General features: G+C 38.0%; 1 protein-coding gene across 5 annotated transcripts; it reads right to left on the bottom strand.

Annotated features, from left to right (window-relative positions):
• Positions 1–9,825: 9,825 nt before the first annotated feature.
• LOC131900986 (vomeronasal type-2 receptor 116-like) lies at positions 9,826–34,846 on the bottom strand. Of its 5 annotated transcripts, XM_059252294.1 has the most exons (7): positions 34,641–34,846; positions 20,079–20,358; positions 18,896–19,702; positions 17,821–18,045; positions 16,544–16,660; positions 13,018–13,027; positions 9,826–10,730 (listed from the first exon to the last, which is right to left on the bottom strand). In XM_059252294.1, exons 1-7 carry the CDS (start codon positions 34,844–34,846, stop codon positions 9,826–9,828), a joined length of 2,550 nt encoding a protein of 849 aa, XP_059108277.1. The 5 variants fall into 5 exon arrangements, with proteins under 5 accessions (XP_059108277.1, XP_059108275.1, XP_059108278.1 ...); XM_059252292.1 differs by lacking the exon at positions 13,018–13,027 and having other exon boundaries at positions 16,537–16,670; positions 17,825–18,045; XM_059252295.1 differs by lacking the exon at positions 13,018–13,027 and having other exon boundaries at positions 16,537–16,660.
• Positions 34,847–72,089: the final 37,243 nt, after the last annotated feature.

A 72,089-nucleotide genomic window follows, 5' to 3' on the forward strand; every position in this document is an offset into this window, starting at 1 on the left:
GATCCAAGTTACACACATACATATGTACAGTTAAAGCTTGCTTACATTTTCAAGTCACACACATAAGCAGTTTGCAGAATCAGCCATTCTTTAGATGAAACCAACAAGAATTAACTTTTAAAATCAGTATTTCCAGGTATAAGAAACCATAACAGTTTATATCACATCCCCTCTGACTTTCTACAACCTTCCATGTACCCTCAGTCTTTTTCTTTGATTCCTCAGACATTTACTCTAGACAAATTCTGCTTTTTCTTTTCTTTTAAAACGAAACCCTTATCAAAGTGTTTCTTGTGATTTTCCTCAGTAATCTAGAATATATTGTAAAGTTACACTATTTTAAACATGAACAGAAATACATGCATGTACCATAACAAGAATAACTCTCAATTTGCATCAGCACTGTACCACAGACAAGAAACTGTTGGTGACATTCCATTCTTGGAGCCAGAACTTGATCAGGTTTTAGCTCCAGGGCAGGTCTTGGGGGCCCCACCCAACAGCATGAAAGAGGAAGAGAACAGGTAAAGCAAGCACCATGGGGACAAAAAGATTGCTGTTAACCTCAGATTTTCAAGAACATGAGAATGGCAGACTGGAAGTGACTCCATGCCCTGGCTGGGCCCACAGACTTGTAGGCCAATCCACAGCTGTGATCCTGGAGGGGCAGTTAGTTCTCCACCAGCCCCCACACTGAGCTCCTTGAGGCTCCTGCTGGCTCCTGCCAGCTCTGCCCCATGTCCACATAGGAGCCCAGCCAGAACCTGCCGGCCATATCTGGGCCCCACAGTGCTCATAGCCTGCCCTAGCACACAGCCATGCCTAGTTCCCATGTGGCCTCTGGTCCAATCTGGCCAACACCTCATCGTGCTGTAAAGTCTCTACTCCAAAACTCTCTGAAGGAGCTGGAGCCCTGAACCCACTGCGTCTAGGTCCCCCCTGATGCTCACAGGCCGCCTAGCTCTCTCAGTGACACCCTGGGTCCCCAAAGTTCTGCTGTCTGCTCTCTGGTCAGAGAGAGCAAGAAAGCAATGTTAGGTTACTCTATGCCAGTTCAACCACCAAAGGGATCTCCATCCCTTCAGCTAGCAATCCGGCCCACAAATCCCAATGCATACACAAGCTCAGGCATAAAACACTCACACATGTGGCCACAGTTCTCACACATTTATACATTTATGTAGGTATAACAAATCACACTGATGGACAAGATAGGCAGACAAAAAGGAAGAACAAGGGCCCTACAGATGGTCCAGGCAGATGAGAGTCCAGAGAGGGAGCCTCAATTATGCCAAAGACCGTACGGATGGGACAGGGACAACTCAACAGAGTCTCCCGATCCCCACAAAAGACAGACCCCTCTTGCGTGTCTTAACAGGCGGACCCCTCACTGGCGTCCTATGACGGGGAGACCTGTGGGGACCCCCGCGTCCTGATGAGGGGTTGGAACGTCTCCCAACTCCTTCAGGGTCACCTTACAGGCGCGTCCACCAAGGTGAGAGCCTGTCAGATTCAACTGCCTGCTTCGGATAAGAAAATGAAAGTAAAAGGAAAGCAAAGACAAGAAGATGGAGCACTCTTACCAATTGGTGCAGATGGACCTCCGGAGCTCTTAGGGGTCCTGGCGGGGGGTCACTGGGGATCCTGGAGAGCCCCCAAATGTTGTACCCATATCGCGACCCCCAGAGAGACCACCAAGGATGAGCAAGCCAGGATGCAAAAGCAAGGTATAATTCTGCATATCCAAAAGCAATACAAGCCTAGGCAGGGACTTTGTCCAATACATCCAATGCAGTGGAGGCTGGAGGAAGTGCCCACCTATCTGCAAGCTCAGTTTTTAAAGGGAAAAATCACAAAGTTACATCATTTAGGGGTGCTAGTATGGGTACAATTCTGATTGGCTCGCTTCTAGGGGCTTTCTAGAAATCATGGCTTAATCTTACTTCTAAGGGAGTGGTTACCCACCACCATTTCTCATTGGCTGCCCTCAGGTGGGAGCATTTTATGGTCAGTTACCTTGGAAACCAGGGAGAGGACATTCCATAGTCAGGCAGGCATTACCTCGTGACTGCCTGGTGACTCTGTACTTTTACACTTCCTGGTTTCTGGAATCTGAACTGACTTGTTTCAGTAACTAATGGCCTATTCCCAAAAGGAGAAATCTTAGGCCTTAATTTTAGGGTGAAAGCATTTTGGTCTTATTTCTAAGATGGCTCATTTGGTCTCACAGTTATACCAGTTGAAAGTAAATAGAAGAAATGGGATAAAATGGTATGACTTTGTCTAATATGTATGTGTTTTACACTTTTAAGATGTATACTCCAAGAGAAATGATGTGACTAGAACTTGGTGTGCTCTCAAACAAATCACTAGGCTCTGAAGCAAATGGCCATAAAGTCTGTGTCAACTTTTCCTTTTTCTTTTTCCATCTATCTATCTTTCTTTCTTTCTTTCTTTCTTTCTTTCTTTCTTTCTTTCTTTCTTTCTTTCTTTCTTTTTTTGTTTTTTCGAGACAGGATTTCTCTGTGTAGCTTAGTGCCTTTCCTGGAACTCACTTGGTAGCCCAGGCTGGCCTTGAACTCACAGAGTCTGCCTGGCTCTACTTCCCAAGTGCTGGGGCATGTGCCACCAGCGCTCGGCCTGTTTCAACTTTTTAACAATATGTTTGGGGATTACCATTACATTATTTCCACTGTCTCTCTCCTGCTCCCAAGCTCTCCTACAGACCCTTCATTTTGTTCTAGTCCATGGCCTATTTTTGCTTAACAACAGTTAACATTTGAGTGTGACTTGCCTTTGGTTTCAGGACTTCCCAGCTATGAAGTAAAGTATGGGCTGTACTGGACTTTGGATATCTTATTTTCAAAATGGAGGAAATTTAATTTAGGTGTATGAGTTTTGCCTGTGTGTATATCAAGTGCATGCCAGGTACCAGTGGATATCACTGATCCTCAGTGCATGTAGTTAGAGATTGTTGTGAGCTGAATTTTGGGTGCTGACAATGAAATCCAGGCCCTGTGAATGAGTAGCTCATGCTCTCAGGTGTTGAACAATTTATTCAGCCCCATGAACATGTCATGATAGCAGTAAGGTGTGAATGTATGATCCTGATTTACTCTTTACCTCAGCTTTGAGCTCTCAAAAGAAATACAAGGTTGACATCATCCAAACCTAATATAGACATTGTTCTTAAAAAAGTTCCCAAGCCCAAAAGTGAGGGAAGAGTAAAAAAAAAAGATCATGAGAGAAACTGACAAGTCTTTAAAGTGTCTGATGGCTTGATCAAAGCCAGAAGACTGTTTAACTTCAATGACAAAAAAGGAGCAGCAATGTGAGCCCACAAGGACAGTTGTTAGGTGGACCTATGCTGGAGTTTATATCTCCTGTTAGGAGAGACGAGGAACATGCAGGCATGAAGACTGACTTGTCGGAATGGGATGATATTCTGCTTTTGTGATGCTTTTAAAACTTTCAGTTAGGAGCCCTGAATGGTGGTGACTCCAGATGACATTGTCAGGGGATCCAGAGACTCAAACAGAAGTGGCTCTAAGTCTGGGGAAATCAGGCATTTGCAAAGAGCTATAGAGTCTGAAAAAATCATTACGGAGGGAGTTTTAGGTGTGACAGCCCAGGGTCAAATGACTACACAGGAATGTTTGGGGTGTACCTGAGGAGAAGCTCACTTCTATTGTGCTTTCTGTATCTACTAAGCTGTGGTAAATTGGTGTACTCCAGGCCTTCCACTCTTTTTTTTATGATATCTTCATGTAGCTGTCAGTGACAAGTTCCTGCAGCCCCAACTGTGTGATCCTCACTTGGGCCTTAAAGCTCTTCTGTCCCCACCCTGTAAATCACTGTAACCTACATTCCTGGTAGGAATAAGAATATTCTAAAGAGACATTTATATCTCTCCCTTTGGCTAACAACTAGGAAATAGTGGACCACATAAAATTCTAATTTCACTGGGCATCTGATTGTGGGAAAAGACTTGAATCCAACAGATGAGAATGTGGGAGGGTTTTTTGTTTGTTTGTTTGTTTTGGTTTGTTTTGTTTTTTCGAGACAAGGTTTCTCTGTGTAGCTTTGTGCCTTTCCTGGAACTCGCTTTGAAGACCAGGCTGGCCTCTAACTCACAGAGATCCACCTGGCTCTGCCTCCCGAGTGCTGGGATTAAAGGCTCGTGTCACCACCGCCCAGCTAGGGAGGGTTTTAAAGATTGGAAAAATTAATTATGTGGCTTCATTAGATGACTTAGTTTTGCATATCTTTTGCCTTCTATCTAAACCTCTTAGGACCTCAAGGATGGATTAGTTATCTTATACTTTCTTTATTGTTCCAAATTAATGAATTTGAATAAACATTATGTTTTAAATTTCTGTTAATAATTTTCTTTATTCCCTTTTCCCTTTTCTTTCTTTTTTTTTTTTTTTGTAAAGAATAGTATTACTATGATTCCCTGGCTGTCATGGCACTTGAAGTGTACTCTAGGCCATCCTATGACATCAGAGAAATAGGCCCAACTTACCTCCAGAGGGCCTGCAATATAAATGGTCATGTCACTCCCTGGATAACTTGGTTCATTTAATTGACTTACTGAGGATGAATGGTGAACCCTGACTAGTTAGAGTAACCAAAGCACAGGTTCTGGTCATATCTCCAGTAACAGAAGAAGGTTCCCATCAGATGTAGCCTTTCTGCCTTAATGGCCACTATCTTCCAACTACAAGAAATTTTATTTTTCTTTGTTATTGACTCTGCTATAACTCATTACTGACCTAGGAAGAGTTCTTTCCCTATATTGCACATGGTGAAACTGAGGCTCATAGAGATAAATAGTTTTTTTAATATAGTTAAGTGTAACTGCTCCTGTTACTCAATGTCATTCTAATTCCTTACTAAATACAGTTAAAGCCAACTTACCCAGGTATGATGGCACAGGCCTGTAATCATGGTACTTAGAATTTAGAGGTAGGAATTTCTGGATTTCAAAGTCATGCAAAAAGAATGGTTATTGGAGTATGAGGAGAGGACCACAGAGACAAGGGAGACTGTGATTGGATCAGGACAATGTCCATAGTCTTTCCCGCAGCTCCTGAAATTCAGGGCCATGACACCAGTAATTGTTAGCTGAGGTATTTACCACCTCAAGTTTACTATTCTTGATAATATTTTCTATTCTTGATAAAGTTTCCAGTCCAAGACACCTAGATCATTTGGCAATAAGACTCTTATTGCATATTAAATAGTAGAATTCTCCTGCAGGTGGAAAAATTAGCCTCAGGCGAGGATGAGCTCCATGTTTGCATCTCCAGTACAATGTGTTTATCCTTGAATCCCTATAAACACAACCAACAGAAAGGGACTCAGCAGGTTATATTCATATGTTTGTGCATACATATTCTCATATGATTAACAAAGAAGAAATTGGAAGGAAAGAATTTGAAAGGGAGAGAGAGAGAGGGCAAGAAGGGGGGAAATTTTTAATATATATTAATTAAAGTGATTAGAAATAAATTTTAAGTAAAGAAGTGTCCTAGGGATATAGCTTAACAGTTAAAAGCAGCACCATGTATTGTTACATTGGACTCAGGTTCCATTATACCTAACCATCTCTTGTAACTTTCTTCTGGCCTCTGCAAGTACACTGCACAGACTCCTGGAGGCAAACACCTGTGCCCAAAACAATAAAATAAAGCTTAAAAATGGAATTCTCTGCAATGATGTCACAGCCCTGAGACAGACAGCAAGCAGGGCTAGTTAAAATTATCTCTTTCCCAACCTGAATGCTTGTAAGACATTGTATGAAATAACTTTCTACATACATAGAGAGATTCATTCTAACAGTCCTGATCATGTAGAGAAGCTTGAATAATACAATTGTGTTTTATTTTTCACCTGCCTATGAAGGAAGATGTGCTGGCTAACAATGGTGCTCATGAATGTATTCTTCCTAGCTCCATTATTCTCTAAGAATTCAACTTTCCATGAAGTCTACTCTTTATAACACTACTCTGTATTATTTAATTTGCCCACAGTTTGCTCTGAATTTCAGAAATAAAATTGCTAAAGTAATGGAGTGATCATCCAGCTTTCTAATAGGAGAAAGGCCTGTTATCTTGTTTGTGATCTAGTTCCTGCTTTTCTTTGCTGGTGACTGAAGTCACTGTAACAACTAGGTAAAAAAAAATACCTTCAGTTCACTTGATGTCAGTGTTAAGTCACACAACTAACACTCTCCTTGTATGTCTTTAAATGTCTCTTTAGTTGTTCATATTCCGGGCACCCTTCTATCTATGTGGCAGGGAACCACTCCACCCCACATAGTTTAGTGGTCTGTACAAGCTAGCTAGCCACATTGTGTCCAGGAGGAAGAAGAGGAAGTGCCTATGGAGAGCAGCAAGAGAACAGAGTCTGTTTTTGAACATGGTGCTGTTGATATACATATTTTTGTTGATCTAGGAAAAGTATTTGTCTGGGGTGGAAGAGAGGGACAGGAACTGTTCTGCTGTGTTTTTATGCACATTAAAACCCTATGGAAGATGCTCTTGTCACTCAGGCCTCACTAGTCAATCAGGTCCTCCAGTTGACCTGCCCAGCAAAAGTGATGCAGGGTCCTTCCTGCTTTCACAGGCTGCATACTTGTCTTTCAACAGGAGCTGGTACTATTGGTTTTATGTGGTGTGCTCTGAGGGCTGCTACAGGGAGCTGAGCAGAGAGCACGGCTAAGCTGGGAAACCATGACATGGTGAGTGAAGGGCTGCTGTTTACCAAAGGATGGAGCAGAGGGTGAGGTCTAGGATCTAGTGTGTTGGGTCCTCCCTGGATCAAGGTGGCAACCTGCCTTCAGAATCTCTGTCCTATTAGATCTCTTGTGGTACTTGAAACTCCCGGGACCCGGGGCAGGCCTCTGAATAACTTTGCTCTCTTGGGTGAATCTGCTCACAGAAATGGAAGTTGGAAGCTGTACTTGAAACTATCTTTGAAGTTGGGCAGTGGTGCTACATGACTTTAATCCCAACATTCAGGAGGCAGAGCCATGTGGATCTCTGTGAGTTCAAGGCCAGCCTGGTCTACAAAGCACGATCCAGGACAGGCACCAAAACTGCACAGAGAAACCCTGTCTCCAAAACAACAACAACAACTACAAAAGCAAAAAATCTTTGAACTACAAAATTCTTTTGTTGAACCCATGGAAAGCACGTTGCCAAGCTTGGAGAGTACCTTCTAGTATCATATAAAGTTTCAGTACTTTGCATTTAATTTTTATGTATATGATTCATTTATACTTAATTTTGTTGAGGGTTTGTAAAAATCATCTCATGCATTGGGTAGCACTCAACTACTAAGGTGTCATGTACATGAGTAGAATTTGTCATATAAAGCATTTACTAATGCTCAGGGCATAGTAAGTCTCACAAAATCGAATTTAGCAGGGGAAGGACTACCTCTAACACACCACAGCAATAAGTACATGCTACCAAGGCATGTTAGAGATTTGAAGGGTAGGATATACATTTGTTCATCAGGATAGTCCAGACATTTGACTGCAAAACATCACAAAGGAGCCACTGCTGATATATAACCAGCCACTAGGCCCAAACCTTTATCAAAGAATGACATTGTAACAAGCTGCTTATTGAGGCATTACAGGGTCACAGACAACCTTATGTCCTGGTGTGCTACAACATTTTTATTTTCTTCTTGAGAAAAGCATAGTTCTGCCAGATGGGCATTATAAAACCAGGCGACAATTATTTGAAGAGAAAAACACCATTGTGTTAAGGACTGGCCTGATCAAGCAAGACTTTCATCATTTTTACCCTCAGTCAAGGAGGAGAAACATTCTTGGGAGACCTAGTAACAGCCTGGGGAGTAGGCCTTGGGAGCTTTCCCTATGTGCCTGATGTATTGACAATAAAATGGAGCTCCTTCCATAGAATCAGGAATATGTTTGAATGAGTTAGTAATGGTGTGGAAGAAGGGCTTTTTTGGTGGGGTTGCTTCAGATCCCACATGGAGCTGTGTTTATCAGTCCAAACACCACTGGTGGGCTTATTCAGTAATGTTCTTGAGATGTCCTATGTTCTCTTTTATGACATTCTTGGATTAGCCTCTTCCTGAGTCTGTCCCATTGTATTGTAGTGTCTGCTGACTTCCTAGAAGTTCCCAATTTCTTTCCACTTCCCCCCTGGAAATAGTATAAAAGGTGTTATTCTTTTTTATGAAGCTTACAGGGCATGCAATATTGCTTGTGCAAGACCTCCCCACCCCAGCTTTTAAGTTTTATTTTTATTTTTTATTTATTTTTTATTTTTTCTACATTTCACTCTTCCCATCATTCTCATCCCTTGTCAGCTTCAACTCAGCACAATGTCACTAAAGAATGACCTGCTGTCTCAGGTGTTTAGTATGTTTAAGAAATAACTCTGGTAACATATTTGCTGTCTAACTCACCCATCTGCCCAAATGGCTAGACCTACAAGTTTCCTGTCTCTATTTAAATTGTTGAAAGTAATACCTGGTGGAGCATGCATCTAAAGACACATGGATGACAGCATATGTTGAATGTAAAATGTGTGTAGGCTGTCTCCTCTTTGAGCATTTGCCAGAGATGGATGCATACTATTATTAAGGGTATTTTTAAATTAATATTCTAAATGTGGAAATGATAGAAAGATGGTGATGTGGATTGTCTTTCAGCAATAAGTGATTAGAATGCTTCGAACTTTCTGCTACCACCAGCTAAAATAGTGTGATTTAGCAAAGTTGAGTTCTAAGGAATAAAAGGAGTTTCTGAGCTGCAGAGGTTACTCCATTGTGCATGGTGTTGGGCAAATAAGCAAAACAAATGAATAAAACAATGTCCGAAGAAAGAAAATAAAAAGAAGTGCCCTGCCCAAAACACACAAAATAAAAACCCCATTAAGTATATCTTGTGTGGCCAACTACAACAAAATGCATGACAATTCCCGGGAGTGTGGTTGAAATAACCATTGAAACACCATTCTAGGAAATGTCTCTTTTGCAAAAGGCAAGAACTGCAAACTATTTCTTGTTTAGGGATGGTATTTGAGTCCCTGTCTACTTGTTAGTACTGTGATATTTTTTGGTTGGCGCCACTGCAGATTTTGTATGTTTCCAACTCTGTTGTGATTTCATGTGATTGTCTATTCCGGTTGATTTCTAGGTTATAATGCTTCCATGAAGACGTCCACTACCTCTGCCTCTTTAAATATTTCCACATCTTTCTCTGTATAGATCCTTGAGGCTTATGGGTTAGGATTTCTGTATAGTACCAGCTGCTGAGGTGATATTCCAGGGGACAACACTTACTTCTGTCATCAAATAAGGAAAAGTCTACCTGGTGCCCAAGTAGAAGCCCTTCCCCTACTGACTAGCATGCAAGTTGCTAGAAAGTACTCTTCAGGATACCACATAGAAAAATAGCTGGGAATAAAGACTAACAGGGTTTATTTATGAATGATTCCTCCCATTCAACATATACATTTAGAATAAAGCAATCAATCCTTCTACAAAACCCTCCCAACCTAAGGCCCAGGGAACATTGAAGAAGGAAGGAAAGATCTTGAGAGCCTTAAGATGAGGGAGATTACTGTGAGAATATGTGTACTATAAAGAGTAGAATGTATATAGTAAAGTCTCACCCACATTACCAACAAATGTGTTCAATAAGGATGACAGTATGAAACTTGATAACCTGGATGGGAAAATGATGAAAGCTGAAAATTCAAGAGGGAGTCACTCCAAGGAAATGGAACAGAGATATTTTAAGTGTCATCTAAAAATCTTAAAACTAGGAATATGTCAGTAAAGTGATTTATCCCTGAACTTTTGAAGAGAATTTAAATCTGGTCTCATGAAAATAACGTAACATATTGGGAAAAAGATGCACCCTAACAACCCTGCACTGGAGGCCAAGATGGAGAGGACCTCCACAGCCACCATGACCTTCCCCTTGGTGCTGTGGTAGACAGGGAGGAAGGTGACCCACACACTGCAGAACACCAGCATGCTGAAGGTCAGGAATTTAGCTTCATTGAATCTGTCAGGAAGATTTCGGGCCATGAAAGCCACAGTGAAGCTCCCCAGAGCCAAGGAGCCCAAGTATCCCAAGACAAAATGGAATGCAATAGCTGAGCCTTTGCTGCACACAATGATAATCTGTCCATGCTCAGAGTGCGTATCTGTATCAATAAAGGGAGGGGCTGTGACCAGCCAGATTCCACAGAGAATGAGTTGGATCAAGGTACAGATGGGAATGACAAATTTAGGTGCCCCTGATGCTAGTATCCTTCTCATTCTTTTTCCTGGAGTCGTGAGCTTGAAGGCCAAGACAACCGTCATAGTCTTGGCCAAGACCGTAGACACAGCCACTGTGAAAAAGACTCCAAATGTGGTCTGCTGAAGGATGCAGGTGACTATGTGGGGATGCCCAATGAAGAGCAATGAACAGAGGAAACAGATTGTGATGGAGATCAGTAGGATGTAGCTGAGAATGCAGTTATTGGCCTTCACTATGGGAGTGTTATTATACTTCACAAAAGCAGCAAGAACAAGAGCCGTGAGGGCAGAGAAGCACAGGGACATGCAGGCCAGAGTCATCCCCAATGGGTCTTCATAATCTAGAAAGGAGACATGTCTTTGCAGGCAGCGTGTGTGCTCTGGGTTGGAATACTGATCCTCTGGACAGTGAACACACTGTTCCATATCTGCAGAAGGAAATTAAAAATTCTATCATTATAGTCTTAATCTTTTAGTGTCTGTATTAATCAGAGGATAACTCAATAACTGTTTTTGTCTTCATTGATAATTTTTTCCTTGTTGCTATAGGGAGCAGCGAGGTCAGGCTGCTCTGTAGCAATCCATCCTTGGTGATGGAAATCACCACCTTTACCATAAAGGGAACAGAGTAGCTTCTTATTCCCATTTATCAACTTCCATATTTATGCAAGTTTTTAAAATAAGAAAAATACTTATTTTCTTAGGGCTTATAAGTGGTAATAAAAACAGCTCAGATTGGTTAAATTCTTAAACATTATACTTATTATCTACAGATCTTTGTACTGTGAATGTGTGGTGGATAAAGTGAGAGAGGCTTCTATATGCTCAGAGATGTGATTGCTCAGTCACTAGGAAATGGACCTATTTGAAAAGATTAAAATATGTGTTCTTATTGTAGTAGGTTTGACCTTGTTTGGAGAAGTGTGTCACTGAAGATGGGCTTTCATTTTTTCAAAAGCTCAAGCATACCTCAGTGCCTCTCTCTTCATGTTCCTGAGGATCTGTATGTAGAACACTCATCTTCTCCAGAACTGTGTCTCTCTCTCTTCTGACATATTCCCTGTCATTATGACAATGGATTAAAACTGTAAGCAAGCCCCAATTAAATGCTTTTTTTGTAAGTCTTGTCATGGTTATGGTGTTTCTTCACTGTAATATAACACACACGAAGACAAAAATAATAGGGAGGAGTGAAATATTACTGTGACAGGCCCAGACATGTTTCTAGTTGCCAAAATGTGGTCTTTGGAACTAGGTATTAGGAAAGTAGTTGAATATTTTAATTAAGGCTTCATGGGCCATGCTATTGGGATCATGGAAAGCAGTCCTGAGGGATATTTGAACAGTAAGAACCTCTGAAACTCAAGTAGCTTCATAGGCATAAAAATTAGTAAAATGGCTCAGAGACTGTTCCTTTAATATTTTGACTAAGAGTGTGGTTCCTATTTGTTCTGGTCCAAAAATATATCTGAGACCAAACTGAAGAGTTTTGAATTAGGAAAATTGAGGAAATTTTAAGACAGTCTAGTGTTGTCTTGCTGGGGATGCTGTGAATGTGTTGCTCTGATTGATTGATAAATAAAACACTGATTGGCCAGTAGCAAGGCAGAAAGTATAGGATAGGTGGGCCAAGCAGAGAAGAGAATTGTGGGAAGTGGAAGGCTGAGTCAGGAGATGCCATCCTGCCATCCAGGAAGCAACATGTAAAGGCAACAGGTAAAGCCATAGAACATCTGGCAACAAATAGACTAAAAGAAATGGGTTAATTGAAGTTATAAGAACTGGATAACAAGGAGCTTGCCACAGCCAAACAGTTTATAAGTTATATAAGTCTCTATGTGTTTACTTGGCTGTGGGACTGGCAAGTGATAGACATTTGTCCTGACCATGGGCCAGGCAAGACCAGGAAAACTTGAGGAACATTCACTTTCTTATGTGGTTATTAAATGTCACTGTTAATCAAATCCATAGTGAAAAGGAGCAAGGTGAGCATGGAAAAATACTAAAGAAATGGTTTGAGAAGAAAAGGAGCCCCAGGAAGTGTAATGCAGGTAATTCCAGAGCTTAAAGAGATAAAATATTTCAAGGAAAGCCTGTTGCAAAATGGAATAAAGGAAATGACAACATCAAGGTAAGAAGGCACTGAGCTAAGCTTCCAACTTGTGAAATGAAATACATTAGGTTTTGGTGAAAGAAATCATTGAAAATAAAGATCAGGTAAAACTGTATTTGAACATCCTAATAAGCAGAAAACATTGCAAGATTTGGTCACATGGTTCTGGCTTTGAGCAAAGGATAGAAGAAGGCAGGTGTGGAACCTCCATCCATAGCTAAGTAAGGTCACTAGGACAGGTATTTGTCCAAGGTGCCCCTACATGGAGGCCAAAAGGTACCTTTGAGAGAAGCAGGGAAGGTGAAGCACAGATTTCATTGGAGATCCCAAGATGTTGGACATGGCAGAGTCATGAGGCACCTGCCAAGATACTTGCAGACAGGGTGATGAACCAGCCCAAGAGAGAGTAGTTTGGTACAATCAACAAAACAGAAAGGTATTGGAGATCTGAAGAGTGCTGTAAAATAGACACGGAGCTGCAGAATTTGGAGTTTGTCCTGCTGGACTTTTGACTTTGGACAAAATGCATTTTAAATTATGATGTGCCTATGAGCCTAGGGGGACTAGAGACCATTATATAGGATTTTGAGTGAGAATGACACCCACAGGCTCCTAGATTATTATGCTTGTTCTCCAGGGAGAGGCATGATTGAAAAGGATTAAGTGATTTATTCTTGTGGGAGTACCTGTGATATTTTTGGAGGAAGTGTGTCATTGACGATGGGCTTTGGTTTCTGAGTAAACACAAGTAGCCCCAGTGTCTCTCTCTTCCTTCTGCCTGAGAATCTGGAAAGAGAACACTCAGCCACTTCTCCAGAACCATATCTACCTGTGTGCGGCCGGGGTCCTTGTAATTACAACAATAGACTGAACCTCTGATAGTGTCAGTGAGCCACAATTAAATGCTTTCCTCAAAAAATAATGTTCATGCTCATGGTGCCTCTTCATAGTAATAGAACACTGACTAAGACAGTATGCCCAGATTACAAAGGCAGGGGATACAATGCTTTGTATGTGCATTTTGCTTGTGCCGTTGGTCTGTATCTTCATACAGAGTCAATGATTGACAATTCTCTCAGGTACACACTGTTTGCATAAATAAATATTTCCATTAAAGAAAGCTGTACTCTCATGCACCAAAATGCCCGTAGTTTTAAGTTCATACATCAACGTTTAATATAAATATTTGGACAAAAGGACATGTACTTTTTCTACTGTGTTTTATTCCAATGATGTCTGTTATGTGGATATCTACAATTTCACATTTACTTTGATTCTTGCCACTATTCATCTATGTATTAGAAAAAAATCCAAACAACTCATGAATTTTGAATATGTTACAACATAAAAATTTAGATATTTTTAACATTGTATTTAAAATTCATCCATACATATAGTATATTTGGATTTAATCTACCTTCCTTGTCTTTTTGCTATTGACTTGAGAATTGAGTAGACATGTCACTGTGTTTCAAGTGAGGCTAATGCTGGTAATAAAAAGAGAAATGAAAGGGACATAATTAATTTTAAACTAAAAAAGATTTAAATTAAATATATGCTTATGTTTACATGGTATGCATAAATGTGCACATGTGATTTTTTGAGTGATTTTTTGCATGTTAGTGTAAGCACACATGCATCTGTGCATGTATTTGCAGTTCAGAAGACAGTCATCAGGTGTTTTTCTTCAGTTTCCTCTCTTTTAGCAAGTCTCTTTTTGTTCCCAACTGCACTTTCCAACCTGGATGAGATGCAAGATTATGGCTATTCTGAAAACTTTTCTTATCTCTTGGTAGGATGTGATTGCTGAAGAATACTATCACATCTTGGGATGTATTCTTGGGAACTGAATACTTATCCCAATCATTCCACAGTAATTGCTTTGCTCTGTAAGCTATTTCTCAAGGTCTTAAATATATTTCATTAAATACAAGAGTCTGAAACTCTCTCTGGTCCTCATCAGTAATAAGCTGTGTGCCAGGTGGACAATAATGTGGACTGGCTGATTCTGTTTTAAATTCAATTCATACAAATGGTGAAGGAAGATTAGACATATGGGTAGCAATACTGTGTTCAAAGAATTCTTGTAGAATAAATTACAAAATATTTCTGGTTTTCATTAAACATTTTTTGGAGTGAGGGACTCTTCTCCCAACCAGTGAGTCCCGCCTCTAGGATCTAGGCCCTTGGACACAGCCAGTCCTGGGAACCCTTACCCACCTCTGCCTCAGTTGCAGTCCAGCAGAGAAAGCTCCTCCATGCCCAGCCCAAAACCGCCCATTAGACCCTGCAATTTACAAGACCCCCACCCTACCCCAATACCCATCTGCCTGTGACCCAAGTAACTTCCTGAGACACAGAAACCAAAGTGCCATCTCTCATTGGACCAAGAGTGGCCTCCTGAGACACAGAATCTGTCAGCTCTGACTGGACAAAGAGCACTGATAAAACCAGGAGTGGCTCTCCGATTCACAGAATCATCTAGCTTGGATTGGACCAAGAGCAGCTCCCTGAGATACATAATCTGTCAGCTCCAATTAGACCAAGAGCTAAGTTTAAGACAGACACAGAGTGGACCATAGCAGCTCACTTAGACACAGGCACCACTTACACCTGTTGGAGGAAGAGAAGGGCAGACATGAGTGCAAAAATACATATAACAACATAAAGAGCAATATGGCATCACCAGAACATAGCTGTTCTACAACAGCAAGACCTGAACATCACAATGTAGCAGAAGCAGAAGAAAGTAACCTTAAAGATAATTCATGAAGATACTAGAGGCCTTTAAAGAGCAAATAAAAAATTCCCTTAAAATTTGAGGAAAACACAAACAAAAAATGTGAAAAAATCAATAATTCCCTTAAAGAAACCTAAGAAAACCATGAAAAATATTAATCATGTGAAGGAAACTGTTGAAGACTCATCCTGAGTGAGGTCACCCAGACTCAGGACAAACATGGTATGTTCTCACTCATAAGTGGATACTAGATGTAAAGGAAATGATAACCAGACTGTATACCACAGCTCCAGAGAAGCTAACTAACAAGGAAGACCCAAAGAGGGATGCATGGATCACCCTAGGAAAGGGGAATAGTTGAGATTTCCATGAGTGAACTGGGGGTGAGGTGTGGCAATAAAGGATAGGGTATGGGGGATGAGAAATAAGAGAATGGGATAGTCAAGCTGGAAAAGTGATGGAGAGAGAATTCAATGAAAGAGATACCATGATAGAGGGAAATGTCATGGGGATAGAGAGAAAGTGGGTACAAGGGAAGTTGCCAGGAATCCACAAAGATGACCCCATCTTAGACAACTAGAAATAGTGGTGAGGGTGCTTGAACTGGTCTGCTCTAGTAATCTGTTATCATAGAGTCTTCATCCAGTAACTGATGGAAGCCTATACAGAGATCCACAGCCAAACACCAGGCAGTACTCCAGGAATCCAGTCAAAGAGAGATAATAGGGATTCTATGAGCAGTGACATCAAGACCATGATGGGAAAACATGCAGGGATGTCCAAACCAAACTTCTGGAAACTCATGAAAGTGAGATCAATGGCTGTGGAGCCTGCATGGGATTGGACTATGCTCTCTGCATCATGACACAGTTGTGTAGCTTGATCTGCTTTGAGGCCCCCTGGAGGAAGGACAGAATCCATCTGATACATGAGAGGCCATTTTGGAGCTCACTAACTATAATAGGACACCTCGTGAAGCCTTGAGCCAGGGGAAGGGCTTGGACTTGCCTCTACTGGATGTGCTTACCCGTGGGAGGCCTTCCCTTCTTGTTGTGTGGAATGAAGTTAAGTTGGGGGGGGGAGGCTGAAGGAGGGAAGAGAGGGATCTCTGATTGGTGTGTAAAATGACTGCAAAATTTTTATTGAAAAAAAGATTTTATTTTGAAAATATAGATTGTGTAACCTTCATTGTGTGAGCAAGATGTGTTATTTAAGGAAGACAGTTCAATTTCTTCCCAGAGTACTTATTATGGTTAATATCAGAGAAATAATTCTATTAAAATCACATATTTCATGTCTTCAGTTTCCTTCAAGGACTTTTCTATTTTTGAAAGGAGAAGATATTCCATTTCAGCAATGTCTTCTGCAAACAAACACATACCAGTCACATTGGAAACCTCATGCTCTGGGCACCAGGCACAGTCAAAGCAGCAGTCTGCTGCGTGTTCTTGATAAAATTTCCTGAATCCAGGAGTGCATGTCACACTGCATGTAGAAGTCGGAAGCTGAAACGAACAAAGTAACAGACACAGGTTTCAAATATTCTTCTATTATCACACATTAAATATCATATTCAGGTATCTGAGCATTTTCTATATACCTGCAATGAAGTTGAAGGACCTACAATATTTATTACATTGAGTCACATTGTTTGTATCAAGTTTGATTGTAGAGATTAGAAATTGTGTCTTCCCTGATCAAAATGATCCAAAAGGCATGCTTAGGAGGCATGCATTGCTCCCGAAGGGTTTAAAATCAAAATCAAGGATGATGAATTGGGTGGGGGAGAAGACAGAGTGGGATTATATAGAGTCACAGAATGAAAAAAAACTGGGTGCTTTGGGATGTATGGCAAATGTGTTGCTGATTAATCAATAAAACACTGATTGGCCATTGGCTAGGCAGGAAGTATAGGCGGGGCAAGGAGGAGAATAAAGCTGGGAAGTGGAAGGCTGAGTCAGAGAGACACTGGCAGCCACCACGATGAGAAACAGCATGTGAAGATGCCTGTAAGCCACAAGCCATGTGGCAAGGTATAAATTTATAGAAATGGATTAATCTAAGCTGTAAGAACAGTTAGCAAGAAGCCTGCCACTGCCATACAGTTTGCAACCAATATAAGTCTCTGTGTTTACTTGGTCGGGTTTGAGCGGCTGTGGGACTGGCAGGTGAGAGAGATTTGTCCTGACTGTGGGCCAGGCAGGAAAACTCTAGCTACAACTGGGCATGTGGTAGGAGTCTCTCACCGGCTTAAAATTTTATGTTAAATGAAATTTTGGGATTTAGAAATATGTTTCTGGAAACAATTGCATGCTATCCTTGATTAAGCTATAAAGATGTTGACACAGAATCACAAAATTTAATGGTTTCTATCTAGTTATAAAATTTTAATGATCTACATATTGTGTTTTTATTTTGTATATCTGTTTCTGTGGTATGAGATGAATTGAAATACAACTCTTGGTGTCTATGGATCCCCAAAGGATTGTATCACCATACCTGGACATTTTGGAAGTTGCGAATCATCAAAAACAGAGCTGTGTGAACTGACCTTGGGCCCTTCCCAAGAGCAGAGACTGTTGTTAACCACCAAGCCATCACTCTGATCCCACACATTTTTGTAGCACAGATGTTCTGCAAGGAATGAAAATGATTGTGTACACACCAGTGTTGCTCCCATGATCTGCTCCAAGTCTTCAGAAATGTGCAGTTTTTGGCTCTGTGGGAAATAGGAGGAATAACCTCCTAGTTTCACCTTTAATCCAAAGCCTTGTGGGAAATTCCAAATGTTGTATATGTCATAGTCTGCACACAGTTTTCCTTTCAGATTCATGTCCACCAGCTCTCCAATAGGGTTAGTAAATACCCTTTTCTTCAGCAAAGAAGCCATCTAAGTGAGATACATCATTAAATGATTATCTATGCTTATCCAGTAAGCCAAAGTGACATTGTGAATGACCCGTAATTTTCAATGTGTTCCAGAAAAGACAAGAATATTGATAATATCCTATCTAGTTAACATAAGATATCTCATGTATAATTACATTTTGTTACACTTCATATGCATTATTCATGGTGCAAATAGAAGAAATGTTATCAAATAATAACATAGTGAAAGAGATCTGAACATTTGTTATTTGCATGGAAACTGTCCAAAGGGATGATTTTACTTAAGTGTGTATGGGTTAATTTGAGTATGTGTGTGTAGCAAAAATTATTTTTAAAAAGAGACAAGTTGTGTAACTAAGCAGTGAGAGGACTGGAAGTTTTTGAAAGGAATAGAGGGAATGCATATCAGGCAAATACATTATAAATATAAGAGATAAAAGTAACATTATTAACACCAAGCAGTCCTTATTATTTGTCAACATTGATACTTCATATAAATAATTATTTATGACATTTATTAATACATATTTTGTGTCTCTAGAAAGAAATTCTTTTTTAATTGTCACTTAAGGATTTTATGATAACATTTTCAGTGACTATTTCCAATATTAAACACATTTGTTAAAATGTTGAGATACATTCTCACAAAAATAACTACTTCACATACAAATAGTTGTCATCCATTGAGTGTTAATCTTGTGAAGTTGATTTGTTGACATAAAATATTCATATTAGGGAGATTTGATAAATCTTTGTATTGATAGAACAGTCCATGACAAGTTCATATGAACACTTGTGGGGCCATTTAGAAATATAATGACTTAAGAATGATGGAAAGTAAGATAATTTACCTGATGACAGTCACGGAATATTCCTCTGAGTTCAGCTATAGGCTGAGAATCTACTAGTTGATAAACAATTTTATGGTAGGTGTGGGCAACAGCGTATACAGCATTGTATAAATTGTAACCTTCTGCACTCATGACCATGTCAAATTTGTGTTGTGATAACCACTCAACTGTAGTGTTGAATAAATAATAATTCATTGAGCTAAAGTTGGTCTCAGAGACTGAACAGTTAAAATAATTCCACTTTGTTCTCATCTGAGAAATGTCTACTGGATATTTGGAAATGTTCACTATTTGCATAAAATGCCTAAATTTGGAAACTTTACCACAGTGCTGTGCAAAAGTAACAGTCCCTTGGAAGGGATCAAGGCTGAAATCTCTCTTACTTTTGGTGACATCCCAATGTGAGGTGGTGACCCAGATTCTCTGTACACCTAAATAGCCCCACCTTCTGAATCTAACTTCTAGGGTAGAGTTCATTTCACCATAAATAATAACAACCTTTGCTGATGATGCCATGATTTGTTTGTCATATATTCCAGCCCTTGCTGTGTACAATTGCATGTTATCTGGGATCACATTCACAAAAGCTAAGCAGACTCCATTTCTTTGCATCTCTTCTCTTAAGTCTGAGAGAAACTGAATCCCCTGGTCATCATCTGAGACAACCAGCCCTACCCAGGTCCATGTAAAATAAAGCATCAAAGAGACCATGGCCTTGGGCAAACATGTATCGTTGTGTGCTATCTGGTAGACATAGGGAAATAGGACATTATCACTCAGGAGAGGATGAAATGGTCCAAAGAAAATCTGAAGGATAAAAAACAAAGAAAGCAATGTGAGGAATATAATAGGCAGAAACTTCATTCATAGATATGAGTTGTATTACTCACCTTCCAGACCTCCTACAGAAGACAGCTAAATAAACCTGTCAAAGTTGAGTTGAATTCTAGAATATTTATGACAAGTCTGAATGTTCAACAAAAGTTTTGCATTTCTGCACCCCACCAATTCATTTATTTTTGTAATACAAAGAAATGTTGGTGACATACCAAAAAGTGATTTCTTAATCCTTTAGAAGATATAGATTGGCACACACCAACTTATGTTGCCCATTCATTCTCTGTAGAAGCTTGGGATTGGCATAGACAAGCTGCTATCTCTAATTTGTTCCATTCTGTCTCACCTTGGGAGATGTGATAATGGTTGTCATTTTTATAGAGGTACTCCACGATGGTCCTATAAGTGATACATCACATATAGAATTTCCACACTCATAATTAGGAATTATTGAAAAATTTGCTTGTGGTGAATATATTATATCAATTACTTCCGTTGTATTAGAACACAGGCCAACAAGGATGGAAAATAGCAAAGACATGTTGGGTAAAAGATAAGGGTTCCTGTTGATCTCTTCAGTAGCAAAAATCAGTGCCAGAAAAAACTCAAATTTCTCTGTTGGTACTCTAAAAATGACACAAGAGCATCATAGAGGATATTACAAATATGAAATGTTCAAAGCCAATGAAATAAACCTTTTTTTATGCCCCCTCTAAATTTGTATATTAATTCTGGATTTCTTCATGTCAGGGTATGGAAAAAGTGATCTTTAAAGGTGGAAGCATTTCCAGAACTCATCTAAATAGATCATTCTGAGATAACAGTTTTCTCTTTGTAAAAATACATAAGGGGCTTTTGTGATCCCTGAATGCCATCTACAGGCCTAGACATTCAGTTTGCTCTACATTTGTTTTGTGATTGTCATTCTCTAGAGAAACATGAAAAAAACAATTACATGAACCATATATCTACAGAATGGCACTTTATCCTTAATTTGTTAAAGGATTACTAAAGAAGGATTAAAGTTGAGCAGATTTTATTCATTAAAATTTTCATTCATGTGTAAAAGTGTCTTGACCATATTGAGTATATCAAAAAAATCACACAATAGATCCTGGTCTTCAAACCAATGTAGATGTCTCCTGTTCTTCCCAAGCTCATGCTGTAACTAGGAATTAAAAGAGATCAAGTGTATACAAATACAAAAGGAAGAAGTCAAACTATTAATATTTGCAGAGGTTATTATAGTATACATAAATGACCCTAAAATCCTATCAGGGAACTGCTACAGCTGATAATCACATTCAGTGTTGTGCATAAATACAAGATTAACTCAAAAACATCACATGTCCTCTTATATATGAATGATCAATGGGCTGAAAAAACAATCAGCAAAACAACCCCATTGACAATAGCCACAAATTAAAAAAAAATATGGGTATAACTCTAACCAAGCAAATGAAAGTCCTGTATGAAAAAATCTTCAAGCATTTGAAGAAAGAGAAAGAAATATCAGAAGATGGAAAGATCTCCCATGCTCAGGAATTGGTAGAGTTAACATAGTTAAAATGTCAATCTTACCAAAATCCATATATAGATTCAAAGCAATCCCCATCACATTCCAATACAATTCTTTACAGATATTGAAAAAAACAATACTCAATATCAATTGGGAAAACAAAAAAAACAGGATAGATAAACAATTCTCTACAATAAAATGACCCCATAGTTAACATCGTCTCTGATTTCAAGCTCCACGACAAAGCTATAACAATAAAAACCACAGGTAATACAGGGTATTAGGATAAAAACAGAGAGTTTCTCCAATGGGATTAAGTGGAAGGTCCAGATATTAAACCAAAAACTGATGGACACCTGGTTTTTGAAAAGGAAACCAAAATTATACAAAGGAAAATAGAAAGCATCTCAAAAAAGTGGTGCTGACATAACAGTGTGTCAACATGTAGATGAATGCAAATAGATCCATATCTGTCACCATGCACAAAACTCAAGTCCATAAAGATGAAAGAACTCAATATGAAACAACTTACACTGAACCTGATAGAAAAGAAAGTTGCAAAGAGCCTTGAGCGCATGGCCAGGTGACATGTTCTTGAACACAATACCAATAGTGCAAGCTCTAAGATTGAAAATTAATAAATGGTACCTCATGAAATTGAACAGCTTTTGTAAGGCAAAGAGAACCACCAATAAGGCCAAATGGCAACCTACAAAATAGGAAAAGGTCTTCAACAACCCCCACATCAGACAAAATATAAAAAACCGATTTCCAAATATATAATGAGTTGATTTCCAAAGCATATAATGAACTGAACTAGACATCAACAAACTAAATTATCCAATTAAAAATGAGGGACAAATCTAAACAGAGAATGTAAGTAAATTGGTTGCAACAACTCTGGGTTTAGTCCCAGATTTTAGCAGCAAAACATGAGTATTGAAACTCTGGTAAAGGTGTCCTGACTACCTGGGGAGTCAGGCAACACCTGGAGATGCTCAGAATAGCTCTGATGGCTGAACTTCAAGGAGACAGTTCAGCCCTGGATGGTGAGGTATCCTGGACACCTGGAGTTGCTGAGAACACCAGATCTGCCCTGAAGGTTTCCTGGACACCTGGAGCTGTTGTGCAGAGCTCTGATTGCTGGAACTTCAAAGAAGCAGCCAAACCCTGGAAGGGACAATTTTTCTGACTTCTCGAGAAAATCATGCCTGGAACTGTTTCAGCAGGCAAGGGTATCCTGACTATTTGGGAAAGTCACAGTATAAATGGTGTGAAGGGGGATGATCTCCCAGCACAATATAGCAATCTTCCTCCTCTCTTGGAGAGATGCTACAGCTGAGCTTTGCTCTGCATCCACTTAAGGGGGCTTCCTAGCAGAGCTCTGCTTCTCTAGCCTAAGATGATGCTTCTTTTACTTCACACTGCAAAAGGGGAAACCGTTGCATAAATGTAGCAATCTCCTCCAGCTCCAGAGAAAAGTGTTATTTTTCAGCTCACTCTTTCTGTGTCCACTGAGAGACATCTCAGCAAAGATCTTCTGTTCAGTTCCTCCTTGCTCTGCTCTTTCAGCTCTCCCTTGTTTGTCCACTGAGGGACGTCTCAGCAAGGATCTTCTCTATGCCAGTGAATGAATATCTTCACACCCAAATCTCTTTTGAGAAAGAGATTTATTTGGGAAGGAGGTGTCCAGGATTGGCTGCCTCTACCAGGGTGGAGAGAACAGCCATTTTTTTTCTAACTGACCAGGCAGGGTGGTTTACATAGGAAGTCTTGGTGGTGCAGTCAATGAGGGGTTGACTTGGGGCCCAAGGTTCTACTGTCTTGCTCTCTGATTGGTTGGTTTCACAACTCAGTTGGCCAGGGGCAGAGATGGCTGTGATCTAAATTGAGCCAAACTGTGTTTCTTTCTTCTCTGATCTGATCCACCTTTCCCTAGTTCTGGGCTCATGGTCAGGGTTGTTTCTTTAGCCACCCTCTTTTCTCTACATTCCCCCTTGTTTTCCTTAGTAATAAATAAGCAGCTGGGGGTTGGAAAGGGTAATAAGCAGCTGGGGATTGAAAAGGGAAATAAGCATTTGGAGGTTGGAAAGGGGGCAAAGTTATCATTAGACTGCTTCCTGCTGAATTGTGGCATCAAGGTTCTTGGTACAATCTTGATCTTCCTCTTCAAGATGTAACCAGTTTCTGCAGATGTCTGGCTTTGTTGACAGTGGCTGGTAATCCCGTAATATTAGCATGTTCAGAGTTTGGTCCCAAATATTTTGGATCTGTTGTTGAATAAATCTAGCCAAGAAGTTTATGAGGGAGGGTGCAAATAATAGGACCAGGAAAGTGAAGAAAAGATGGGATAAGAAAGGTAGCATCCATTTCCATATCTGACTATTAGTGCTCTACTGTCTAGGGGCATCAAGCTATTTCTGAGTTGAAGATGAATTTGGAGTTATCTTTCACTAACCCTGATTGATTGATATAAAAGCAACATTCTTCCCCAAGAAACAGACAAAGACCACTTCTTTCTGCTGTTAAGAAACCCAATCCTCTCTGATTTTAATACTACAGTGGCCAGTGAGTCTATTTGTTCCTGAAGAGTAAGGATGGTCTGAGCTACTTGTTGGAAATCTTGGATGAATTGTGAGAAAATATGATTGTAAGTAGCTAGAGAAGTAATCAGTTCTGCTATTCCAGTGGCTATACATGCAATTATGCCCAGGACTGCTAGGAAGGGTATTATTTGGATGACTCGTTTGTCATGCCTTGCTGCTATGAACTTAGTGATGGGAATTGGCAAGGGTTCTTCACCAGGTACCACCCCTGATTTAGGAAACAGGAATACCCGGGCACAAGTCCCAGACCACCTAGCAGATAAACAGTGATAAACCAGAATACCACAGAGAATAGAGGCATTGTGAATGTTTGGACATAGGGGCTGGGTGTTAGTACCAAGGGTAATGGTATTATTGCATTCTGACCAATCCAGAGTACCCATGAAGTGTACTCCTGAGGAGTTAAAGCAGTCTGTAATGCCAAAGAGAATGTGAGAGACATAAGGGGTAATGGTGAAATTTGGCTTGGAGTAATTAATAAATGGTAAGGTGGGAGAATCTAATAGGACAATGGGTGAGCCCACAAATGATGGATGAGCATTTGACCCTGGAAGGACACATAACCAGCATTCTCCAAAATTGTCAGCCTGAGCATCATTCAATAGCTGATATGTGAGCCGGGCGGTGGTGGCGCACGCCTTTAATCCTTTAATTGGGAGGCAGAGCCAGGAGGATCGCTGTGAGTTCAAGGCCAGCCTGGGCTACCAAGTGAGTTCCAGGAAAGGCGCAAAGCTACACGGAGAAACCTTGTCTCAAAAAAACAAACAAACAAAAAAAATAGCTGATATGTGGTAGTTAGGGTCTGAAACAAGAGATGATGTGACAAGGAGGTGCGATCAAAAAAAAAAAAAAAGAGGGTGACATTGAGGATGTAAGAGCCTTTGAGGATCTTGTACCACTTCTACTCTGTCCATTCCTAGGGACTGAGAGAGTGGAATGTGTGCCCTCTATAATTTGAGCATATCTGGTGGGCAAATTTGATAGATGCTACAGTAAAGTTTTCCAATAACTCCCATTTTTTAATTAGAATGCCATGGGTCCTTAATCAGAAAGTAAAAGATTCTCCATTTGTTATTACAGGCAGAGTTGTTTCCTGCATATGCATTATGTTTCCAGCAGTTTAACAGCTAGGCATATGTCTCCTAAACCTTAAATCTCCAAATGTAGAGTTTAATAGCAATATGTGTGATTGGGAAGAATTAGGAGAAGAGGTAGGGCGCGGCCTGATAGGGTGGGGCATGATCCTTGACAGGTTGATGAGGTCTCATTATTCTGAGACAAGGAGCAGGCTGGTGGTCTGTATATAGTTTTGGGGGTTGTCTCTTTGATAATTGACATACATGGTTAGAACTATCAATTCAGCCTACTGATTTGTGGTATGGGCTGGAAGATATGGTGTTTTGACCACTATGGTATCTGAGATAATTGGATATCCTACTCCACGTACTCTTTGTTTATAAAGGTGCTGCCATCTGTATACCATGTATAAGTAACTAGAGGTAGTGCTATTTCCTGAGTATGTATCAGATAGTGTAGTAACTCTTTTAGAGTCTCTATGCATGAGTGTGATGGCAAGTATTCCAGGACTGGTTGGGAGAGAAGGTTTGAGATGTTAAGAGGTGGACAAGGTTGAAAAGTCATTGTTGTGTTCTCCACCAAAGCCACCTGAAGGGAGAGAACTTGAGAGGGAGGTAATACTTAAAGCCTGTTATATGTTAAAAGATATGACAGATGGTGAGGAGAAAGGACAGTAATCGATGACCCAAAGGTTGACTTCATTGGAGCTGGTTTCCATCCGGGGTCTCAGGATCCAAGTTGGTACAATTTGAGAGGGCCTACTCTTTCAGCTCTCCATTGTTTTGTCCACTGGGGAATATCTCTATGCCAGTGATCTCTATGACAGTGAATGAAGATCTTTACACCCAAAACTCTTTGGAGAAAGAGATTTATTCGGCAAGGAAGAATCCAGAAGAGTAGCTTCCTCTACCAGGGTGGAGAGAACAGACTTTTTTCCTAACTGACCAGGCAGGGCAGTTTACACAGGCTATTTTGGAGTCAATGAGGGGTTGACTTGGGGCCCAGGGTTCTACTGTCCTGCTATGTGATTGGTTGGTTTCACAACTCAGTTAGCCAGGGGCAGAGATGGCTCTGATCTGACTGAGCCAAACTGTGTTTCTTTCTGTCCTGATCTGATCCATCTTTCCCTAGTTCTGGGATCCAGATTCAGGGTGGGTTTCTTTAGCCAGACACTTTTCCTATGGAGAATTCTCCAAAGAGGAATATCACATGTCCCAGAAGTTTTAAAGAAATGTTCAATATCCTTAGTCATCAGGAAAATGTAAATCAAAACTTCACTGAGGTTACATATTATATCTGTCAGAATATTGAAGATCAGTAAAACAAATGATAGTTTACCCTCATGAGGATGCAAAGCAAGTGGAACACTCCTCCATTGTGGATGGGAGTGGACACTTATACAGCCAATATGGAAATCAGCATAGTTATTTTTCATGAAGATGAGAATTATTCTATCTCAAGATCCAGATATGCTACTCTTATGAATATACCTAAAGGATGCTTCATCCTATCAAAAGGACATTTTCTCAACCATATCCATTGCTGCTCTGTTCTTTTTTGCCAGAAAGTGTAAACAACATACATGTCTCTAAATGTAAAAATTGATAAAGAAAATGTATTGTACATTTCTAAAATGAAGTATTACTCAGCAGTTAAAAAATGACACCATGAAATTGGGAGACTAATGGGATGAACTAGAAAAAAATTACTCTAGGTAGGATAATGAAGACCCAAAACATATATATGGACCATACTCACTTATATGTGGATATTATTTGCTTAATACATGATAACACAGCTACAGACTGTAGACTCATAGAGATGAGGTATAGAAGACATGACGGAGAGCACGTAGATTGCAATGGGGGTGGAGAAATAGAATACAAATTATGGGTTGACTGGGAATGGGAGAGTGAAAATGTGGAAGAAAGCATTAAAGTATTTTAACTGTGGTACACCTGGTCATGAGAAAAAATTACTCTCAGGGTGCTCCTAGAAGCAATGCTTCTTATAGAAATAACCCAAACAGGAGACCTCAACCTCCTGGATTATGCAGAAGATGTGGCAAAGGCTGACACTGGACCAATGAATGCAGATCGACAAGAGATACACATGGCAATCCTTTACCATTGGAAAACACCTCAGAGGGCCTCCTCCAGGCCCCCAGATTGAATATGGTCCAGTCATTTCCAGTCATTGTGGAGAAAATTCCTCCACAGGACAATAAAATAATCCAGTACCTATTGTAAAGCACAGTAATGCACTGGATGATAGAACAGCTCTGATCAAAAACTGCAAAAAAACATGATAAAACAAATATTTTGGAAGACCTCCATAAAAGAACAAAGACAAAAGCTTTGAGTATGAATTGATCACATTATTCTAGAAGGCTTTGAGGACACAGTTGCAGATCTCACTATAACTACACCAAAATCGTGGCATACGGATTGTCCTCTTCAAGAGGCAGATGTCCAGTTTCTAGGGATTGGAACCTCATCTCGGGTAAAACAAAGCACAAGATATGTTGAATGCATAGGGCCAGAATGACAATGGGGAAGGCTGAAGCTGTATGTGACTAATGTAGCAGTTAATCTTTGTGGTAGAGATCTGTTTCAGCAATGAAATACCTAGAATAACATTTCTCCAATCTCAGAAGTGGAATATAGACCAATTTATGTTTCTTGGAATAATATTATGATATATGATAAATATAGCCTCCAACCATTCAGGCTGTACACAAACAGAGCACAACCACCATTAAACAATATACCTCTCAGAGGTATCATTGGCACTGCTTTTGAAATAGCTAGCTGGTAAACCTGTCTGGGTTGGACCATGCCCTATGACAAAGGACAAACTACAAGCCTTAGAACAGCTTGTTCAGGAGCAGTTAAATGCTCAGCATATTGAAGAATCCACCAGCCATTCAAATTCTCCTGTATTTGTGATTAAAAAGAAATCTGTTCAATGGAGAATGCTGATGGATCTGAGAACCATCAATAATGTCATTCAGTCAACAGGATCTGTACAGCCTGGAACACCTTTGCTTTCTCTGTTACCTAAAAGATGACCTATTATAGTTACTGACTTAAAAGACTGTTTTTTAGGGCTGGAGAGATGGCTCAGAGGCTAAGAGCACTGGCTGCTCTTCCAGAGGTCCTGAGTTCAATTCCCAGCACCCACATGGTGGCTCACAACCATCTGTAATGAGATCTGGCGCCCTCTTCTGGCCTGCAGTTATACATGCTGTATACATAATAAATAAATAAATCTAAAAAAAAAAAAAAAAAAAAAAAAAAAAAAAAGACTGTTTTTTAACACTATCTCTACAAGAAAAGCACAGGGAAATATCTGCCTTCACATTACCTACTTATAGTAATTCTCAGACAATTAAGAGATATCGGTTAAAGTTATTCCCCCAGGGTAGGTTAAATTGCCTTACCCTGGGCAATATTTCATGTAAAAAATGTTGGAAATAATTTGTGCACAATTTCCACAATATATATATTAGCTGATCCAAAATCAGGTAAGTAAAAGAGCATGTATAAAGAAGTCACAAAAGTACATTTCTAACTCTATTTAAGATATTTTGTGTATTGTCACAATTTTGAGGTCATTGTCCATATATGCTATATCTCTTTACAGATTATTTATATGGATTATGTGAAACCTGAGTCCTTAAGTTATTTAGGAAGGTAAGACTTACAGATTAATAGTCACCCATGCTTGTCATATCAATAGTTAAGTTAGGTAAGCTTTCCAGATTTACAGGAAATCAGGTCAGATGGATAGGTAGTCTGCTGTGGGATGGTCTGTATGTCAAATGTGTTGCTGATTGGTCAATAAATAAATCACTGATTGGCCAGTGGCCAGGCAGGAAGTATAGGTGGGACTAACAGAGAGGAGAATTGAGAGAACAGGAAGCTGCGTGGGAGAGACACTGCCAGCCGCCACCATGACAAGCCACATGGGAAGATGCCGGTAAGCCATGAGCCAAGTGGCAAGGTATAAATTTATAGAAATGGATTAATTTAAGATATAAGAACAGTTAGCAAGAAGCCTGGTATGGCCATACAGTTTGTAAGCAATATAAGTCTCTGTGTTTACTTGGTTGGGTCTGAGTGGCTGTGGGATTGGCGGGTGAGAGAGATTTGTCCTGACTGTGGGCCAGGCAGGAAAACTCTAGCGACAAATGGTGTCCAACGTGTTGGCAAGAGTTTCCACCTAAAACCTGAGGGAAAAAAATTTTAAAACAGAGCCAAAAACAGTTCCTAGTTGTTTCTCTCAAGTTAGTGGCAGCCTGCATGTTTGAGCTACTATGGCGGGTTCCTGGCATGTGCGCTCGACCTGCAGTATGGCGGGAATGAGGCCTGTGCAAGTGGCACATTAAGCTGTGTGGTAGATTTAGCCTTTGCTAGTACAAAACCAAAAAAAGAGGTTTCTGGGCTACGTGCTGCTTTGAATGAAGCATAGACCCACTATTTCTGAGAGTTGATGGCTCCCAGAGCTGGCAGAAAACGTACCACCGCCATGTTGGGAAGCTGAAGTGGGCGGAGCCAGCAGCCACAGCACCAGTGCCTTTTGAGGCTTAGAAGGCTGCAGTTTAAAGCAATAGGCTCAAGCTAATATAAGAAAATAAGCTACGTAAAGATGGCTACCACACAGAGAATCTGGATTATGTTCTCTTTTATATTCATAACTGAAGAAAAACATTTGATCGTAAAAGTTGTTGAGTTAAACCAATATGGGTATTTTAAAGGTACCTTGACTTCAAAATTTGGATGTAAGGATATGTTGCTTTGGAAAGGAGGCTCTGCTTTTGTTTCCACAGAAAGCCAGAGGCTATGGATTTGTTCCAGATTAGGATACATCAGGTTTGACCAGCCAAGACCACCTGAAAGGTCTCGGATGACACCATGGCCCAGATGATCCAACATCCAGAACTGTTTCAAGGCAACTGGCTCAGATGATACATCCTCATGGACTACTCCATAATCCTAAAATATTCTTTGTGTCCCCATAAGATACAGTGCCCCCCTCCAGCAGGAAGTAGTAAGAGAAGCTATGCCCAAATTCCCAAATATACCAAGCTGACTTTGGAGATGTATAAAGGTTAAAACCTTCCTTTATAAGAAAAGAAAAGGGGAAGTGCTGTGGGATGGTCTGTATGTCAAATGTGTTGCTGATTGGTCAATAAATAAATCACTGATTGGCCAGTGGTCAGGCAGGAAGTATAGGCGGGACTAACAGAGAGGAGTATTGAGAGAACAGAAAGCTGGGTGGGAGAGACACTGCCAGCCGCCACCATGACAAACCGCATGGGAAAATGCTGGTAAGCCATGAGCCGAGTGGCACGGTATAGATTTATAGAAATGGATTAATTTAAGATATAAGAACAGTTAGCAAGAAGCCTGCCATGGCCATACAGTTTGTAAGCGATATAAGTCTCTGTGTTTACTTGGTTGGGTCTGAGTGGCTGTGGGACTGGCGGGTGAGAGAGATTTGTCCTGACTGTGGGCCAGGCAGGAAAACTCTAGCAACAGTAGTCTTCAAATATTTCATAGACCTAGAGACTATGGCATTTAATAGTTTTGATAATTTATAATTCTGTTTATGAGAGGCACAATAGTTCCTGGCAGCACTGATCTACTCCCGAGACAATGTTGGGGTTCTAAGACACTCCTTCTATAAGTTTGTCTTCTTCCTGGCACAAAATGGCCTGCTGGGCAAAGACTGCCCTTGCCTAAACTGCTGACAGTATGCATACTGACCTTTTTGGATGAGTGGGACACAAGGAAACGAGACTTCTGAAACTTGCCAAGACACAATAAGATGGTTTTCCAAAATTCCTGCTTCTAAAAATTTTCGGTAAAATATTCTCAGACTGTAGTCAGAATGAATGCCACAATGATGCTCCCAATTTTTAGGTGACTTTCCATATTGTCAGCTGTCTCTGTCTATTCTCAAATTCTTTCGGTAATTGTTTGCTTGCAATTTGTATTTTCTCAGGTACTAATATCTTTCTTCTTAGATCTTTGATGGGATTGAAGATTAGATAGTTACAGTTATAGTCCCCTCATATCTTAGCTAAGAACATCTTAGATACTAAACTTAGTATATTAAGGCTAGGGCAGCTATTGGAATCATCTTGACAATTGGCCATTTACCTATGATCCAGACATGTAGCATGTGTTTCTTGTTTGATGTATTTTTTTGTCAGTTGTAGTTCCATTTTTCTTTATGTGATTTACTCTTTGTATTTCCTGCATAACATTTGATAATCATTCTTACTGCATATAGTTTGCATTAGGTTTAGAACCTTCTTATTGAGACAAAAAAGGAGGAAATATAAGGTTATTTGCTTTGCCCATAACCTGGGACTATGGAGCCCAAAGAAGCCAGTGCTGCTTGACCTTGTATGTGACCTCTTAAAAGGAGGATAAAAGATAAAATAAATGGGTAAAACAGAGAAGAACTTCATGATCACTCTTTTCTCTCCTTTTAAGAGGTCACATACAGTGGCAAGAAGCACTTCTTACTTTGGGCCATATCGCCCAAAACAAGCAAAAACCACTACAAACTGGAGGCAAAATAGTTGAGGGAGGGAGTGTGGGCAGAGACATGTAGCATTTAGGGGAATTTAAGGAGTGACAAGGAAATCCAGTGCAGTGAAAATTTCCTTAAATATGTGAAAGAGATCCTAATGATGTCTCCTAATCATGAGGGAGATGGCGTTCCAACTGGCAACCCCACTCACCAAATAATGCTTCCAGGACTAGAACTGGATTACATACAATTTTGTTCTTGGTCAATGGGGTACCATGGAAAACCCAAGCAAAACCAACTCTTTGCAAGATAATAATATATTACTGCAAATGGATAGCAAGGCCTCATTGCTGAAGATGACATCCATACAATGCATTGACTATGCAGAGGTTAAGCTGCTGCCTCCATACAACCTTTGCACATACATTCTAGTATCTTTGGCATGTGAAGATACTCTGAAGGCTATGAAAGAGAAACTTAAAATATTTCACCCAAAAAGAAAAACATATATATCATCTTCTTAGCATGTCACGGAAATTTTTCCAAAAGTGATCACATACTTGGACACAAAGCTAGTCTCAACAAATATAAGAACATTGAAATAACACCCTGTTATCTGACCCTCATGGAATAAAAGTATATTTCAACAACAACCAAAAGATGACAATTCATGTGGAAGAAGCACTATATTAAATGACTACTGGATCAAGACAGACCTAAAGAAAGAAATTAAAGACTTTCTGTAGTTCAGGGAAAATGAATACACAATATACCAAAACTTATGAGAAACCATGAAGTGATGCCAGCACTAAGGGTGTGTATAAAAACAATTAGATACCACACTAAGTACTTCACAGCACATCTGACAGCTCAAAAAAAAAAAAAAAAAACAGGCAAGCCCACAGAAGAGAAGTTGATGACAGAAAATCAACAGAGGGCTGAAATTGAATAGATTTTTGCACTTGGACTGGGAATGGGTGGAGATGTTAACAGTGGGATCAGGTGTGGGACACATGGAGGAAAGGAGAAAGTAGAGAAAGACAACTGCAAGTTGGATGGCTCAGAAATGTAGAGTAAAACCAAACATGACTGACAGGAAGAAAGAAAAATATGGAAAGGAAGAACAAAAGAAGAAAAAGAAAGGAAGGAGGGAAGGAAGGAAAGACAGAAGTGAATGAAATGATTTCTAATGTTACTCTACTATATCCATAGAACAGTGTAGTCTGAACATCATCAGAAAGACTACCTTGAGCACCTAATGGGATAAGGTGCAGAGACCCACACCTGTCACCTCCTCTTTGATATTCTACCTCGTAATGAAAAACAGGCAGAGTTAGGGAACCCTGCAAAAGAAGGAGAGGAAGGATGGAGGCCCAGAGTGGTCAAGGACCCCAGGAGAACACAGTTCATAGAATCAACAAAGAAGGGCTCCTACAGGCTCACAGAGACTGATGTGACAATCAGAGTCTGCAGGCTCTGTGCTAGGTCCTCTGCATATGTTATGATTGTTTAGCTTTCAGTTTTTGTGGGACGTTGAACAGTGGGAGTCAGGGTATGTCTGACTCTGTTGCCCGCTTGGGACCATTTTCCTTTTACTAGTTTGCCTTGTCCTCCTTGATATGAGTGTGCCTCATCTTAAGTTATGCTGAATACAATAAGTACCTATGATAATTAAGAGTTCATCAAATGTGTTGTTTTTATTGGTAGAGATAGAAAGGTTTTCTATGTTTATTGTTACATGCTATTTATATGTAAAAATTATGTGAAAGACCCTAAAAGCTATATGATGTGTGTTTAAGTTTGGTTCAATACATTTTGCAATAAAAGATCAGCCATGCAAATAACTTTATTAAAGTATCATTAATGAAAATTTTCATTACGAGGTAGAATATCAAAGAGGAGGTGACAGAAATGCCAACCCTGCTGACCTGAAACTGAAAAACAATAATGGGAAGCAACCATCAAAATGAAAGTGTGCCCAGGACAGTAGGGCTAACAATTGCAATACATTCTTTAAAATTCCCATGAGAAAGCACAAAGAACCTCAGTACATGGATCAAAAAGGCCCAGGCACATTATACAGCAGCAAAGATGAGGAATTTCAATACTATGTCCCTGTTATCTCTGCTCTGCATCTACCAGTTTCAACATCTAACACATAGGATCTGAAAACCTCATTGATAAATTTCATCTCCTTTTCTAGTAAGAATATTTTAGTTCTCCAATAATTCTCTTCATGTTGCATTTACTAATTAACTCTAAGGAATATCGATCACCTATCTGATATTAATCATGCCCCAAATCTGTGACTGGGCACAAGTGAAGCAAAATAAAACTGGGTTCGTATAGAATCTGACAGCTCATGGTTTTATTTTATCCATTGTCATTTTCAGCTGGAGAACATCAGGGACTGGTATAGAGATGATTTTTTGTTTTGTTTTGTTTTGTTTTTGTTTTTCGAGACAGGGTTTCTCTGCGTAGCTTTGCACCTTTCCTGGAACTCACTTTGGAGACCAGGCTGGCCTCGAACTCACAGAGATCCGCCTGGCTCTGCCTCCCGAGTGCTGGGATTAAAGGCGTGCGCCACCACCGCCCGGCTTAGAGATGATTTTTAAAGTAATGTCTATGTCTACTCACACATATCTATGTAATACTTGACCTGCCATCTTATATACTAGTCACACACTTCTATTTCTATGGGTGAACATCTGCACTCTGGTTAGAGACCAAAATTAAGAAGCCTCTTTATGAATGGTTTGGTTACAATTAGTGATGGAGGAATCCTTGGCACACACTTGATGAGACACTGTAACACAGCCTCTAAACACAGAACTCATGCCAGTGGTTTGTATTTGTGGTTTCATGTCCTATTCTGAGACCCTGGGCCATGACAGCTTTCACAATCAGGAGAACCATGAGGAGACAAGAAAGAGAAACTCGTCTCTCTCACCTTCCAGATTAGTGAATTGGAATCTAATGTAAGAAAACTGCAGTACAATAAAATGCATGAGAAAATACCAAAATAGTGATCAATAAAGGAGAAAATTTTCTGTGGTTCAAGCATGACAGAGGGAACCACAGAACAGAACTCCCTGAGTTTTCTTACACAAACTTGTAACTTATGACATTGATGCTGGAATTGAAGAAGTGAATGACTTACATAAAATCCATCATATTATTATACAAATCTTCCTCGGGCGGTTCTGGAGACAGGTAAAGTAAAAACTCACAGTCATTCCTCAAACCTCCATAATCCTCTTCTTCATGCTTTAGTCTCCAAAAGCAGCTCGTTTCTGTCCAACTGTACAAGATGAGAGAAAACTTCAGGAGCAAGAGGGATATCAGGAGAGCACACAGCTTCCTCATGGCTCCCGGGATCTAAGACTGAGCAGAAGTGAAACCCTTTTCTCCTACAGAACAACATCACACATGCCTTTAAGTCTAAGTGCCTGTTTTCTTTCTCTAGCCACATGGGGAGCATGTGTGTAGATAACAGTTCCCATATGCCCATCTGTGTCATGATTCATGGAAGCATCTGGAAATTTCTGGCCTAAGGATCTGCACCTGAGGCCTGCCACCTTTCCATCAACACTGGTAGGAAAACATGTTGTGGGAATCACAGTCTGTAGCCACAGGTGCCATGATGTCATTCATGCCCAGAGTGTCAATGCTCCAGGGACACTATCCTGATGAGCAGGTGGGGCCCTTGTCCTGTTTCAATACCCATGTACATGAACACCACTGGAGATCATTTCAGTGGGTTTCCTCAGCTTTTCTGTATTAGTGAGAGGTGCAAGGGTCATCAAATTCCAGTGTCATTCAGAGCTTGAGCTGAATCATGAGACGTGTACTTTTTTTTTTTTTTTTTTGGTTTTTCGAGACAGGGTTTCTCTGTGTAGCTTTGCGCCTCTCCTGGAACTCACTTGGTAGCCCAGGCAGGCCTCGAACTCACAGAGATCCGCCTGGCTCTGCCTCCCGAGTGCTGGGATTAAAGGCGTGCGCCACCACCGCCCGGCTGAGACGTGTACTTTTTTGTCTGTGATAGGGAAGGGCAGTACCACATACAACATTCAGCCTAGAATGTTGTTCATGCTGTAGTTTGTGTGCAAATGTATGCTAGTCACACGTGCAGAATCTCCTGAAAATACCTGTTTCCTGTCCTCTGGAGAACCTGTCATCAGGCCAGATTGCCTGGTATTGACCAGAAAATTAATGAATTATTGTGACTCAACACCCACTCTGTCATTCCAACATTCTTACCAATGCAGACATTCACAATCTAACCAAGTTCTAAAATGTGATCTCTTGGTTGCTCTTCAGTTCCTGTATATAGATAGTGTCTTGTAGTGAAACGTGTCTCCACCCAGCACTGTGGTTTCCTCCAAACTCACTCCTGTTGCTGAGTATCACATCTAATTTCAACCTGCCATCTTTTATTTTAAGATTTTATATACAAATGGAACCTTTGTTGGGTTGGAATGCAGGAAATCCATTGCCTGATAGAGATTCCATGAACAAGTGTGGATGAGTTTCTTTCATGTGTTATTAAGGGTGACAGAGAAAATGTATTCAGTCTTTCAAGTCAGTGACCACCACATTGATTTATGGACAAAAATATATCATCTATTTTTCATTTCTCTCATGTTGTTATCTATATAGTTTCCATATCTTGACTGGCTGAAATTATCTTGTCAATTAATACGGATGTGTCTTAGGATGTCAAGTGACACATATGGACTCCATTCCCACAAGTGGTTGAGAGAGATCACTTAGTTTGACTTCTCATTTTTGATCCAACCTTACACTGATTTCCACAGTGACCATGGTAGATAGATTCCATAACCACCATGAAAAGAGGGGATTCTTGCCCACTGCATCCTCACCTACATTGTCTAAGTTATTTTTGAAATGTTGGTTCTTCAATGGGTGAGGATGGAATCTCATGTGGATTTGACATGTTCTTTCTCCATCAGTATAATTTTGATCTCTTTTCATAAACTGTTTGAATAATGTATTATTTCTAGTATCTTCTGTTCAGACTTGAGTGGACTGAGCATTTGGATGTTTGAGATTTTTCTTTCTCCATGTGTTATGGACATGAATTCCAGGTGAAATGAATAGGAATCAGACATTCCCCACATCTAGAGGCCATCTCTTCACGGCTTCCTGACCATGCAGAGACTTTGTGACTGCAGCGTTCCATGCAGCAGCTCTGAAACACACTTCTTGGCCATGGACAGCCATCCAGGATGCTACTGCCTGAGTGTATACATAAGAACAAGATTCACATAATATCCGAGTTATTTCAGACCTATAGGTCAGAAACCATATTTGCATTTTCCCCAAAGAATGAGAGATAAAGACCCATCTTCTTTTGAAGCACAGGGATTGAACATGTACTTCATTATTCTGTCTTGATGTTTAGTTGTTCAAGTCATATGGGGAATGTGTGACAGGTATATAGAACTGTCATTCTAGTTTTTGAAGGAAAGAACATTGCAATCAAGGATCTGACTGGGAAAGGTGAGTCATCCAAATATGGGGCTGGCACTGTTCCTGGATGACAAAGTCATTCTTCAATGACAGTATCCTGAGAACAAAGGTTCAGAGAATCAGAGATAAAGATAATAGAACCTGTTGTCTCAGGAGGTCTTGTATACTCTATTCCTTATGCCAAGCAAGATTATTATGAAAGATAGCATCACAAAGGCTCTCTTCAAATGGGACAGAGTCAGTAGAAACTGTCACACAATGGAATGGTGTCAGTGGGAGCAACTGAACAATGCTGCACAAGGCGAACACATGATGTCTAATGATAATTACAGACTGAGCACACAGTGTCCTTGGGACTGACAAACATTTTGCTGTACACATAGAGATGTTGGCTCTCCAGAAGCTGGACTTTGACTCCTTGGATGCACTGGCTCCAGCCCCAGACTGGCTTTGATTTGTATCCTCCTGGGCAAAAACACAGAATTAATGTTCTCTTAGTCTTCCCTTCAGGGCCTCAGAGAAAGTTGTGGGTAGGTATGGCTCCCAACAGGCTTGAGACCCTAACAGCATAAATAGAATAATGTTGGCTGAACAACAGCATTAATTTTCTGCTTCCTGACTGCATATCATGTGACCAACATTATTCCCCTCTGTAATGTCCTGTATCCATTTGAAATTTAAACCTCTGTCTACCATGACTCCTTTAAATTGCCTATTGTCCCAGGAACACAAAGTACTAATAATATTCTTCCCTCTATTTTCTGAGGAATTCTTTGTAAATTTCTCCTCTTTTGTTTGATAGTGAAGAAAGCTATTTTTATCCTTTTATCTAAAATGTTTCAAGCAAATATATACACGGACCTCAATTACAAAGTTAATTCAATCAGGAAACATTTTTCTTATTGTCTAGAGAGTTTTAAAGACTGTTTTCTTTGTGCTTTTTTAAAAGCATTCTATTCTGTCTTAATTTTCCATTGTGAATCTACCCACAGCTGTTACAAGGACAACTTTGTCAGGATCTATTGAGTTTAAATCAATGGGGAGTAGAGAGGAAGTTGTCACCATCACTCAGGTTACCAGCAGGATCCCAGGCTGTTGGCTGGCAGGATATATGTTAAGGTGCTGTCATTGATGATGTGCTGTAATATGACAGTGACCTTGTGACTTTTAAATTCCTGTGAAACAGTACATTGACATTTAACACTGCAAGCATGATTTGTGTTTTTTTTAAAAAGGTAGGTTTTCTATGAACCATTTTATGTAGAGTTAGGGTGAGGTGGACATTAGGAAGATCTCTGACAAGAAACTTTAAACAACAGAAACAGGAAGAGTTGTGGAAGAAAATTTGTTATCACAGGGTGATGCCACTTGTCATTAAACAGAAGGCAAAGGTACTGACTTACCTATCCTTAATTCTTTCAGATGCACATGTCTGTGTGCCACTGTTTTGTATTTGATAACTGACTTTCTGGATTGTTTAAAGTCAATTTCTAAATATTTCTATAGAAATTTGACTTTTCATTATAGATTCATATCTCCCAATTTAAAACTAACAGTGTTGTATTCATTTGATGACACTTATTCCTGTGTACTATGGGCAGGCTTGATTAGGAATAGCACTGCATTTGGTTTGTCTCCAGTGGGTAAGCACTAATTTTCATCTGGTTATTTTATGTTTATTGGAAACATAGTATTTTTTTATAATGATTTTAAAAATACAAAGTATTTTGTGCCATTCAAAATGTAAAGAAAAATGTTCGCATGTATAAAATGTTGAATATAAGCTCTGGTTCTCTATGATTTGTCCCCAAATCTGCTTTGAATGGTGTTCCTATGTGAGTGAATCAGTGAGTGGTGTGTGTGTGTGTGTGTGTGTGTGTGTGTGAAAGTGGGTCCTAATGTAGATGGATATATGTACATAAAGTAACTTTTGTATTAATTTTGATTTAATTGTCATTCAGTTATAATTTCAGATGCCCACAACTATTCCATTTGAGAAGGGGTAGTTTAATTTTTCAAAAAGCATTAGAGCTTCCACTTTAGCAAATTTTATTCCCAATGCATTTTGCCCACACACATTGCATTACATCACACAAAGAACAGAAGGTGGTATGACTCTCAAAGAGCAATTAGGAACAGGAGTAATTTTGTGGTAGTTCACTCTTAGAGGACACAGTAATAAAATAAAAAACACATATGATGCATGTTCTAGTCTGTTTCTATGGTTCTAATAAAGACATTGATTTCCATAGTAGCAGTAAATACTTGTAGTCCCAACAGCCATGGATGGGAATTCTTCTTTTTCTAAATTCTTAAGAGCATGAGCTGTCAAGTGTTTTATCGATTATTGGCCCTTCTGATGGGTGTCAGAAGAAATCTAAGTATCATTTTTATTTGGATTTCCTTGATGACTAAGGATGCTGAACCATTTTTAAATGTGTCTCATCCATGTGTGTTTCTTCTTTTGAGAATACACCATTTAGTTCCATACCACATTTTACTTGGATTATTTGTTGTCTTGATATCTAGTTTTTTTTAGTTCTTTACATATTGATATTGACCCTTTATCAGATATGTATTTGGTAAACATATTTTCCCATTGTGTAGCCCACTTCTCTGTGTTAAGGATGGTATCTGTTGAAAAACAGAAGCCTTTTCAGTTTAATGAAGCCCCATGTATTCATGGTTGTTAAGTTTCCTGTTCACAAAGTCTGTTCCCATTCTAATGTGATCAGGACTCTCCTCCACTTTCTATTTTTATCATACTCAATCCAACTGGTCTTAGGTAGAGATTCTTATTCTATTGAAAGTTAAGTTTTGTGCAAGGTGAACAGTATTAACCTATTTGCCTTCTACAATCAGTCATTGAGTTGGAAAAACACCACTTGTTGAAGAAGATTTCTTTTTTTCTAGTATGCACTTCTGGCTTCTTTATCAAAAATCAGGTTTCCATGGGTGTGTGGATGTAGATGGATTTCTAAACAGTCTTACTAATAAGAAATACAGAGCCAAATACAGAGTTAATAGCCAAAGAGATCAGAGCAAGAGCCATGACTAACTAGGTTACCACCAGCAGTAGCTTCCCCAGAGAAAGATCACTTCCTACCTGACTTGTGTTTTTGTTGCCTTTCTGTTCTACCTTCTCATGGGCTCTAAGCCAAGCCACATGACTTCCTCATCACTGCCTGTCTATACAGATGTCCAGGTCTCTGTGGTTGGTACTAGGATTAAAAGCAACTGTGACCATGCTTGGCTGTGTCCTTGACCACACCCAAAGTATGCCTGCCATGTGATTGGATTAAGGGCATGTGATACCACTTCTTGACTCTGCTTATAGCTTGCTTTGACCTCTGATCTCCACGCAGCTTTATTTATTAACATACAAATAAAATCACATTTCAGCACAATTAAAATATCACCACATTTCCCCCTATTAACCTAATAAAAAGAAAAAAAGAGAAAAAAGTTATAACTAATATAAGAAAAACTCTATAAAATAAGTACAATAACTAGATACAATATATACAGGCAATAAATACCTCAACAATGTATAGTCAATTTGCATTTGACAGACTCAGTGAAAATATTCCATTATCTATCCTATTTTTGTAAGTTCAACATGGTCCTAATTTACTTTCTATCATATCTTGTATTAATAACAGAGAACTATCTTATAATGGCTTTCAAATTTATACACTTACACCTCTTTAGTGAGCTTCTTTTCTGAAATTCTTAACAAGGAAAACTGTTACTATAAAAACTTAAACTTTAGCTATAAATATCTAACCTTCAACTCCCTCAGACCCAAGAAGGAAAGAATATTAACTAGTAAAACAGGAAGTGCACACAAGCAGCTTCCAAAAAAAATGTGAGTTAATGGAAACAGCCAGCTGCCTGGACAGTCACCAGAGTTTTCTCTCCAACATTGGGGCATCATCTTCAGTCTATAGGCATAGGGTATCTGACAAACTCATTTGTGTAGTATGATATACAAAAGGCCTACAGTTCGAACTCACATTGGTGAGAGTAGTCCATGTACCAGAAACACCTGAATTCCACCAGTATCCTGTCATGATTCTGGATTATAAATTCTGGAAAATGTTGACTTTTTTAAAATTCAGTTGTCCATTCATTTTGGCTTGTGAGTGGCTTCATCTCTTTTATTAAATGACAGCCTGCCATTGAGAAGTTAGACTCTATCAGCTCAGTTACTCTTTCAAGATTAACTGTTTCAGCTTGTTCCACTACACACCAGAAACCACCAGTCCACTGCCTGTTCAGCTGCTTTCTAAGAAAAGGGCACTATACTTTTTCCAGATTGCAAAGGCCACTTCAGGGATGGTGCCATATTGTTCTGACCTCAGAGGATGCCTGTTGATAAAGCCTCAAACACATTTGTCTTGGCAAGAATCGGTAGTCCTTTGTTTCATGTCCTGTCTGTCTATTTTGTCATGTTTGTCAGCAGTTGATTAGAGGATACTTTTTTGTCCAGTGGCTAACTTTTGCCACAGTTAAAGCCAACTCCACATGCAGTTTATTCAATGACCATATTTTCTCTGAAGTAGATTGGTACTGCCAGAAGCCAACATGTCTCAGAGTAATAAAAAAGAAAAAAAATTTCTAAGTTATTAAATCATTTTAAATGCCATATTCTGTGGACCTCTGAAGGGTTAAAGATGACCTGTCTATCTAAAATATACCTGCTCTATATTGAAAACATACCTAATAAGAGTACATGTTTGATTGTAATATCTAACTACTAATTTTCATTTCTTTATATCCTAATAGTTGGTAATAATAACATTCAAGGATCAGCAAATTGCATTACATTGTTAAATGAGCAGTATACGTATAATATCTTGAACAAGATTAGAAATATACGTATAGCATTTTCTAACAATATCAATCTCAATATATATAATTTGTATACAATATACAAAAATCCAATCTAATGTAAAGTATTTAAAACTAGTAATTGTGTTTTAAAAGTATATTCAATAATCTATCTTTTCATCTATATTATATCTATATATTATCTTTATTTTTCTGAGTAGATTCAATAATCTACCCTTTATTCTATCACTTTCATATATCCTTTTCTTTAAACAGGAACCTTAAATCTAATCTCCTTTGCTTAGCCCTTTTTCTAACCATAACAACAACTTACAGCCAACCCTCCTAAACAATGAAAATTATCCCAGACCCAAAATCCATTAAAAGACCAAAAAACCACCTACCTCACAGTACCTCTTTGGGAATGTAAGCCTCGTATTCTTAAAATTGCTTCCTGCTGGATATGGGCAAAGGTATCTTTATTCTGAAAAGAAAAATTTTAGATTAATTGTGAAATTCTAGAAAAAGTAGCTATATCCTTTGTTGTCCAGTCTGAGCATAATGCCAAATTTCAGGGCTTATCTCAAGTCCTTATTCAAGTAGTCTTTGAAACTGGATCATCTCAGCTAGCCATCTCAAAATTGCTCTCAACAATTTGTAGTCCAAAGCTGATCTGTAAATTATGTTTGACAGCTCAGTGGTATTATTGTTGTCCACATGGAACTGTTGTTGTGGTGGTGCCCCATTTTCTTCCTGGAGACTTCAAACTTCATGTTAGGTCTGGCCATGATTTCCTACAGAAAACTGATAAAGACTCGAACACAGAGTCATGTATAGGCAGCTAACTGAAGCCTTTTTTCTAGAATTAGTTAGTACTCTATATGATCATTAATATCATAATAAAAGTTTAAAATATATATGAATTTTATAAATTTTGATATAAAATTCATACTTTAAGAAAAGTTTAAAGAAACAAATTGGAATCAAAAATTGACATTAGTAGTTATTGAATAGTTCTTCAATTATTTTTTGTTTGTTTGTTTTCTCCTGTCACATATCAGATGATGGCTCTTTCTTCTGGCATGATACAGGGAGTTCACATTTTCATTTTAACAATGTGCTTGGGTTTAAAGAAGAAGAGAGCCACTCTCCAGCTCCAAAGTCAGCTTTAATTTATAATTGAACTGGGACTACAAGAAGACCAATAGTGTTAAATGTCTTTACAGAAGATCAGAAACAAATATTTAAGAAGACTTAATGAAATTTTATAGATGGTATATCAATAGGCCATTTTACTTTTTTTCTTGAGACAAATGATTTGTCCTTTTTCTTCAGTTGTCTCATTTGTCTAGTTTTCTTCATATTCTTTAGCTTTTATTCTTCTAAAAGACAAAAACAAGAAACTTCACCCAAGACTAAGTTAGGGGAGGTTCCCTTTTGGCATGTTATAGTTGATTAAATGAAAAGGCATGTGTTAATGGTATAAGTTAGTTTAAATTAGATGGTCATGCTGGTTGATAATCTATTATCTCTTCTAATTAAGAGGTCTCTCTTGTTCAAATCGAACCTTTATCAATTTTGATGGTATCCACAACTTATCTTCTCCTATAGAAACAAAAGCAAAACCTCGTCCCCAATGTAACACGTATGCTCATTTCCATTCTGAGGTCAACACATCCTTAAAGTATATAGGCCGATTTAATTCTGTATATTTTTTCTATTATTCAATGTCTCTCTGCAGCTGTTGTTCCTTTCTCATTAGCATTGAGAAAATTCTAAGTAAATAGAGCATTATGAAGTCTATTTCTGGGGGGTTTTGTTACCCTTTCTGTTTATTTAGCATATCCTTTAGAGTTCTCTTTGATCTTTCTGTAACTGCTTGGCCTGTAGGATTATGTGGTATACCTGTAATATGATTTATATTGTAATAAGCAAAAACCTTTCCTTTTAACAGAGACATATGCTGGAACATTGTCAGATTTGATTTGTGCATGTATAACCATGATGGCCATAACTTCTAGAAAATTAGTGATTACAGAATCAACTTTTTCAGAACTCAAAGCAGTTGCCCATTGAAATCCTGAATAAGTATCAATGGCATGGTGTACATATTTCAATTTTCCAAATTCTACAAAGTGAAACACATCCATCTGCCAGATTTCATTCCTCTGAGTACCCTTTGGGTTACATTCTGCTATTAATGCATCTGATTATAAAAGGAACAAGTAAGACATTTCCTTATAATTTCCTTGGCTTTTTGCCAGGTTATAGAAAAATCCTTTTTCAAACCTTTACTATTGACATGATAGTTTTTTTATGAAATTCTGAGGCCTCAAGGACATTTCCTATCAATAATTTATCAATCTTATCATTACCTTGTGATAGAGGGGCTGGCAGACCAGTATGGGATCAGATGTGAGTTTCATATAAAGGATGACTCCTTTTCCTGATTGTATCTTGTAATTGACTAAATAGTGAAGTTAATTCTGACCCATCAGGGATAAATTCTGCAGTCTCAATATGTAATACCACTTTTTCAGCATACTGAGTCAGTAACTATGTTGAGAGGTTCTGAAAAATCCCTTAATACCAACAGAATAGCACACAATTCTGATTTTTGAACTGAATTATAAGGACTTTGAACCACTTTACTTAAATTTTGTGATTTGTAACCATCCTTTCCTTGTTTGTTGTCATCTGTATAAAATATACAAACTCCAGATACAGGTTTTTTCTGTATAATTCGAGGCAAGATGCAATGAGCTCTCTTTATAAGATCAATTCTATCGCTTTTGGGATATTTGCTGTTAATTTCTCCCAAAAAATTACTGCAAGCTCTTTGCCAAGGTTCACTTTCTGTCCATAATTTTTCAATGTCCTCTTTAGTTAAAGGTATGAAAATTTCTGCTGGGTCTATTCCTGCTAATTGACGAAGTCTCAATTTTCCTTTCAAAATTAAGTCAGAGATTTTTTTATAAATGAGTTTTTAATTTTTTATTCAGTTTATTTGGTAAAAATATCCGTTCCAATATAATATCTTCCCTCTTCATTAATATTTCTGTAGGAGAATGTCTAGAGGGTAAATTAACCAAAATGCAATCCAGCTTCGGATCAATAAGATCCATGTGTCCTTCATGTACTTTCTTTTCTACCAAGGCCAATTCTTTCTCAGCTTCAGGTGATAATTCCCTTGGACTATTTAAGTCATTGTCACCTTCTAAGTTATTGACCAAATTATTCAGTTCATATTTTTTACCCCAACAATAGTTTGTAGATGAGAAATGTCTCCAAATAATCTTTGAAAGTCATTAAGAGTCTGTAGTCTATCTCTCCTTATTTGCACCTTTTGGGGTTTAATTTTTTTAGCTCTATTTTGTATCCTAAATAATTAATAGAATCTCCTCTTTGTATTTTTTCAGAAGCAATTTGTAATCCCCAGTAAGGCAAAATTTTCTTTACTTCTTAAACATTCTTTCTAAGGTATCTGCATTTGAGTTGGCTAGTAAAATATCATCCATATAATGATAAATTATAGATTTAGGAAATTTTTTACCTATCACTTCCAATCGCTGTTGTACAAAATATTGGCACAGGGCTGAGATATTCAACATTCTCTGTGGGATGACCCTCCATTGAAATCTTTTAACCAGTTGAGAATTATTTTAAGTAGACACCATGAAGGCAAACCTTTCTCTGTCTTTTTCTTGTTAGGGTATTGAAAAGAAACAGTCTTTTAAATCAATAACTATGAGAGGCCATCCTTTTGGTAACAGAATAGGCAAAGGAATTCCAGATTGTAGAGAGCCCATTGGCTGAGTTACTTTGTTAATTGCTCTAAGGTCTGTTACCATACGCCATTTACCAGATTTCTTTTTAATAACAAATACAGGAGAATTCCAAGGGCAGGTTGATACTTCAATATGCTGAGCATTTAACTGTTCTTCTACCAGCCCTTCTAAAGCCTTGAGTTTCTCTGTTGTTAAAAGCAATTGCTGAACCCATACAGACTAGTTTGTTAATCATTTTAAAGGTAGAGCTGTTGATGTCTTTGGAAGATCATCAGTTGTTGTGCCCTGTTCTTGTATAATATGGATGGCTGGTGACCACTCATTAGAATAATACCTTCTAATATTTCTCTCAGAAAAGTGCTAGTTTATGATTTGTTTCTGAGGTTGGAGGGATGTTAATTTGAGTATTCCATTGTTGCAACAGCTCTTGACCCTACAGGTTCACAGCTATGTTAGCCACATATGGTTTTAATTTTCCTCTCTGTCCTTCTGGACCTATACATTCAAGCCATCTTGCACTCTGTTTCACTTGAGATAATGTTCCAATTTCTAACAGTTGAATGTTTAGCTCCTGAAGAGGCCAAGTTGGATGCCAAAATTCTGGTGCAATTATGATCACGTCAGCACCTGTGTCTACCAGACCAGACAACAAAACACCATTTATTTTTATTGTAAATTTTGGTCTTTATTCATTTATAGAAGTTTGCCAAAAATTTTTCTTTATGATTTCACCTGAATTTTCTGTTTTCTCTGTTTCATCATTCTGAGCAACCTGGTTTATTCCAATAGGCATTTGGTTATTTAATTGGTCTGAGTAGGGGTTTCTTCTATGACTGCAGGAAAAAGTCTGAACTGGATTTGCTGTGGGGGCCTGCCTGAGGACCCTCTGGGAGTTTCCCAAAGACCAAGGCAAAGCATTACCTTGCCTGTCCCTTATTGATCTACATTCATTGGTCCAGTGTATTCCCTTTCCATACCCTCTGCATACTCAAGAAGGAAGGGGCATTCTGTTGCCATTGTTTCTTGAAGAAACATTGTTTCTAGAAATGCCCTGTTTACAGTCCCTTTTCAAATATCCTTGCTTTCCACATCCAAAACATGTGACATTCCTCAAACCTCTTGAAATTGCCTCTCCTATCCACATATCATCATGTTCATGAGCCTCAACATTAAACATATCTCTAATCCAATCTTCCAAGGGTGCAGATCTTGCCTTTAAAGGCCTGATTATTCTCTTACATGCTGCATTCCTGTTTTCAAAAGCCAAAGATTCAATTATTGTCTGACTAGCTTCTGAATTCGGGACCATTCTCTTTACTGCTGAAGTCAGTCTTTGTAAGAAATCTGTGAAAGATTCTTTTGGACTCTGTATAACCTTTGTAAATGACTCAGTTTTCTTTCCTGGTTCCTCAACTCTGTCCCTTGCATTCAAGGGTGCCATTCGACATAGAATTAAGGTTTGGATATCATATAAACATTGTGTTTGTAGTGCAGCATATTGGCCTTCTCCAAAAAGCTGATGCTGGAAGACTTGTATACCTTTATCCCTACATTGTTTTGCTATGTTTTTAGCTTCCTCTTTGAACCACATTTGCCACTGGAGCTGTTGTCAGGTTTCCAGAACAGCATGTGCCAGCTTTCACCAGTCCTGTGGCATAATCCTATTATAAGTTTACCAGGTGTTTATCATTTGTTTTACATATGGGAAATGCATGCCATAAGATACTATAGCCTCCTTAAACCTTTGTAAATCTAACATTTCAAATGGAATCCAAATATTTTGTGCATTCTTTTGACCAGATAGCTGATGTATGGCTTCTGGATAAATTAAGGATCATTGTGTGAAAACAGACTTTCTTTCTGTAACTTTATAATCCAATCCTGAAACAACTTCACTGTTAATTTCTTCGGTCTGAATCTGAATTTCTCTATAATTCATTTTAAGAGGTTTAACAGGTTTTTCTAAAACTTTTATCCTGGCACTTAATTTGACTATCTTTTTAAAGAGTAAAATAAAGATAAGAAAAATAATAATGTGCATAATTTGATCAACATTAATATTTTCATGTAGTTGTTCCATTGTCAGACAGCCTAAAATTTCAAACAAAGCCCAATTTTCTTCCAATGTACACATAAAACCCATTTTTTTAATGTGGAAAAAATTCTCTTTTAAATTGGTTTTTCCTTTAAAATATCTGATATGTTAATTGAATTACCAAGTCTGTGTAGAAATCTGAGGGGATTTCAAAACAGCTACCTAGCTTCCAAGGTGGCAATCCAGAGAAAGAGAGAGAGAGAGAGAGAGAGAGAGAGAGAGAGAGAGAGAGAGAGAGAGAAAGTATAGCCATGAGCTCTGGCTAAAAGGTTAAATCCAACCACGAGATCCCACTTGAGACGAGTGGAGCCTGGGCTCCAGCTTCCTTAAGCTCTGACCACGTGAATTGGCCTTTCAGTGTAGCTGTTGCAATTACAGTGGAGTGCAGTCAGCTGGTAGCTCCGGCAGGCCTGAGCTGTTTGTAGCACCAGCTTTAAGCAAGTAGCTCCAGCTTTGGGTAACCGCTTGCAGCTGTGGTCAGTCAGACCTGAGACCTAAGCCGAGCTGGGCCCAAGCTAGGGAGCCAGGCCTGAGCTAGGTAGCCAGGCCACCCAGGTGGGAAACTGGACCTGCCGCCATGCCAAGCCAAGCCAAGCAATTTTTAATGAATTCTTGCCATGTGGGTGCATTTGGTTATTTAATTGGTCTGAGCAGGGATTTCCTCTATGACTGTAGGAAAAGTCTGAACTGAATTTGCCAGTAAAAAGGTGGTATGAAATTATCCTATGAGGCAGATTTTCTTCTGTTTACTGTTATTTTTTGTGACTAGATTCAAAGAGTCTATTCCATCATTTCCCTTTCTACCTACTAACCTTACCATAAACTTGCAATGGCCCTCTCTTTTGCTGACATCTACTTATAATCACTCCCCTGGGAGCTGATGCAATTTTACATCCTATGGTTATATAGTACATTTTTTAAATAAACGAACTAATGGAGAACTGGTTCGTAAAGTGTACTTATTTTCATGTCGATTTTACAAACAGTCAAAAAGTCTCAACAAGGAAAATTTAGGTGGTAGGAGTTGAAGTGTCTTCATTAACAAACAAAAGTATTAAAATGGGTGCAGGTATGCCATTATTTAGATACAGCATTTGCAGGTGAACCAAAAAGAAGCTTTTTCACTGTTTAAAATATACTTAAGAGAGAATCTAATTACTTGTCTCACTACAAAACTGAAAAATGGTGGAATTTAAGAATGGATCACGGAAACTAAACAGAGTGCTTCATTGGAGACACTGGTGTGGTATCAATTTCCTGCTGGGCCTTGGCTGTAGGCAAATATATTACTTACTCAGTGTGAGAAATACTTTTAGCTGTGGCTAGCCCTCAGATTCTGTCTGCTATTTCCAATAGAGGTGTCAGTTATGTTTTAGTTAACAATCTCAGGGAAATAAAATGAGAGGAATGGTCACTATAACTTCTTACTGCTGTGTTTAGACTCAATTTAAAATGTCTGCGCACAGTATAAACCAGGGTGCAGAAGCCACATACCCAGGTTGTAGAGATTTCCATGATCTGAAGGAATAATGGACTCACCCAAAGCAGGAAAGGAGAAACTAATTTTTGATCTGTCTATAAAAGTTCATATTTTCTGCATCTCTGCTGTGGCACTAGTCACCAGTTGGGGTCCCTGAGTGTGGTAACAGGGAATGCAGATGCTGCTGCCTTTGCACACAGAATAGCATCAGAAAGGTGAAACTTTAAAATAAACTTCCTGATAGGATCCAATAGAAAGGGGAGGGAGAGATGGCATGTTTTCAGGTAAATGTAGGCACAAAGATGGGACAAGTTGATGACATTCTACACATAAATGCTTCATCTGCAGAGCTCTCAACTTTCACTATAGTCCCTTGCTCTAGAAAACCATATTTTTGTGTTTTGTTATATTTTTAATATACATGTTTTACTATAACTGTCATTTCTGTCCTACATCTTGCTTTCCAATCTTTCTTGTCTCTTTTATTTTTCAGTATGACTTTTCTACATGCATTCTTGATCTGAAATATTTAAAAATTTTATGATATTAAAGACAAATGTTGAAAATGAATTCTACTGATGACAATTTCAGACATTATTTATTTCTGATAAAAGAAACATATTTCATGATGTGTTTAGATGCTTGGCACTTTGAGCTCATGAAAAAGTCACAACATCCTCCCTTTTAATAAATAACATTTAAAAATTGCAGATTGATTACTGATAACACAGAGAGTTCTTTAGTTAAATACTCTTTTCAGAGTCAAATAGATACTCAAACCATCATAACAAAGGAAAATTGAATTTTCACTTCAGAGTCCATTGACATTCAAGGATGTGGCCATTAATTTCTCCAAGGAGGAATAGAAATGCCTGGACACATCTCAGAGGGATTTATACAGAGAAGTCATGTTGGAGAACTACAGCAACCTGGATTCTGTAGGTGAGAATAAATACTTTCATAATTGCTGCTTAGATCTAGTAATATCTAGTAACTTGTATTAGTACTTGAATTATTTTCTATCTGTGAATCCCAGCTCCGAATTATTACTAGATATTGGTGAGTTTAATATTTATTGAAAAATTTCTTATTCTAAATGGTTTTTTAATTTAGCAAATAATCCCTTCAATCCCCAATTTTTTTTTTTTGGTTTTTTTGAGACAGGGTTTCTCTGTGTAGTTTTGCGCCTTTCCTAGCACTCACTCTTTAGCCCAGGCTGGCCTCAAACTCACAGAGGTCCGTCTGGCTCTGCCTCCTGAGTACTGGGATTAAAGGCGTGCGCCACCACCGCCCGGCCCCAATTTTTTTTAGCCAGTCACTCAGTGTCAAAAATGTGTGAATACAGTCTGATTCCCACAGTTTTATTTCTCTAATGGGGTAACATAAGGAAAGTTGAATGCATACACAGTTAAAATTATGGATTTCTTAAAAGTCTACAATGCCTGTCAAGTATGGACTAATAATATTTCACTACTGAGTCTTCCCTTATGTAACTTCATATCCACTGAGTATAAGCCTCTGCTAGAATTCAACTCTGGTGCCCATCATATAATAAATTATCATATATCTCTTCTAATTCACAGGCCTTTCTGTATCAAAACCAGAGCTAGTCAGCTGTCTTGAACAGAATAAAGAACCCTGGATTATGAACACAGAGGAAGTAGAAGGCAGAGAACCAGGTAAGGTGGAAGGAAACAATGGTTACGTGTAGAGCACAAAACAAGAAGCAAACCGTAACTGCAATGGGATTACCACAGCTCCTCACTGGAAGCAGTGCATAAGAATTTCATTTACAATAGTATACTAGGATTTAGCACATGGAAAATTTTACATAATTTTTCCTCATTTCATCAAAATAGTGATTAGATGAAATTTAATATGCCAATAGCAATTTGACAATATATATGGGACTGTATTTTGTGTTCCAATAAATGTCTGAAATTTTCTCCAGTATGTCAGTGATTTTAGGGTTTTTCTGATTTTTTTAAACATTTTTACACTATGTCTGGATTAATATACTTTTCTTCCTTTTACTTCCTTGCATACCATCCTTGTACCACACCAATCCAATGTCATAATTTTTGCACCACGTATCTATCAAAGAAAGAATGGAAAATACATAAAAATCAAAGAATATTTGGGCTAGCCAACTCATTCTGAACACAAGACTTTGAATGTGATTGATAAACCCTGGTATTACTCAATTGAAAAACAGATTTTCTTACTTCTGAAAGCTAGGAACTGCACATATGTTCCTGTCACAAAGTTGTGATTTTGGGTCCACTTTCAATTTTATAAGCTGATATTTTGCCTGTAGTATTGGGCTTGTAGGGGTTTTGGCCTTGTTGTCACAGACTTGGTGATTGCATGACCATTGTTCCTATAATGTTTGTAAACCTCTTTTTCCCTAGACTCATTTACCATTTTTTGATCTTTATGTTTTCTCTGCAATTATTTATTCATAGGTATCTGAACCCTAATGCAAGGGTAAAGATAAAAGAATTCCAGGTAGGGCTTAATTCTTCAAAATCTCCATATTAAGCTTCTCTATTGAACGATGAGTAAAGTGTTAATCTTTGTGGCTGTAACAATATAGCATTAGTTTAATGCCATGTTGATTAAGCAGAAAAATATATATATTATATATATCTTATTATATTATATATATCTTATATATTACTATATTATATATCTCTAGATAATATATATATTATCTAGAGCCCATGGCCAATTTGGTCTCAGTTTCTTGGCTGCAACAATAGTGTCAGCTTCATGTTCCAACAATGGAGTTGGCTTTAAGACACTCAAATGCTGGTTAGCCATTGCCAAGACATCTGTGCAAATTTTGCATATTTCTTTCAAGTCAGTGATAACATGCAGTCACATGGTTCCTAATGGGGGAAGACCATTGTGTACTTTTCTCCTTGAGTAGCAAAAATATTCCAATGCTATGAATTTATTTCAGTTGGGATAAAATGTTGAGTTGGACACAAGTTTGATATCTTCCCATTCAATATTTTAAGTATGTGAGCCTCATCATTGGGTTCCTGATGATAACTAATTACAAAGGTAATAACTGCTATGTTTCAGTATAACACCAGAAAACAGTGCAACCAATTACTTGTACAGGGCCTTTATTTGTTGCACATGATTGCACCTTTGGGTATTGTCTACACCATCATATAGTAATGACACTTAAATACTTTTTAAACATGTATGTGTTTTAACAAGCTTCTACAGAAGTATAGTTTCCTATGATTCTTTAAAAGATTTCTCATGTGGTCCAGAGAGATAATATAGTGGGTAGAGATGCTTCCCCTCAAATCTGATGAACAGAGATCAGTCACCTAGACAGACCTTGGAGAGAGATTTCTGAAAACCATCTAATCATATATATATATATATATATATATATATATATATATATATCCTTAAGATTACCAAGAAAGGCATGTAATTTTAGTTATTCTTCTTTTATTTGCTCCTATATACAACTCTTTCCTCAATTTTATGACAATACTGTTTCAATTTCTCCTTCTTTTTAACAGTATTGTCTTAAAGTATCCCTTCTGTGGAAAAAACCCTACATTCTCACTGTGCTATAAGCCCCAAAAATAAATAAAGTCAGATTTCGTCTGATTATGACAAAATTAATACCTGGAAAAGGCCAAGGGCCTTCTGGAAGTCAAGCTGAGGCTCAAGAAAACTTGGTAATATTTGGCTTTTGATTATTAACCAATTCCTGCTATGAATTTCTCATGTCCTATTGTGTGTTTTCCATCATTTATTGGGCACCATTTACCCTCTACTAATGGAATAGTTAGAAAACCTTCTGCACTGACAGCTGTGCATTGCCAGGTCCCCATTTCAAGCCTCCCTATAATTCTTGTCATTAGCAGCATCTGACCAGGACCATCCCCAAAGGGACAAAAGGATTTTAGTAGAGATGCCTCCGTACTGTCTCAGAACAGACTTAAGTATCCAAGGCCAAATGAAACAACACCTGTCTTCTAAGTCAAGCAGATAGCTTTATTTCTTGTGCAATCTAGTGTGAGAACTCCTTTCTTACAGCCTTACTAACATTATAGCCTTCTAACTTCTTACCTAATCACCTCTAGGAATGTGGACTGAGTACATAGATCCCCTTCTTGATATACTAACTGATTATTAGCTCTCAATTGTACTCCTCCTTTACTACTCCTGTTATGGGTTGTATAAGAAAGCCTGATGGTCATTGCCCTAGGAAAATTCTTACTTGCCTCGATGATCTCATAGAAATTCAAGCTTGATGACCTTGCTTGGCCAGAGGATTGCTATGACTTGGGTTTATAAATGAACACCTCAGAGACTGAGGGAAACTGAGGTATAAGAACAAAGAGAGGATATTAAGGATTGTGACTGGAGAGGATTTTGATTAGAGATCTTGAGCATAAGCTGGAATATGAGGAAGAGCCAAATGGGAAAGTACTAGATGGTTAAGAATGAGATGAGAATGACCTAGATAAAGCAGAATTAAAATGAGAGAATTTATATAAAGCTTAGAGGAGACAGCAGACGAAAGTAGAGACAAACCAGTCAAGAAAGGAACTATGCTTGAATACAAAACTGTAGCTGTATAGATAAAAATTTATCCCAGAGGAATAAATTAGATGGACAAAGAGCTTGGTGTACTTATATTCTTTTCCTGAAAATAATTCTCACCATTTGTAGTTTCTCCTCTGGGCCCCCGAGAAGTATATTATTAAGGCTGTTCCTATAGTAATATACAAGATCATTGACCTCAAACTAGCTAAGTAAACTCTACAGAAAACATAGAGACCAAAATCTTAAATGCTAGCATCCACAAATTCAAGAAAATATGTAGTATTCATGTTTCTGGTTTAAGTCACATAGAATAATTCTTTAAAGTTTCATCCATTTACCTACAATATGTATTATATCAAAAACAAATGAATGAATTACTTAGCATATAACCTAACAAAAATAAATCAAATGACATAAGTAATTTATCATGTCACATGTTTTGAAGTTGAATAGAAGGAACAATAAAAAAAATTAAAAAATAAAACATAAAAACTTAAGAAAACCAGGTGAATTTAGGACAGAATCCCATCAGATAATTAGAGAAAAACTAACACCAAATACATTTCCAATTGTATGACAAAATGTAAAATTTCCATTTCTAGAACACCTCAAAATAATTATCTACTAGGATCAAGGTTGCCTCATCAAAGAGATGCTAATGGGAATCAACATAAGTAGATCAATACATGTAAAACTTTAGGAGAGCAGACTATAAGAAAGAGACCTAATGATCTCATCATTAAATGCAGAAAAGGCTTTTGACAAAATACAATATCCCTTCATTACAAAAATTCAGCAGTAGGAGGAACTTATCTACATTTAATAGATTAAGTTTATTCTAAGTGTTTACCAACATAATCATTTTAAATGGAGAAAACTCAAAACAGTTCTATAATTGGGAAAATAAAGGATACTTACTCTATGTATAACTGTTCTATGTTCTGCTTGAAGTCTTAAATGTCAGTCTATGATAATATGAAGTTCAAGGGGATACATAAAGGAAAGAAAAAAGTCATAGTATCCTCATTACACATAATATTTATTTTATACCAGAAACTTTAAATCAAGATTTTTATGCTTTGTGCCAAGGTTGTTGCTAATCTCTGGTTCTTTTGTGTAGTATTGTCAGCCTGGAAGTCATTATTTCCTTTATGTCTTACGAATTTACGTGGTGTAGAATTGCAGGAAAATACAAAATAATATATTTCCTTGAGGAATTGTTGGGCAACCTTGGTGTTATTTGTCCCTCAATCTTCCTTCATCATTTCTACCAACTTTTCTTCCATTATAACTGAATAACCATCCTGAATTTTTGTTTTCAAATTAATAATGTCCCTATATCTCAAATCTGTAATCAATGAACTAAGGACAACAAATGAACGGTGTGACAAAGAAAATTACCCTCTGTCATGGGTTATCCCCATTGTTGCTTTTCTATTGCAAAATGTGTTGGACTAACATTTTGAAATTATATATAATTTGTATATATATTTGAAAAAGTATATACATAAATATATAACAGCAACAATTATCAATTGAGGGTTATATTATTTATTTGGAGATATGAGAAGAGTTAGAGAAAAAGTGCCTGAGGTAAGCTTAAAATAAAATGGTATAGTTATATTTAAATTAAATTTACATTTACAAAAAATTATACATTTTACATATAAACTTTGAGTTCTAATATTTTAGCTTTGAAATAGAATACTACATTTTAATCTACTTTGAAAATATAAATTTTATTATGTAGGTCTTTTATCAATTTGTTGTTGTTTTTTGGAACAGAGTGTTTCTATGTAACTGCCGTGGGTGTCCTGGAACTTGCTCAGTAATTTAGGCTGGCCTCAAACTCACAGAGATTTACCTGCCTCTGCCTCCTGAGTTCTGGAAATAACAGCATGTGCCACTGCTGCCCAGCTTGTTCTTTTTGTGTTTTTGAATCCAAACATAGTAGAGATCTAAGACTCTTTTTGTAAAAACAGAGATTATAATGCACTCTGGTCATTATTCGTATTCTGCATTCAAGTCAGTAAAAAAAAGCCAGACTGTGATTCACAGTAAGGGCCATCTGGGATGGTTTTATCAGTTAGTTACACTAGGACAGAATACACTGAGGCCAACATTAATGTTTGCTTTGCTGACATTTAGTTTTGTAGTGGAGAAACCCATGCATCTTAATGTTGCCCAGGGCCACTTTGCCTAATTGACTCTTTGGCACTTTTTCTTGCCTGGACATATAATTTACTTTTCTCAGCTTTCCCCTTTTTTTGTGAGAGGGTCTGTAACAATGTAGCCATGATTGGCCAGAAGTGAGTATATAGATCAGGCTGGCCTCATACCAAATAATCACCTGCCCCTGCATCTGCCTCAGCCTTCCAAATTCTGAGATGAAAGGCCAGTGTTTTATCAATTTAAGATATTCTTAAGAATCTGAAAATTTGAAAGATGTGAAGAGTTATCAACATAATTGTGGGGATTTTGAAATTTTCTCTCCTCATGTCCATAAATATCTGTGGATCAGAGAGGCATATTTGTTTTTCATGATCATTTTATTCTTTCCTTTTCAATAATTACTCTCTCTGGGTAACTACTTATTAACATGTATTAAATCATTAATTAGGGAAAATCTGTATATGATATTTTTTTCATTTCTATCACTTTATCATTTATCTGTTGGGAAAGGATATTTTGATCTAAATTGATAATGAAATTTCCAAATAAACAGAATATTTTTAATAAAGGCTAATAGTTTCATTTTGTATTCTAACAATTATATTTTCAATTGTTGGTTACATTACATGCTTAAAGAAGACTTTTTCAATTTTTTTTTCAGAGCTGCAGATTGAACCCAGGGCCTTGCGCTTGCTAGGCACACACTCTACCACTGAGCTAAATATCCAAACCCTTCAAATTTTGTATAAAATACAAGTTCATGAAATGGTCTTCTCCATGTTCATAATGTTTGGATATTAATTCCTTAGAAGAAGTGCTGAAGATTTTTGTGTAATCTTTTTGCTACTTAACACATATTGGTGTTATTTTATAAAAAATATTATTTTTGTCTAATTCTACACAGTTAGATCATAATTGCCTTTCATTTCTTCCAGCTCTGTTTTGTTATCTTATTCAGGAGTCATTCCCAAAAGAGTGTACACAGGGTACTTGCCAAAGAGAAATATCAGCGAAGTTTGAAAGTAATAGCCTTGGTGAATTACACATAAGGGAGTTCTGGACATGTAGATCTGACAATGAAAAGCATGAATCATGTACTGATGGAAATGATCTTTTTGTAGTACCCATTACTGATGTTCCTGACAGTATAGATGAAGAAGTTTCAGCCTCTCCTCATAAAGCTCACTCTGCATCATTTCCATTCAGATGCTGCAATTTCCATTCAACTATTCAAAATGACTCACTCCACACTGAAGGGAAACAATCAACATTTAAAGCATGTAGACAGTATTTCACCAACCCATCAAATTTTGAGAATTCAAGACTCAGTGTTGGACAAAATCATAAGAAATCTGGAAAGAGTGACATGAGATGCTCAGACCTCTTTAGAATTAAAATGGTTCATACCAGAGAAAAATGTGCAAATGTATACTATGTGGAAAGTTGTTTTCTATGTTATCAGTACTTAAGGAGCATCATAAAATCCATATGACAAAAGAATCATACTAATGTCTGTAGCATGACAGGTTCCATTCCCATGAATCAAAATATAAAGCTCATTGTAAAATCCACACTGAAGAGAATGCTTTCAAATATACAGAGTATGGCAAGTCATCTGCCCATGGGTTTTCTCTTCATCTTCCTCAGAGAAGTGATTCAGGAGAAAAACCTTTCATATGTGAAGCATGTGGCAAGTCTTTTACTCAGAGTTCAACACTTCATATTCACCAGAGGAGCCACAATGGAGAGAAATCTTACAGATGTAGGAAATGTGGCAAGTCATTTAACAAGGCCTCAAATTTTAAAATTCATCAGAGGATCCACACTGGAGGGAAACCTTACAAATGTAATATATGTAACAAGTCATTTACTCAGAGCTCAACACTTCAAATTCATTAAAGAATATATACTGGAGAAAAACTTTACAAATGTAATGTGTGTGGTAAGTCCTTTACTATAGGCTAAAAACTTAAGGTTCATCAAAGAATACACACTGGAGAAAAACCTTACAAATGTTCAGATTGTGGGAAGTCCTTTACTGATAGCTCAATACTTCAAATTCATAAAAGAATCCATACTGGAGAGAAACTTTACAAATGTGATGAATGTGGAAAGTCATTTACTGTTAGCTCGAATCTTAAAGTTCATCAAAGAATACACAGTGGAGAAAAACCTTACAAATGTGATGTATTTGGAAAGTCCTTTATTCACAGCTCAACACTAAAAGATCATCAAAGCATACACACTGGACAGAAACATTACAAACGTAAAGAATGTGGAAAGTCCTTTACTGCAAACTCAACACTTAAAGTTCATCAAAGAATACACACTGGACTGAAACCTTACAAATGCAAAGAATGTGGAAAGTTTTTTAGAACAGACTCATATCTACAAAGGCATCACAAAATACACACAGGAGAGAAAATTTACAAATGAAAATAATGTGACACATCCTTTACTAGAGCCTCAACACTTCATGTTTATGAAAGAATCCATAATTGAGAATAAAGTTAAAATATACAGATTGTGACAAGTTCTTTGTTCATGATTCATGTGTTCAAGGCCACTAAAGACCCATTGAATGCAGTACCCTTAAAATTATAATTAATGTGTTGTGTCCTTTTCCCATGTATCATCTCTGTAAAAACTCAATAAAACCATACATTAGAGAAAGCTTACAAATACAAAGCATGTGTAAAAACATTATCTGGGTACTTAATTCTTAAAAATCATCACTTAGCGCATACTAGAGAGAACCCATACAATATTAAGAAAGAAACAAGTGTTATGGAGTACTCAGATATTGAAGCCTAAGAGAATATCACTATGGGAAGAAATTCAACAAATGTACAGAGTTAAAAAAAATCTTTATAAGAAGCTCAAAACTTAGAGCATATCAGAAAATTCATGAAAGAAACAAACTCAATTAGTAATTATTGCCCCAGTATTCATATAATAAAAGGGTTCTTTGTAATGTCTATAGTAGAAGGAAACCTTTTAGCAAATATTCAAACCTTACTTAATGTCAGATGAGTGACATCAGGAAGCCCTATGCTTAGTGTGATTTTAGAAATATTTTACCAAGAAATAAAATTTATGTTGACATAAAATTTCCTTGGAAAACCATCTACATATGTAGCAATGTATTAAACAGAATTACACAGAAATTATGTATTTAAATGGTATAGGATTAATTTGACAATAGATGAAGGTAATAATAACTTAAAACATGAAGACTTTATTCCAGGAATAGTTTACTAATAGCCATATTGAGTCAAAATCACTGCATAATTTTCTGTATATTTTATGGGATGATATATTGAGCTCAGAATGATGTAACTTTTATATAAATATTATTGTTTTTCTAGTATTTGAGATTTTATCAAATTAAATACAGATTGTTTTAAATCTCAAGTTATTCTTCTTTTGTTCTCAATTATCAATAAATACAATAAAGCTGGTATTCAATTTCTTCTTCATTGGAATGTTGGACATTGATCTTATACAGATATTTTGTACCTAATGTCAGTCATTGCATTACAGAATATACAATAAAAACATCAAGAAAATATGAAGTAGAATTGCTTTATGAAAACTTTAACAGGTTAAATTATTTGAAGTATATGTGTGTGTTAAGGCCTGATTGGGTGTAAGTGTGAACTTGAGCTGTTTACATTAGCAGATATAGGTCAAAAACTACAGACTTAGACACACACAAAAAGGCAAACAAATTTCCTGTCATTGCTTGAGGCTTGAAATATAACAAATCATGTGATCATGTGAGGATATTGTTAGTTTGTGCCCAAGCTGTTCACCATAAAAATCTCTTCAGATTTTTAGGCCTCAGCAATTAAAGGCTACAGAGACAGAAAGCACTTAGATGAGCCAAGCATGTCTATCTGATAACTTTAAATATTAACCCTGCCTCTCTATTATCAATATGCAATATCTCTTTGAATCTATTTGAATATAGGTATTACTGATACAGAGCATCTAGGTTGTTGTGGTTTCTCATCAGAGAACACTTAACAACTGATCTCAACTTTTCTTGTCATCTCTGTGTTAAATCTGTCTGTGTTTTCTTCATTCTCAAACCAATCTTCTTAGATCTGTCACTAGAGACATACATGGCATGAAAGCAATAGCCAATAGTCTCTATTCAAACAAGGAAGGAATTATTTGAGTGTTCACAATGAATTGTATTCATAATTTCTCATTAAAGAAGAAAATTGACTGCTTATTAAGTACTAATGAGCCAGAGAACAGCACTTCCTCAATAAAATTTTATAGACAAATGAACAAGAACAACCATCAACAAATTTTACCTATTTTTGACAATATGAAAGTAATGCTAAACTAGTCACAGATTAGCAAATAATTTGGAAGTAATTTTCTTTTTTTGGTTTTTTTGATACAGGGTTGCTCTGTATAGCTTTGCACCTTTCCTTGAACTCACTCAGTAGCCCAAGCTGAACTCGAACTCACAAAGATCCACCTTTCTCTGCCTCTCAAGTGCTGGGATTAAAGGCATGCACCACCACCGCCTGGCTGGAAGTAATTTCAAAATTGGAAAAATGACTCATGTAACCCAGAAATTGTTTCTTCAATGTTTGTTCTCACTATTTTATCATGTATATGTAAATTTTTCATCTCTTTTTTTAAATTGATGGAAGTTTAATTTATTTTAATGAATAAAGTATATTATATTCATTGATACAACAGAAACCTACATCTAACATAGACAATTTTCCATATCACTTAACTTTGCCCCATTATTTTTTTCCTCCAGGAAAATTTAATTTGGATACTATTTAATTGGGGCATGCTGGATGATTACTCTAGAAGACTTCCTCCAAAACATTTTAGTGAACTAACTTGCACAAAAATGGTGTGATCATATCTGATGGGAAATGCAGGTCATAAAACCATCACAGCTGCTTGACGAAGATCCACCAAATCTAAGCTTCATGATGGCTTCTTTGTCATTTTTGGTTTTGATCTGGAATAGTTGCATGCTTGAGGGACTTTTAATAATTGTACAAATTGGGGATATTGAATTAATGGGAAATTTCTTGTGAATCATTTATGCCTTCTCCTAGGAGTTCAGCTTCTAAGCTTCATCTGAAAGTCCTGAGCATACTACCCCTCCCACTTTTAGGGAGATACTCTTATCTATTTCATGGTCTTCCTGTCTCCTTGGACAATGTGACAAACATATAGAATCCAGAGGCCTCCTTTACAGGACATGAGATATTCTTAAAATATATGGCCCTATACTTTCTCAGGAACAAGATAATCAAAACAAAGTAAACTTACAAAGGTCAACAAGATTCAGTAGGTTGAAGGAGTTGGTCAGAGATCAGACTGTAAAACTCTTCCCACTACACACTCAGGCAATTTTGTGGCACATAAAGCATTAAAGTGAAATTAGCAAAAGTTACCTCTGCCCCACATTAATATGCAAAGAATGATGTGAAGAGATGATAAAAAGATGAGATGTCAGGAAATCCTTTTCTAAGAACAAGTTAGCTCATGAAGAGCCATGGTGCTGTCTATGACCAAGGAACATAAAAATGCCAGGATTAGACCTATAAATAAATTAAAGATATAAAATATAAACACTGTATTATGGCAGAAATTTAATAAAAAACTGCAACAACTTTTGCCTGGGCATTTTTCTTGAGCATTCTGACCATTAATAGTTAATAATATATAATTAACATATTAATAGTTAATAATATATTGGCTGGCAGGGAAATTTCATTTTGGTGTAGAGTCCTTGAAGCCACAAAAGTTACCAACTTTAGAAAAGGCCTCCAGTTTCTTTAAAAAAATGGGATTATATGGTTGAATTGTAAAATTTATTCTAAAAAGATAGCTGTTTATCAAAGATGACTAAACTTGAGGAAAAATTATTGTAAAAGATAACTGTATTCTGTCACAGTTCATCAGTGATGAACTGTGACAGAATAACCCCAGATGCACAAAAGAAAAAATAACCCCAGGTGCACAAAAGAAAAAAGTTAAACACATGCCCAAAAACAAAATGTGTTTGATCTATGTTTTAGAACAATGTGAATCTATTCCTGATTAATGAATTCTGTATAAATAAGTAAACACTCTGGCTGCAAGTCAGTCAGGCTGCAAGATTCTCTGGGCACTCATCCCTGGCTCATCCTACCCTTACATACTCCTTATCTTTTCTTTGAAACCTGGCCATATTGGGGAAGGCCTCAGGCATAATACTGTTCTAAATGGATGTTGTAATATTACAAGGGCATTGAATTTGATAAAAAATAATTAAGCATAGTACATAAATGAATTATCTGTAGGTTCTTAATCAATATTATAATACTACAGACAGTATTTTTCATATTTCTGCTTCTAATTTTCTACTATTCAATATGTGGTTTTACATTTAACTTCAAGTATATTAAACTAAAAATATTTTAAAAAATCAACTTTGGATTATTGTTTATGCTTATGTGTGTTTATGTGTCTAATGCATATGTGTAATTTCAAGCCTGCTGACATATTCCTATAAATAAGGAAATATTCAACCAAGCAAGATAAATTTACTGGAGATGGTCCACTGAACTCCACTGCTCTAAGGAAACTGCAGAGGAAATATCAGCAAATAGAAGAAAGGCTGATTTTTCTTATATTTCTCTTATTTCAGTCACTAGTGGTGAGAACATGTGAACAAAATGCTACTCATCTCATGGGAACTGTATGAACAAAGTAAGACACTTGCTACAACTCTGATTAGTTCACAAAGTTACCAACAACTGGTTATGACTTTCCTGTGCTTATAACATCTTAACAGTTGACCTTCTAAACAGAGTTCACAAGTGTTAACCTATTTAACAGCTGAATCTCTGTCAGAAATTATGGATCCCAACATAACAGTTGGGCATGTTAATCAAATGATATCTGAAATGAGCAAAAAAACCTATTTCACTACTCTTCGTGGAAATTCTTTTTTGCATAATTTAATTGATGCATTAGTTAAGCAATCACTGTGTTCTTTTTTGAGGAAGTTCATTTTTTTACTCTGAACAATCATTAGTTTCTTACAGTAATTTATGCAAAGTTGAGGTTTCATGGGCTTTTCCTTGCCCTTCTCTGCATATCACTTGGTGCTGAGCTTATTCAGACCATGTTTAGACAGCTGTTTCTAATACTAAATGAGTTTAAATCTGACATAAAAGGAGACACAATCTCACAAGAAATTCACTGAGCATCTGGCAATTAAATATTTCTGTTACCACTTCCATAATATTTTCTAAGACATGGGTGCAGTCGTTGTTTTATAGACATGTTCATTGTGCCTGGGATCCACTACTACATATTTAATTGGCTGTGGTTTTCTGTAGATGACTTCATATGCTGAAATACAAATTTCTTTGATGAATTGTGTAAACTACACTGACATATAAGTATAAGCCAATGTGTTAATTGATTATTAGGGACTGTATTAGTTCAGAAAATTGGTATTTGTAGGGACTCCTCTAATAACCCTGACTTTATTGGCATTGGATAGATACATAGCCTTCAAGCACCAAGAATGATTTCTCTCTTTTTAAGCAGATATTTAGTCCATTTAAAATGTAGCTTGCCTGGTGATGTCTTTCTACATGCTATGTATGTAACCCATTGGTTAATAAAAAAAGCTGCTTTGGCCTATGGCAAGGCAGCTTAAAGGCAGGCGGGAAATCCAAGGTGAGAGACAGGAAAGAGAAACATGGAGAACTGCCACCCAAGAAACAACAAGCCAACAGACTGGTAAGCCATGAAACACATGGCAAAACATAGATTAATAGAAATGGATTAATTTAAGATATAAGAGCTAGATAGCAAGTAGCCTGCCATATACAATAGTTTGTAAATAATAATAAGCCTCTGTGTGTTTACTTGGTTCTGAGCAGATCTGGGACAATGGGTGGGAGAGATTTGGTGGAACTAGGAGGGTCCAGGCAAGACCATAGAAACCTTCTGAGTACATTTGGCACTCAGATGTGATAGCAAGAATTTCCACCCAAAACCCGAGCTTTTAAAAAAGATTCTAAAATGGATCTAAAACTTCTTCCTACTTCTGTCTCTTGGGCAAGCAGTGTCATACAGACTTAAGATACAGTATGGTGGGTTCATGGCATGTGGGCTAGAGCCCACCATGATGGGTTCTCAACATAGTACATTGTGCTGTATACAAGCTGCACAGCATTCTGTGTGGTGGATTTAACTTTTGCTACTATAGACAAAAAAGTTTCTAGCTATATGCTCCTTGATGGAGACATCAACCCAATGCCTTCCAGAGTCAGCAGAGAACATGGCTCACAGAGCTGGAAGTAAATTACCTTCACCATGTTGGGAAGCTGAGGTGAGTGAAGTCAGCAGCCAAGGCTGCTGCTTCTCATCCTAGCAATGCAGTTTAACAGTTTAAAATCTCTCCTGGAAACAGAAGGATTACAGATTCACAATAAATCATATTCAGATGGAATAAAACTCTGAAATGTTTATAATGTGTGTAAAAATGTACACAGGCCTGGGAGAGAAAAGGAATATGTGAAGTTATAAAACCCCCTGAGAGGTCTTCACATGTTCCAACATCCAAAATCAGCTTCAAAGCAACTGGGTGACACAATCCATCCTCATAGACTACAGCCAAAATTTAACTATAATTGTTAATTTTCTCAGGATTCCCATAAGTATACAAGTGCCCCATGAAGCAAGGAGTAGTATGAGAAACTATGCCCAAATTTCCAAAATATTATTTATAAATATTTATTTTTATTTTAAGGGGTTGGTTACAAATGCAATTCCTCTCTAAAAAAGAAAAGAGGATAGTATAGATATAATAGGATAAAAGGGTAGATTACTGATTCTACTTTTAAACAGCAACACCTTGTTTAAAACATTTTACTTTGAGATAGATTTTAGTTTATTGATACAAATTTAAAGTTAATTTGTTATATAGTATGTATCTCTACTCTTATTTAAGGTACTATGTTTAACAACTCATTTAAAATTGTAATATATAATTAGGAAATGCAGATAAATAGTCATCTAGGGTAATCAAACTTATAATTATGTGAGTTAATTAAGTTTTTAGGTGTATAAAGGTATATGTAAATTAGGTAGGTAATCTTTAATCACTTCAATAACTTACAGTATATGCAGCCTGGACAATTCCTTGTTCTTTGCCAAACTAATGACAAGAAACACTTGACTCTGTGTCTGCTCTGTAGGAAATCAAAGAACCAGGACAGTGTCATTGTTTCCCAGAAATGCCCATGTCCTGAGCTCTACTCCTTTAAGCCTACCTCCTTCAAGGCCCAGCTCAAGCCTACCTTCTCCCCGAGAAAGCACTAAATCCCCTGCCAAGGCTCAATGTGGCTTCCCCTGGAAGATTTATTTCTTGCTGTTTTATACTGGGACCAAAGGCCAGCTTCCTTCTGCCTCTTTCTGGTCTCACTCTGCTCTCTAGTCTCTTTTCCAAGTAGTTTGCTTCATCTTGACACCATGTCTGTAGCTCAACCATAAAGGCACTGAATAAATGCCCCATAGGCTGCTGGTATCACCACAGCACTGGTGACATCACAAGAGATGACAGTGTTCTCCAGGACACCATAGAATACCCAAGTATGGGAATGCTGATGTCACAGCTTTTGCCTACATGCTAACTATCTCACTTCAAGTTGCCCTTCACAGGAGCCTCTCCTGAGTTACAGGGGAAGCTTTTCAGCTTCCAAAGCCAGAGATCTAGCAATGCTTCAATACAAACTATTCTTTGTGAGGTGTTTAAGGCTAACTTTTCAAACATTGCTTAGGAATGGCTCTTCCCCGTCTTAAAATTCATACTCAGTGAGATAAAAAAAGGCTGCTGGGAAATTAGGTCAGGATGGTGGGGAGAAACGATGAATCCCCTGAAGTAAACAAAGACTTGGAGAAAATCTATTACTGTAATTAACAAGGCAATTTCAAGTAATTTATCTGATAATCAAGAGATATTTATTTCTGAGATAATAAATAGTCCAATAGGGGTTGGTTACATGATTCAGGATAGATGAGATGCAATCTAGTAGAGAACTCTGGCTTGGTCTCCCATCCAGATTCCAGGACCATGTGGTATCCAGAAAGGGCCAAAGACCTACACACATTGAGTCTTAAGGGGTTCCTTCTCAGCAAAGCTCCAGGGGCATGTCAGCCCCAGCGGCAGGTCTTAGGAAGGTATGTCAGTTACAGGCTGTCACTCTAGGGGGAGTGTTTAAAGGTCAAATCTAGAACAGGTACCCACTACATCTCCCCCTTTTGTCTAAATAAGAAAATTCTAAACCTAATACAAAACTATTTACAATAGGGATGATTACAAAATATTGCCCTAGAAGAATAAGGGATAATGACCTGTACAAGATGAAACTACACCAACAGGGACAACACCAAACAAGAAACACATGCTAAAATTCAGAAGAGTGTGGAACATAGGTAAATGTCATGCTACAGAGATCCTTCCAAAAGATGTCCTACCTTGAAGAACCTGAATCTAACATTTAATATATTCTACTTAAGATACAAGAAGATTGTAATTATGACTGTTATTCTCCAATCCAATCAAAGACCTTACAAGGAATACAATAATACCTGAGAAATGGAAGAAAGACACAAGCAACTTTCAGTAGTCTTATGAGAGTAAATAGAGACAGCTGGCAGCCTAGACAGGCACCTAGAATTTCTCAGTGCCATTGGTGCATTCAAATTGGCTACAGGCCTAGAATATCTATCAGACCATTTTCAGAGGCAAGTTTTTGAAAGACTACCCTTTCAAGGCAGAGTTAAATAGTCACTTTTCCTTGTGTTTTGCTCGTACCAAAGAAACAGTATTCATACTGTCTACAGTTGAGGCAAGGGCATTTTCTTCCCTCAATAGGCCATTTTCTGTGTCAAGAAGAAAAACTTCCAAATGGAAAAGTTTCAGAAGCCAAATGTTCTCTGAGGACCAGATTGGTGCTATCAAGGGAAAATGCTGTGGCCCACTCAACATGACACAACCTGTCATCATCTTTGGTCACCACCCTTTTAATGATAAAAGCCTGAGACACTACAATATCAGAGGATGGACAAGGTAGAATATGGAGCAAAAGGAAGATGCCACACCAGATGTCACAATTAAATGCTATTGTAGAGGGTTTGGCTTCAAAGACTTGTCATTTTGCTCTCTTTGTGTGCTGGGGATGCCTGTGTCTTGCATGTGCTAAGAGCTAGAACATGAGCCTTGTCTCCCATCCAAATTCTTGGTTTTAGAAATCTAGGGATTCATTTCCAAAGTGAGCCCCTGCCTGAATCCATTTTGGGAATTAAGAACAAAAACATTCTCCTGGAGACAGACTGAAAAGACAGATGAGACAAACAAAAGCAGAGACCACAGCAAGTGTCCCAAAGAGCAGAGTGATGGGGTCTCTGCTCTTGTCATCATGGGTTCTTCACTGACAAGGCTTTCCAGGTTTAGCCGGGTGCCAGTCACCTATTCTGAGGAATCATGATGGACTCCCCTAATTCCAAGCCTCATTCTTTTTGTCTCCAATTCTTTCTCTATGATAAGCCAAGACACCTGTATATGTGAGTGCCTGGATATCAGAAATTTTATTTTTTCCATGTAAAGGGACAGTAGCTGTCTCTCTGATGCACACAGAGATCTTGGCTGCCAAGCACTTGGCATAATTAGTTCTTACTTGGTGAAATGTTGGACCCATCTAACTAACACATATCACTCCAGAATGATGAAGGAAGGGAAGCCACAACTTCATGGTCTTTAGTCAGGGAGGGAATTATACCAGAAGTCCTGAATTCCACCTGACCTCTCTTATCACTGGCTAGACTTGAGAAATAGTTTTGCCCAAGAAAGAGGTCAAAGCTAGAGGCTTGTGCTTTGTGCAAGAAGCATACTTGATTCCTGGTTGGGGATGTGGCTCCATGGTGGAAAACTTATTCAGCATGTATGAAAAGGCTAGTTTCATGCTCAGAATTGCAGGGCAGGATACAGAGGAGTGAGAGCTGCATAAAACCAAAAGGTATGCACAAGAGACATTAAATTTATAAGTGGAGTTAGCTCCTGAAGGTGACACCGACCAATCCAGTCACTTTGCAGAGAAGAAAAAACAGGCAGAGAGTTTTGCAAGGAATGTAAGGTACTTTTTTCAGGCAAGTCCCACTGAGTCACATGCTGCAAATGCACAGAGAAAACCACATGACATTGAATAGGAAGATTCAGGTTCTCTAGCCTCACACACCCCTAGGCTGCATCCTGCCTTTGAGTCCTAAGGACTCCAGCACAAACTCTATTTGCATCCTGGGCTCCTGTTTCTCCTCAGGGCCTCTGTGAGAACTCACATTGACCTTGGACACATTGCATTGCTGGTCCATGATGCTGGATCATGGATACCTGCCAACCTACCAGAAGTTCCTCTTTAAGATGCCCTGCCTGCCATTTTGAGCAAGACCACATTTTCAAGTTCTTGAGGGACTGAGTGCCAGTATGTCAAATAGGTAGGGAATTTTAAGGCCCCACCCATCTGAGGGCTTGCTGGTGACGTTCACCTTGTTTGGCACATTGCTTTCTCCTAGTTCTCAAGATTAGGGAGAACCCTCCCAGCTAGGTTTTCAAGTTTGCAATAATGGGACAAGAAGCCAGTACATTGCAGGAATATCCTGAAGCAATGCTCCTCACACTGCATCTTGTCTGGCCAAGTGAGAGTGTCTTCCTTTTGTGACAGGGTATCAGTGAATTAACATCTTGCAGGGTCTTTTATTGTCCTGTATTCCTTGCCTGGGTTTGATGATCCCATGGCTTTTCAGGATTTTTTTTTTTTCGTAGGTGCCAGGGGTTCAAATTCATGTTCTCAGGCAGGTGGAATAACAGATCAGACCCTCCACATAGCCCTGCTAATATCAATTACTGTCACAGCAGAAAACTTTCATGCTCTTTCTTGCCCATCCTTTTTTCTTCTGTGACTACACCTGCTTTAATGCTAGGCAGTGAACTCAATTCTAACACAGGTTCTACTTCATCTGTATATTCACAATAAAATCTGGATTATTTGGAGGATACTCATTAACTGGTTATTTTTTCTTCCCAAAAATCATTCAAGGTGTAGCCTGCAAAGAGTTTCAGGACTGTCTTTCCAGCACTGGGCAACACAAGCAAGCTTAGATGTTCAAAGTAATTCTAAGTTGTATAGCGTGAGACAAGCCTGAGCTATAAGAGACATTGATCTAAATCAGTGGTTCTCAAACTTCCTAATGCTCTGACCTTTTATTACAGTTCACCATGATTTGTTGACCCACTTATCTATAAAATTATTTTCTATGCTATGTGATAACTACACATTTTCACCTCTTACAAACTGTAATATAAATAACTTTGCTGTCTGGTGGCCTCAGGCCAGTTTTGTGATAGGATCATTTAATCCCCAAAAGGGAGTCATGATACCAAATGTTGAGAACCACTGCTGTAAACTGATATAAATAAATAAACAAATAAATAAATAAATAAATAATCAGAACTTAAGAAAAATGGAAAGAAATTCTTAAATCAGTAAACATTGAAAAATAGAAAAACATAGTAGTAATACATTTAAAGAAAATAAAATTTTTAAATGATACCAATAATTGACTTATTGACTAAATGATAAACATAATTGGAAGAACATTTAGCTGTACTGACTTTGAAGCTCAGTAGGTACTTCTCAATAATGCCATTAACATGACTTTGTCCAGTGGAAAGTGTTAGCCAATGAATATTGTAGTGTGACACATGGAGTTACAGCCAATGGCCTGTGTCTCAAACCTCTCAGCTGATGTAACTATGTCAATCATGATTGGAAATATTTTCACAAGTGAGTTCTCTAATTGGAAACTGAATACTTAGTAATTCCAGCTATCCTCCCTAAACTGGCCACCTGCCAATACTGTCTTCATTCACATGGAGTGAAATAATACATATAGAAAAATAAAGACAAAGACACTCACCATGCCCCATCAGTCCTTCTTTGTAAAGGAGACCCCTGAAGTTCACTACCTTAATCATCATCCTCTGACCTAGTTATTTTCTAGTCTGGTTCCCCCTGCCATGTACACAGTAGACTGTTCCTACTCTTCAGGTCTGAATGGGAAGCCATTTTACACACACAAATCTTTTTGCTGTTACTGCAATGGACAGCCCACTATATGACTCAGACTGGTAGTTATAGAACTCTGTGATCCTGCAGGCCTGTAATGAAAGAATTTAGGTAGGTTAGTCAGGTGGATAAGAAGGACAATGCCCTGTGGGACTACAGACAGGGTTCAAATCCACCTCTATCAATAGAGGAGTCCTTAACTCAAAACTTCTTTTCAAAAATCTGGAGATGCTTCTGTTGTAGAATTATGATGCCTTCATAGCACAACAGGACTTAATGTTGGTTGTGACCCTGCAATGGTCCCTTGAGCAGCATGTTAGAGAGACACCAATAAAGGAATTTCTTTCCCACCTACATGTGAGAGTTTGTTCTTGACAAGTAGCCCTCTGGAAGGGCATCCTGTAGCATTAATTGTTAGAAGGTCTTGTTAATAAGAATAAACATGGAGCTAGGTATTGAGGTGAATGCTGAAAGATCAGAGAAGCAGAACAAGCCATAGCCACCCCACCTTGCCAATTCCTCAGCTGATCCTGTTTCCTCAGACTGGAAGCCTCTATGTCCTCATCCGAATCTGTCTCAGCTGAACTACTGCTCAAAAGCCTAAAAGCTTAACCTGCTCTAGTTCCTGTCCCTCATGCCTTAAATACATTTCTGCTGTCCACCATCGCTTCCTGGGATTAAGGGCATGTTCGACCATGCCTGGCTGTTTCCAGTGTGGCCTAAAACTCACAGAGATCCAGATGGATTTCTCCCTCTCTAATGCTAGGATTAATGGCATGAGTGCCACCATTTTCTAGCCTCGGTATCTAGTGGCTGTTCTGTTTTCTGACCCCAGATAAGTTTATTAGAGTTCACAATATTTTGGGGAATACAATACCACCATAGTACCCCAATACTTCCACCTGATATATGTAATTCAGTTGGAAGAAAACACATCAGTCACCGCCCCATCCCAAAATGGAAGTTAGGCTTAAACCTTCAGCGGGAGGTCTGATAATTACTGGTGGTAAAAATCAACTACACAATTTACGGTAAAAAGAAACCCAAAGAAAATAAACAGTTTCTTTCTTTCTTTCTTTCTTTTTTTAAGATTTATTTATTTATTATGTATACAGTGTTCTGTCTGCATGTGTCCCTGCAGGCCAGAAGAGGGCATCAGATCTCATTACAGATGGTTGTGAGCCACCATGTGGTTGCTGGGAATTGAACTCAGGACCTTTGGAAGAACAAACAGTGCTCTTAACCTCTGAGCCATCTTTCCAGCCCCAAACAGTTCCTTTCTTAACTAACAGCCAGAAGTGTCACTGGGATCCTGAGTATTTCATCCTTTACAGAGACCAAACATGCCAAAAGTGCTTTGGGGAGCTCTGATCTGTAATGCTAAGTGATTCTACATGCCTTAGGAAGGAGAAAAGTTAAAAGTAGTAATGAAGGTCTGTTAAAAGGGCCTTTGTTCAGGAGAACTGGATCTTTGTTGTGGGTACAGAACTAACATTTCAGTGCAGATATGTCAATCTCCTGGTCAAGGAATCTAGTCTGTGGAGCCCAAGAAATGATCACTCAGGACATTTATTAATCACCTATAATTGATTAACTAATTGTACAATTGCAAACCAAACTGCAGAGAAAACTGGAAAAGTTTGCGGCTCCTTCTCTTTCTGTACTGTGAACATCACTGGTTGTAATATGTGGACAATGAATTCCCATTCTCATACAAGCACCTCTGCAATGCAACTCTACATTAAAAACCCTGGGCTGAACTAAAATATTCATTGTCCTGTTTCTTTTGCCTTCTCACTGAGCTGGCAAAATCCAGCCTGGAATGCCTAACACTTGGTTACTGTGTCAGGAAATAGTTGGTGGAAACAATATAAAGATAATCCCCAAAATTATGTTAAAAAATTGTAACAGGCTTTATGGCCCTGTGCTGCAGAGACCAGAGATTTGTATTAGAGTACAACAAGGAAAGCTCACACCTTTTCTCTCAGGC

Source organism: Peromyscus eremicus, unplaced genomic scaffold, assembly GCF_949786415.1.
Source record: "Peromyscus eremicus unplaced genomic scaffold, PerEre_H2_v1 PerEre#2#chrX_unloc_1, whole genome shotgun sequence".
Lineage (NCBI taxonomy): Eukaryota > Metazoa > Chordata > Mammalia > Rodentia > Cricetidae > Peromyscus > Peromyscus eremicus.

Excerpts from the sequence above, each read along its gene's own strand:
- LOC131900986 (XM_059252292.1), bottom strand. The coding sequence starts at position 34,846 with ATGAGGAAGCTGTGTGCTCTCCTGATATCCCTCTTGCTCCTGAAGTTT. Across the intron at positions 18,046-18,895 it reads TATTCCGTGACTGTCATCAG|ATGGCTTCTTTGCTGAAGAA; the intron begins GTAAATTATCTT and ends TATCTCACTTAG. Across the intron at positions 16,671-17,824 it reads GAGCAGATCATGGGAGCAAC|TTCGTTTCAGCTTCCGACTT; the intron begins ACTGGTGTGTAC and ends TCTGTTACTTTG.